Source organism: Corapipo altera, unplaced genomic scaffold, assembly GCF_003945725.1.
Source record: "Corapipo altera isolate COAL_440 unplaced genomic scaffold, ASM394572v1 75, whole genome shotgun sequence".
Taxonomy (NCBI): domain Eukaryota; kingdom Metazoa; phylum Chordata; class Aves; order Passeriformes; family Pipridae; genus Corapipo; species Corapipo altera.
In genome coordinates this window covers 9754786-9824307 of record NW_020884887.1, presented here as the reverse complement: position 1 = coordinate 9824307, position 69522 = coordinate 9754786, and the positions used below count along the sequence as shown (strand labels likewise).

The window sequence follows — 69522 nt, the reverse complement described above, 5'->3', positions numbered from 1 at the left end:
AATAATAGCAGTAGATAATGGAGAAATATTGAGTATTAAATAATCATATCTTTATTTATTTATTTCTTGGTACAGCAGTGCACCTCTGGGCTCCCTTATCTTTTTGGGAGCACCTGGAACTGTGAAAGATTTAAACTTGCAAATCCAAAGCTTAAGCAGGGTAAATAGTTTTGCTTCAAACACTCCAGAATGGTAATACAAAAAAAAAAAAAAAAAAAAAAGGAAGAAAAATCATGCTCTATATTTGGTCCTTGAATTTGTTGGGTGTGCAGGAGAGGAAGGTTTGGGAAGTTTATGGATTTGTACAAGAGCTGAAAAGCTTTTGCCTGCTTAGCAGCCTTCATTGCACCACACGCAGAAAGGAGAGAGCTGCACAGCCTATCTGTCCTTGCTGAGCAGTCCTGCTACATGTGGACACTGGGCATGGATTTCCCCCAGTTCTACTCAATGCCTTTAAAAGTTGCCTTTTAGGCATCTCTTTTTGCATCTCAGAATAAAACTTGCCTTCCTCCCACTGCAGTTATTTGTGGAAGCTTTACAAAGTGCCCAGGAAGGAGAATCACTCCCCTCTTCGGTCCTGGACCCTTCAAAATTCTCAAAAAATGATTGACTCATCTTCCTAGAAAAACAATAGTGATGTCAGCGTGTCTGAGTGATGCCAGCAGTGGTCACGGAGACAGCCGGGTAACTAAGCCCTGAAGGTTCCCCGCGGGACTCTGTTCCAAAGGCGCCTGCAAGGGGCAGGGCGGGGAGCTGTGCCCTGCCAGCGGCGCCGGAGGTGACTGTCAGCGGAGGATGCTCCGCCAGCGCAGATTTCCATCCCGCCACTAAAGTGCTCTGACAGCCCACACCAGCTGAAGCCGGGTGTTTGCACTAACCTAACACACTGCCCGCATCCGTCGCTGTGGAATTTTGCTCCAGCTGCTCTGCCCGTGGCATTTGTGCGCTGCAGAACGTGCAGCGGGGGGCACTGGCAAAGGGGCTGTGACTTTGAGGCGCTGCCTGGCCAGAGGGCTGAGGACAGCTTAAGCCGTTTCTCAGAGGCAGACACAAAGGGGGACAGCCCAAACCCCATCTCTCTGATATAAATAAGTTTTCCAACCCATTGGGAGCACAACAGAACGACTTACCACTGCCTGGGGCCATCCACCACAGGATGTTGTAACCCCTCTGTCTGAGCTGGGATCTAGGAACCGAGAAAGGGATTTTCCAGCTTTTGGGGTATGTCATGCCTGACATACTTCAACTTCAACTTTTGACCAGGATCTTGCAAACTATTTGGGGTTGTAAAAAGGATTTGTGCCACACAGTCCATCTTTTAGCTGTTTGCAGCAAAGCAGGGCACTGCAAGTAAGAAAAAGAGCCCCAGCAGCAATTCCCTGACCCAGGAATAAAATTTGATGAGGAGGTGGCTCCATTCAGTCCTGGCCACTTTTTCCATTTACACCACACTCCCCAAAGTCCATGGTGGTTTGTTGTGAACACTGAGTAAAGCTGCACAGAGGACAGAGATCAGGTGAACTTGAGTTTAATGTGAATAAGAAAATCCTGGTTTTTAAGGTATCTTCTGGAGTTCAAGAACAGGTAAATGTACCAGGGATGTCAGATCCATTTCCCAGCTTTTCTTTGGGAAGAAATACAAGGATCCATGTGCTTTCTGGGGGCTCAAAAGACAAGGAGCCAGAGAGAGCTTCCAAAAAAGTCATATTTATTGTCTTTCCAGTCTTGACTTTTACAGCACTCCCCAGTTTGAGTTCCTCGTTTTTCAGAGTTTGGGGCTAGCTGGCAGGTTTTCAGTTTCCATCAGTGGAGAAAACAGGATGGATATCTCTGAGAGTGCCCAGAAGAGCCAGGGGAAGTCTGGAGGAGGGAGTGAGACAGCGGCGTCTTTACAGAGGGGAGAATGAAGAGGGACAGCTGCACCATAATACAGCCCTACTGCTGCTCTTCAGTAATCACCCAATTGAGCTGGTTTTCCCCCCTCTCTCTTTTTTCACTATTAAGATTTATGGGAAGGAAGGTGCCCAGCTGCATCTGAGTGCAATAAACCTCTTGTGGCTGGTAAGAACCTATGAGCTATTCTTCCCGCTTGTTAGCAGTCAGGAAGAAGGAAGGAAGTGGGAGGAATCCAGAGGGTGAAGTTTTCTAATGCCTCACTCTTCACTGCCGAACCCAGAGCTATTTATGGTGCAATTATCACCGCAGACAGACTCCTTTATCATCCAGCCAATATTCTGGGTAGAAATCCTATTGCAGCTCAGCCACTCCATACATCATCTGGGCGCAGGCAATGGCCAGGTGAAGAGGTTCTTTTGCAGAGAACATATCTGCCAGACACTGCCAGTCCTTGGCATCCCTGCTCACCCTCTATTTATCGCCAGGGAGGAGGACATGTCCTTCTGCCCTCTCAAAGTGTCCAGCACAGTGGGAGCAGGCGAGGACAGTGTAGGGCTGCTCTGCACAACAATGCCAACAGGGCCTTCCCACGGGAATCTGCTCCTGTTGAGGCATGAGAGATGGTTTTTATTAGTAACACAAACAGCAACAAGTCTGCTGGACTGAGGATGGCTCAGGGCAGCAGGGGAGGGAGAGGGATTACAGGGAAGTGACAGGAGGTGAGTTTTGAATCCCCTGTGGTTTCATAAATGAGCCACAAGACAGGAGAGTGGAGTCAAGCATCTTACCCCCTGGCCAGGTCTCTGAAGAGCAGTTCCCTGGGTCTCTGTGTATCCCCACAGCTCTGGGGCACCCTCCTCATCTCCTGACTGCCCCATTGCCTGGGTCAGTGCTGCAAGCATCATCCTCGAGGAGTCACCATGGGTGGGCAGCCCATTTAGCTTTTCTTTTTTCTCTTCTCAAAATTCCTTTTACTCTAGGGAGGAAACTGTACTATTCTCCTTAGTCTGTGCTGGAATCCCTCCTGAAGTTTGGCTGCTCTTCTCTGTGGGGCTAGAGGGTCTCTGAGCAAACTCCCAGTCAGCCCACTTATGTGGCTGGTTTGGGACAAGACCAGAGAGGACTGGCCCACAGACAACACCAGTGAAGCAAGGTTTCCTATTAAATACCTATCCTGAAAAAGACTGTGGTGTAGACTCTCTGGTGTCTAATAAGGGTTGAGCATCTCCTTCCCCTCCCCATTGGCAGATGCCTTTCTTTTCTCTCTTTCTCTGCCCATATTCACAGACCTTGCCAGGACCTCGATATATCTGGAAGTCTCTTCCCCTGTGTCAAACGTGGGTGGTACTGGGCAGCTGCCAGTGGGAACGAGCAGGAACACACGCAAGGCTGCTGAGTCATGTAGCCTAATTTTCCTGGAGAATTGGACTAAACTCCCACCCACATCACTGTTTCCACTGCCAGGGCAGAGCTGAGCCCTGGTCTCTGCTCCATCATCTCCCCTTTATCTCTCATCGCACAGAGCTGGGCTGCATTTGTTGAGGGATGAGCCTCAATACTTGCAAGAAGCGAAATTCTTGAGGCGCAGGAGATAAAATAACCATCACTCACAGCATCTGTTTACCTTCTAATTGTCACTGACTCCTGCCTTTTCACGTTCCTGGTGCTTGAAAAGGGAAGAATAGATCTAGGCAATGTAATTTTATACACCAAACACACTGGCTTAATTGCAATCCCCATAAGCCAGACACACAAAACTCTAAACAAATTCGATTAATTTATTTCAATTTGCTCAAGTCTCTCTCTCAGACTGTAATTAATGGAGGGAAACAATTAAGGTAAACACAGCCCAGCTGAGAGAGCTGTCCTTGCTAAAAGTCACATTTTATTTTAATAATGCTGTTTTTAGATAAGTTCCATGCTTTTAACAAGTTTCCCATTTCCTCAATGTTTAATCAGTCCGGTAAATATTTTGCCTGGGCTCAAAGGGTTTTGTGAAATCAGAATCAGCAGGGAGAGCAGGAGGCAGGGAGAGACCAAATCACCACTGGGCACTCAGGATGAATGTGGCAGTGGGCAGAGACTCAGGCAAGGGGCCAGTATATATACATATATATATGGTCCTATATAACCTCCCTCTCTCCACATACCAGGATGCTCCCAGGGAGCATTGATGATAGGTTGCTTTGCCAAGGTTTGCTTTGGTTAGGTGGTGAAGAACTCACCAAGCAGGCAGAGCCCATCTCTCCCATTATCTGCAATAAACACTTGTCCCTTACAATCCTACACACTGGACAGCAGCTGATTGCTGTTCACTCAGAGTTTGACAGTCTCCAAGAGACCTGTTAGCACCAGCACTGGCTCTGTGACACTCTGCCACCCACGGACACGGTGCCACCTGGACCCTGCCGTGGAAAGGGCTGATGAAAGAGTGTTGGGGGAAATCCTACACCCCCACCACGTGCTCAGCCTCAGATGTGTCGCTATCGTGGGACTGGGGAGACCGAGGGGGTTAATTCCTCCTCCAGGTGCTCCCTGGGGAGCTGAAAGTTGGCCCTGAATCAGGCAGTGTGGGAGGGCTGGGGAGTAGCCCCTTGCTGCTGCCCCAAATCCAGGGCTCCCTAGATGCAGGTGTCACGCTGCTGATGTGATGTGGCTAAATGGGTTTGGAAAAGCTTTTGGAATAAGCCTGTCAATGTACATCTGTTTGCTAATGGTGTGAATTACCCATGGTCACGCTAAGGCAGCTCCACCTGATGCATCATCCCGGATATTCTGCTTGGATCTGGGCTTGGCTTTGCACAGTTCCCATGTGCAGCGCAGCCAGTGACACGTCAGTGCAGCAGCTCCAAAATGCCACTGCACAGGAGGCCCAGGCACTTGTCCAGCTGCCATTTGATCTCTGCTCTACGTCACCTTCAGCACATGCCCGTGATCACCCTGCTCTGCTTCGTGCAGGACAGGGCACAGGCAGCCTGGCCAGAGGAAGTGACAGCACCATCATGTGATCCCAAACACCACCATGGTGTGATTCTTCAGGTTGTCCTGTGCGGGGGCAGGAGATGGACTCGATGTACCTTGTGGGTCCCTTCCAGCTCAGGATATTTTACGTTTCAACGATTCTGCGGTTTCCCCAGGTGAATAGGCAGGTCCCAATCCAACTGCTACAGCAGTGACTTTGAGTCACTTTTTTCATCACTTGTCATTTTTCCAGCTTTGAATACATCCCGTGGGCTGGTTTCTTGAAAGAGACAGCACATCTGTCTTCATTGCTTTCCTTTTCTTTCTTTTTTTTTTTTTTTTTGGAAAAGCAGGAACAATACAACCCCTTCTTCATTGCACCAACTGGTATTGCTAAAGGGTGGAAAAAATTAGGTGCTGGTTTTCTGCTTTTTCTTCCCACCTTTATTAGCTTTAACATGTACTGTGCTTCTCTTCCAGCACAAGCATACCTTGCTAGAGAAAAAGATCTGAGCTCAAACAATCTAGTGTTGATTTTCCGCTCTCTCAAGTACCGGCTGGTCTAATTAGTTTGGAAATGCACCATTTGTTAAAGAAAGATGAGACACAGCCTGACACCTGCTGTATTAATTACTTGCCTCTTTAGCTAATTGTTTGCCCACACTATTAGGTGAGGGAAGTTGTCACCCATGTCTCCATTGGAAGGTGCCAAATAGGAAGGGAGGAAATGGTGCTGTTGGGGAAGAGGTCAGGTTTGGGGATGGTGGAATTTGGGGCCGGTGCTAGTGCTGATTTCTGATTTACACCTCCCCAGAGATGTGAAAAACAGGTGCAGGAGACATCCCAGCATCCACAGAGTGGAGGCTGGAGGGATGGGAAGAGGATCCATTTGGAGAGTGGACTCCTGACTACCATGGACCTTGCTGGGTGACCCTGGGCAGCACATTGCCTCTTCCCACCCCAGTCCCTGTCTGTAAAATCCAGAGGGGATTGTTACATAAAGGCCAGAAATCATTGCTAGTTGTTGTGGGGATGCACGGGGGAAGAATGCAAAGCGTGGAGGCACCTCCTGTGCTGTAGGTCTGAGTGGTTCGTCTCCCCTTGGGGAGTGCCACTGAGGAGCCTACAGAGAGACAGACCCATCTCCTCATAGCTCTGGCTGCTGATTTGGGGCTGAAGCTGTTGCCTGCACTGCCACCAAGCCTGGGGCAGAGAGGCTGGAGGTGTCTGTCACTGCCAGCCCAAGCCATGCTGAGCAGGACCAGATGCAACCTCTCTGCAGGCTCATGGCAGGTGAAGCAAGAGCCCTTGTCCTCTGTGTCCTCACAGACAGAGTGAAACTGTAGCAGCCTGGGACCTAAAGCTGTCCAAAATGGATCTTGAAGACTAGAGCTCCTCAAGGAGGAGAGTGGGGTGGTTTGGTGGGAGCTACTGATGATTCCAACATCCACCTCGCAGTCCCACCTGATGGTGAGGACATTGGGGTTCCCTCACTCCAGTAGACGTTTGTGGCAGGGTTGGAAGGGTGGCAGCATGGAAGTTGTCAGGTCTTTCCCAATTAGTCCCAACTAGATCCCAACTACTGAGTGAAACAACTGGTTATCCCAGTGGGGCTGAGAGATGCCTGTCTGACTTCAAAAGGCACTGTGGGACAGTTCTGTCCCAACTGTGTGCTGGGACAAGGGGTTGCTTCACCTCCCACCTCTGAGATGAGGCCATGCCCAGCAGGATGGCTGGAAGAGGATGGGGAGCAGGACACCCCACAACTGCCCCAGTCCCCTGCCCCAGTCCCAGGATGGCAGACTGGTTGGAGTGGGGGGAGGATCCCCCAGCACAGACCTTGCATGCCTGGGGAACTGAGGGTGGAGTCACAGTGACATCCTGCACCTGTGCCCAGCTTCACTTCTGTGCTGATGGAGAGCTCGGGGCAGCCCAGCCGAGGCCAGGGCTGAGAGCAGGGCTGATTTTGGGGCTGGGGTGAGAGAAGCATAGCCAAGGCTCTGGCAGCAGTTGATGCTGCACAGCTCCTCTACTGTGCCTTCCTCCTCGCCCGCACTCAGCCTCCTCCTGACATCTAGTGGGAGCAGGGCAACACGGCAAAGGGACCCGGAGCCAGCTCCAGCTCCCGGACACACAGGCTGCCAGAGCCACCACAGATCACAGCTGGGCTTCACCAGGGCACAGCTGCTTCTGTAGAGCATTGCTGGGGAGGAATTCAAGGTAAAATTCCTCATGGAGGCAGTTATTAATGGGCTGCTAGGGACCCTACTCTGAGGAATGGGAGCTTTTTAGGGTTATCCGCCATCTCAGACCACGAGCCCTCTCCCTCTCTGCTGCTGCTCTTCCAGGTTCCCAGGGTGCACAGCAGAGCTGGGCAGAGGGAGTTCCCTTCTTATGCTTGGTTTTGGATGGCACCTTTGGGAAGCAGAGGGAAGAGGCAAGTGGGGAGCGAGAGAGAGATCAGAGCTGCCCCAGCAGGACATTCCCTTTCCATCCAGGACCACCCTCATTTTAAAGCCTGTGCATATCTCCCTGGATCATCTCTCATCCCTAATGCCAGCTGCCAGAAGCAAGCCTGCCCCCAGCTCCAAACCCTCTGCCCACAGTTGTAGAGGCAGGACACAGGCAGATGCTCTCCATAGCATTTGGGGGCCAGCCTCCAGGGTCGTCCCACACTGGTCAGCATCTCTACCAGACTGGTCTCTCAGTTTCCATCCTTCCCCAAAGCCTTCAGCTGCACAGACAGGCAGGAGCTTGTCTGTCCTGTCTTTTCACATATTTTCTGCGCACAAAACCACATTATTTTTTCCCTTGTTGCCACCTACCCTTGCTTCACCGCGTTCAGTGTCCACCTTGCTGTCTGCACGGCAGGAGGTCACCTTTCCACGTGTCCCCAAATCTCCTGGTAATGCCCAAGTATCTTTATCAATGAGCAGCTAAACGTTAAACACCAGAAACAAAACAACAACGACAAAAAAAGGTCTTTATTTCAATGACCAGAAAGAAAATTTAATCCCAAGAGCAAAGATACTAATACAAACCACAAAGCACTCCAAGCAAACTGGAGTGATTTGCAGGAATCCCTTCCCAGAGCAGCCAGGTGGACATGTCTCTGGTCCCTGGCTCTTCCCCAGTGTGGACATGGTGCAGAGCCACACTTCTCCCTGCATCCCCCCATGCCACCCCCTTGCTGGAGGGACCCACAGGGAGCACTCACACCTGGGGAACAGGCAACTCAAGGGGTAGGTGAGGGGCTCAGAGTGGGGGTGTCACTGGGTGAGCTCCCATTGGCCCTGCGGAAAAGAAAGGCACTTCTCAAACTTCAGTGTCATCCTGCTACCTGCACACATCTGCCCTGGGACTGTGAGGCACCCCTTCATCACCTACCCCTGCCTATCCCAATCTGACATCCCAGGGATATGGCCCTTTGGGGTAGTCATGGTGCTCCACACACAGCAGCAAAGAGGGGCAGAACACATCTCAAAGGCACAGGAACAAATGCAGCTCTGAGTTGTCCTCAGCTGCCCTGTGCTCACTATGGTTCCTGGGGAGCAAGCCCTCAGCTCCCCCTGACTGTTGCTCCAGGGAGGCACTTTGATGGAGAGGAGGGACAGAGACTTCTCACTCCTGGAGAGAGCAGGAGAGGGAAAGGAGGTGGCCCTGGGCAGGGACTTCTCCGAGGCTATGTCCATAGCTGGGCCCAGTTATGCCCAAAGTCTCCCACCCCAGGCTCAGCACAGCAACACACACAGTAAGAATCACAGCAGCCCCAACCTGATTTTCTTTCCCATACACACATCCAACATTCCTCTGAGGGGGTTGTGGAGCCTTTGAGAAAAGCAGGGATAAAATTCTAGAAGCAATGATAATCCAATGACTAAGTAGATGTTACTCCTAAATCGAACCCGAAGCCACTGAAAATTATGGATGGTAGACAAAAATCCCAAACCTCCAGAATATCCATGGACGAAAGTTGGGTCTGTCCAGATGGATAGTCTTTTCCCTGTGTTTAGAGACAAGCAGCAGCCAAGCACTTGATCCCTTGACAAGGGGCTCATAGCCTCAATCACCAATCCTATCCTCTCTCTGCCCCTCCAGAGATTTGGCTCTCTTAGACTTCACTCTGTGGTTTTTGAGGGATCCCGAACTATTCTGGGTCCCAAGTGCAAGGGTCCAGCCTCAGTTTAGATCCTGATTCTCTCCTGAAGGGGCAGAAAGTTCACGAGAAACACTGAATAGGGGAAAATTGCACTAGTCAAGGAGCAGAAAGTCTCAAAAAGACACTCTCAAACTTAACTCCCTCAGCTCCTTCCAGCCCCCAGGTCCAATCCTGTAACCTGAACCCAGCCAGGCTTGGAACAGCAGCCTTTAGATAGAGGAAAAGCACCAATACTGTCCTATTCCCCCCTCCCATGGCACTTCACAACACTGCAGCCAGCAGTCAGGGAAATGGCTGGCAGTCTCCCAGGGAAAGGGGTTGGGGAGCTCAGCACAGCAAATACAGCACAGCACCAAGAAGAGTGGTGGGAAGGGGATGCCCGGACCTGGGCACATTCGAAGAGAGGCATCAACTCATCATGTGGCCATGGAGGTGGTTAGGAGCAGGACCATGAGTTTCAGATTCTTTAATTTAACCTTTCTTCTTTTCAAATAGAAATTAGGTCAAAGTTGGAAGCAGAGGCAGATCCATCAGCTCCCAAGGCTGCAGGAAGCTGTTGGTACTTCCCTGCCTCCCTAGTGCCACCTCTTCCAAGCCTCTAAACCTGCTGCACGAAGCAGGACCACCTACCAAAACCCCTGTGTTGTCCTTCGAAGTGAAAGAGCCAAAAACTGAAACCATCCTGGCACTCAGTCCTCTGCCCTAAGGAGAATCCTCCTTAGTGAAGAAGCTGCTCAGCAAGTGATTTTGGCTCTGGAGTCACAACCCAGCTCTCCATCCCGGTATCCCCCTTGGCAGTGGCACCAGGCACCTCAGAGAGGTGGCATGGACGGCGTAGTGTCGCTGCCGGCGCAGCCCCGGCCCCGCCGAGCCGGGCAGAGGGTATGCAGCTCATCACCGAGGTCACTTCAGGAGGAGGGGGGGGGCTGTCAAACCACACACAAACCCATGAAGCGACACAAAAGACCCCCCCGGGGCGGGGGTCGGGTGCGGGGTCAGACGCGGCCGCGGGGGCCGCGCTCGGGCAGCAGGGGCCGGGCAGGCGGCTGCTGCAGGAGGGCGGCCAGGATGCGCTGCAGCTGCGTGAGGCGGGCGCGCAGGGACGTGCAGGAGAAGAGGTTCAGCTGGTAGGACGGGTCGAGGGGCAGGATGGAGATGAGCCACCAGCACCACGTCGGGCCATCCGCCGAAGCCTGGTGGGGAGAGAGAGGGAGAGACCCCCACGTCAGGAGCTGCAAGGTAAAGGCATGGATGGGATCCCATCGCTGATGGGAAACGGTTGCTCTTGTCAGGACAGCTTTGGCTAAGGTACTCCTCTGAACGGCCCTTTTGTCTGTCCAAGCTCAAGACTGCTGGACAAACTAATTTAATCTCCAGACAAGCATTCCCCAGGGTGTCTCCAGACACAGATGTAACCGCTAAAAAGTCTATATTAGAGACAATGAAATATCTTGTGCATTTCCTTGTTTAGGGCAATGCTTTTTGTTAACATGGGCCAGATCCTGCATAATCAATGTTTATGGGGCACTGGCCTCACAGAGGTGAGGTGCAGGCCAGGCAAGTGCAGTCACTGGGCACTGCTTTTGTAAACCGGCTCTTTTAAAATTCAAGCCAAATTAAGAGGGGAAAGCTCAATTCAGCTAAAGGGGGGGGAGTCTTTTGTAACTCCTGAGCTCATCATTAATGTGACTGGTGGCCAGGACAGCCCTAGCGTGGGACAAGCCAAAAAGAGCGTATTTGTAACAATCTATATGGAAACACTTTCTTGAAGGACTGAAAATTAAGTTTTGGGATTTGTTTTTTCCTACAGAACTTGAATTTGTCACAGTAATGTAATAAGCAAACAGGATCCTGTCCTCTTAGCTCCTTGCCTCTGGCCAGCCACAGCTGTCTCAAAGGATCACTATGAGAAAGGAGACTGCAGACTCGCTGAGCTGAGGGGTTCATTTCCTTGCCCATTTCTATTTTTTCCAAAGTGTTTTCACATCCAGAAAGTTCAGTTTCTTAGTTCTCATTTAGCAAAAGACTCTGGGAAAGATTTTAAAACTTGGTGCTCAGTTTCCATAAAGTAGCATTGAACAGTTTTACGAGACAAGCCCTGCCGCCCCTCTGAATGAGAGATGCTGTAACAGGTAACAGGGCAGAAAAACTGGATTTCTTTTGTCCATCTTGGAGGGAAGCCAAGTAAGGAAGCAGGGTGGTTAGTGCAGGAACAGCACTGCTTCAGAGGCTCTCTTGGTACCCTCCCTGTTTAGAGAATCCCCTCCCTCTGGGCATTACCTGGATGTCCTCTTCCTTCTCCGGCAGTGGCCCGTGCTGCATCACAATGTGCCTGGAGGTCAGGTCTCCGTGCTCACAGAACCGCTGAGCCAGGCGGTAGGTGCTCTCGTGCAGGCACTGCAGCTCCTGCAGCTCCTCCCCAGCCACCTGCATGGAAGGACGAGGGACACAGGCATCCACAGGGAGGTTCTGTCCCACTGCAGCCCAGGATTTTGCCCGGCCCTGCCCTCACCTTCCTGTCCTCCAGGTACTCGATGTCGGCAGTGTGGTAGCCATCCCTGTGCCCACGGCTCAGCACCCGGAACCGCCGCCGGCCGATGGTGTCCACCAGGGACCTCCCGTCTGCCAGCAGCTCGATCTGCTGGATCTCCAGCATGCAGCCATAGTCAGCAAAACTGGGGGGAGACAGGGAGAGAAAAAAGGGCCTGAGCTGGGACACCAGTGACAAGACCTGCTTGTCCTGAAGGTACCACCTCCAAAGGAGGAAAAGGTCCAAGTCTTGGAGGGGGCAAATTCAGAGATTCCCTCAAATCTGTTCACACAGTCACAGAATGGGTAAGGTTGGAAGGGACCACAGTGGGTCATCTGGTCCAATCTCCCTGCTCAAACAGGGTCATCCCAGAGCACATGGCACAGAATTGCATCCAGTTCTGAAATATTCCCAGGGAGGGAGACTCCACACCCTCTCTGAGCACTCTGTGCCAGTGCATGGTCACCTGTACAGCACAAAAATTCTTCCTCATGTTCAGGTGGAACTTCCTGTGCATTTGTTTCTGCCTGTTGCCCCCTGTCCTATTGCTTGTCACTACTGAACTGTTGAGTTACCACTGGCAGGGAACAGTGAGCACACTGCCTATACTCCCTTGGATTTGCCATATACCAAAATTACTCAGGTCCTCACACTGCCCTGATGTCCAGTGGTTCTGATGACACCACCCCTTTCAGTGATATCTTCCCAAAGCCCAGAAAATGTTATCTATCTCATTCCACTTGAACAGGAGTGGAGTACGGGGAGGATGTGTCATGTAAATACAGGTATTTTACAGAATATTTGGGTTAGATGCCTGGAGATTGAGCCCATCTGAGCTTTGGAGATGCCACCAGGAACATAGGGATGGTCAGCCTGCACCAAACAAAGGCCCATTTAACCCAGTGCCCTCTCAGAGGCTTGTTAAGAGCAAAGTATGAGAAATATGGCAATTTTCAAGTGCTCACTAAGAGGATCTGGAGGTCACAGCCAGCAAACAGCTCAGAGATGTCCTGAGCCAGAAGCTGTTCCAAGAATGTTGTATTTAACAGCCATCACTGGCTCTGCACAGCTCCAGTGCTGGCCTCATTCCTTGCCTGGCTGGTGGTGATGCTGGGAGGCAGCAAGATCCCATTTCACTCTGCTGTGTGGGGAACACAGCACCTTCCTGCTGCTTTTATCCATGAAGTGCCACAGGATAGGAAATATCATCAAACTACGTGGAATTTTAGATATTTGGAGCTGGGGCAGAGAGGAACAAGTCAGCTGGGGCAGAGGGAAGCTGCCTTGCCCAGGAGCTCACCTTTTCCCATTCTCATATATGCACATGCCAAACCTCCTCGTGCCGGTCTCCTGGCACCGCCGGATCATGAGGCGGTAGCGAGGCTCGAAGACGTGCAGAGGGCAGGCGATGCCTGGGAAGGACATGGTGCATACGAAGATGGGGATGTTCTTGGTCAGGCTGAGGGACAGGAGGAGAAACCACTGTGACACCTCCCCAAGCAATTCCCATCCCAGTGTATCAGCTGCTTTCCTGAACTAGATGTGTCCTTTACCCCAAGAAGTGATGGTCTGGCACAGAGCAACACTAAAGCTTCCACTTGGTTCCCCAAGAGCCCAAAGACAGATTCTGGCCACAAAACAGCTCTTTGCAAAGATGGTCATCACCCCCAGGTGCCCCACGGGGCACGTCCACTCAAGCAGCACTGCTGTGATGTGGTCCTGGAGGTGAGACAGGCATTGCCTGAGCAGAACCAAGCCAGAGCAATGGTATGGGGTGTGGACAGCCCCTTCAGAGCCCCTCCCAGCCTCCACATACACACACATCGGAGCAGGTCCCTGCTTACTTGGAGAGCTCTGCCATCTCAGCCCGGTGCAGCTCCTGGCGCTCAGCCAGCTGTGCAGGGAAGGTGGCCAGCATGATGTCCTGCAGCAGCACAGTGGGGCTATACCTTCCAGCCTTCAGGTACTAAAAGAAATTAGATCCAGAAATAGGTTGGAGAAGAGCAGGGAGGAAGCCCTGAGGCCCTGCTGGGCTCTGAAACACACTCACTTTTATTGTAGCTGAGCATAATTTTAGACCGGAGAAAGTCAGGGATAAAAACCTATCAAGGGATGTTGAGCCATCTAACAGGATGGGATGTCAGCTCCACTGAGATCTCTGGACACAGCATAGAGCCAGGGCCCATCCCACACACTGTCCTGTCTCTGACAGTGATGCAGTCCTTGTATGACAACCTAATTTCCCTGATGGTCTCATCCAAATCCCTTTTCATTAAAGATTAAATCAAATCTCCAGGCTAGAAGGTTTTCCATCCATTTCCATTTTTTAAAAGTAATTAGCATTTGCCTCTCTCTCTATCTCTCTCTCTCTCTCCCTCTCTCTCCCTCAGCCCTGTTTACAATCTCACTGAATCACTGTGGCATCTTGTGGAAATGAATCTCTTGGTCTTAATTATCAACTGTCTGGTCATTCCCCTGTGAGTGGAGCTGACACTGCTGTGCCAGGGAGCTGCTAATGTAGGAGCACTGCATCTTCCCACCCCAGTCCTGGGCATGCTGCCAGCAGCCAGAGCTGGTTCCCTGCTCTCCTGTGGGCTCCATCCCGTGGGACACATTCCCTCACCTCTCTCAGGCTCTGTTTGCAGAGGGGGCAGTTGGGCCGGTGGTCCAGGCAGCGTTCGAGGCACTCCTTGCAGAAGGTGTGACCACATGGTGTTGTCACTGGCTCAAAGAACATCCTGCAAAGGATGATCGAAGTCAAAGGATTGCAGAGAGCAACAAAGGGAAAGGAGTACAGATAAATCCAGCTGGGTGCACTCAAAGCTGTCGTTCCCCAGGCCTGGCTCAGCACCCTGCTTTGGACACATTGGCCCAGCTCAGCCCCATGGTGAAGGGGTCCCACAAAGCACTCAGCGACTGCAGGTAGAGCAGATCAGGGTGGGCAGACCTGTGGGCACAGCTTTTGGCTATCCCCAGCCTTGTATCTGCTTCTTCTTTGAATCATCTTACTGTGAGCAAGAGATTTTGCTTCCAGTAGGAATAACATATTTCCCATGTCTCCTCCTACCATTTCAAGGTAGATTTGCTCCCTGCACCAGACTTTTGCACTGAAGACAGTGATGCTGTGGGGATGCAACACCATGGAAAGTGATCTCACACTGTGCCTTCCAATTCCTGGCAGCCCATGGCTCTGCAACTCTCAGTAAAGCTGCACTGGCTGAGCTTTGCTCATAACTTCTCTTAATTAAATATAAAGGTTTCTTACTGGCTTAGTCCTTTAATTAGAAGTCTGGGCTCAGACTGTTGGACTTGCACAATGATGTAAGATGAGAATTGTCCCAGGCCTGAGCACTGTTCCTCATCTCTCCATGGAGTCCCAGCAGACCCCATCAGTACACACATAGCACCCCTTGGTTCTGGTAGGGCTATGGTTCCCCAGACACCCACAGTGGTCTGTAATCCAAACAACAGCAACAGGAAAGTGCCTCCTTCTCCTCTGCTCCAGGAGCAGAGCCAGCAACAAGCACTTGGGTTGCTCACAGGCAGCTCCACAATCAGAAATGAATGAAGGTGTCAGGAAAGCTCTGTTCAGCACAGAGCCCTGACTCCTCCTCAACACTGTTCCTGCTCTCAGAAGAGACCTAAATTCACCTAATTCAGATCAGATCTCTCACACCCCTCCCATGTCATTCCCTCATGCCATGTCCAGACCTGGAAAAAGCTGTCATGCAGAAGACCTTGACCTACTTGCATGTCTGGCAGTGGAACACCAAGCCCTCTGCCAGTACCCACTTGCACAACTGCTCCTGGGACACACCAGGAATAACAGCCTGGTTTCAGCATGCCCTGTGGCAGTGCAACACCCAGCCCTTTCCCAGCCCCAGCCAGCACACAGACACAGGCTCTACCCTGTCCCCTTTTCCACCTCCAGCAGGCATAGAGCTTGGACATGCTTCCCCTCTGGGTTTGCAATATCCCCATCATGGATAATATTTCCCTGGGAAAACACCTTCCTGTCCCAGCCTGCAGGTACAAAGGCCACCACTGCTTTTGGTCTTTGACCCTGCTGAACATTCCCACCTCCACACCTGCCTCCCAAGGGATACAGACCTAATGATGCTGCACCCTGAGACAGGGTAATCTGAGCTCCTCCGGCCTGGCAGAACATGGCATGCCCTGCCTTCCCCTCTTATCTTTTATCTCCACTGAAACCTATGTCTCAGCAGTACTTGGGACTGAGTTTCCTATTAAGATGTGAAGAAAGATGCACACCAGCATAGAAAACCCGGTAGGTGCTAATTCTTCATCCTAAAAGCTCTCCTGACAGAGAACTCACCGTATGCAGAGGGAGCACTCCAAGTCAGATATGCTCAGCAGCTCCCCAAGGCACAGCTGGGGACACTTTGCTGCTGCTGTTTCCTCTCCATTATCTAATGGCAAAAGAGAAGGAAAGAGAAGACAACCCCCATTTCAATATAGAAAAGCAATGTTTGTTTTCTAATCTTCTTCTGAGGCATAACTGTCACACAGAGTGCTCTGAAAATGTCAAAGAAAAAACCATTAAGAAATGCAACATAAACTCCTCTATTAACCCACCCATGTTCACCCATAGCTGGTACATCAGTGGGTCCCATGGTACTTGTTAGAGGAAAGTGGTATCTCCTCCCTTTGCAGGCAGGAAAACTGAGGCACTGGGAGGTGAAGTGGCCTAAGAAGCTCCAGGATGGAAGCCTCTGGAGACCTGCCACAAGTCACCATCATGGCTTTATGTGAACCCAGGTACGTGGTAGCCACCTGGTTGGGTGCTGATGGCAAGTTAATGCCAGTAGAGGTGCTGCTTCCCCAACTCATGACATGCCATGTCCCTCACATGGAATTTAATCTAAATTTCCACCAAAACCCACCTAAACCCATGGGAACCAAAGAAAGCCTCTCCCTGATATGGAACAAAGGATGTCTGGCTTTAGCCACCATCTAGAGCCAAGCTAGAGCCAAAAGTTTGGTATAAGTTCACCAGCTGAACACAAGAAGATTGGATGGATCCTCCCCACAGGCATGAGAAGCAGTGAAAGTGCTGGCCAGAGCTGCCCCATGGGACATCTGCTCACTGAGCTGGAGTGCAGTGAAAACACCAAGTTTTCGGTGCCAAAATGGATTTTAAACAAGCATTATGCATGTGACAACATTCTGGTACCTTTGATAACACTCACCTACCAACTCCTGGCTCTGACTCTCTGCTGAAATCTCCAGTTCTTGCCGTTGTCCCAGCTGGGAAAGGCTGTCTGTCCCCTGGCTGTGCTCAGACACAGCGTCCCCTCTGCCATCTGCCACCTCTCCTTCCTGATCCTAGGTACAGCAAAGATGAAATGCAGCCCAAACCCTCTCGTACCTTTGAATGCACAGCCCCATCTGTCCCACCAAGCCCAATGGCACTGGGAGGCTTTTCAGTGTGTTGCTGTACATTAATATCTTGCATCTGCAGAACAGCAGGAGAGTGTGGCCTTCACACATTCCTGCTCATCACATGGTTAAAACCTGGGTTCACTATGTCCAGACCTACTACCTGCTATTTGGTGTGTCTGAGCCCAGTTTCTCTGATTTTCCTCCTCTCTCCAAACCTGCTAAATTTGTCTATAAAAGGCAAAGAGTAAAATATGAGATTTCCTTAACAGTTGCTAATGACCTGAACTATTCTCAGATGTGGTCTTTAGATAAAAAAAATAAAAACTCACTTTTTTTCTTTTTATTTTTTTTTCTCAATGTAGTGTGACTTGGGTGTTTTAAATACAACGAGAGCCTAAAGTATTTGTAGAATAAAACTGGGAGAGGAATTGAGAAAGAGCTTGCTCTGTTTCCTCAGTCCCCACAGCACCAGCTCTGATGATATATGCTCTCTCACCCTCCACTACCTGCAGATTCTCTCCCCAGCGCACAACCATATGCACAGCCTTCCCTTATCATACCCCCTTTCCCATCACTGGAAAACCCAAAATTGGGATGTCCCAGAAGGACATTAAGTTTCATCACAGACTCAGATCACTGCAGACTCTCACCTGAGCTTGTGTGAAAGATGATGGCAGCACAGGGCTCCCTCCATTGACCTGGGAACCAGCTGAGCTCAGGAGAGCATCACCCTGGTGTGCAGCTGTGAGAGGCTGAGGAGCATTGTCTTGCAGGAGGATCTGCAAGGAGAAAGCAGGGGTCAGGGGATGCTAGGAGAAGGAGGCAGGGAGGTAGGAGAACTGCCAGGCTCCCTCTTTCCCCAAAGCAGCTTCCTGCTCGCTGCAGGATATGTTTGGGTTACTTGTTTCAGTGCTGGCAAAGCACTCAGCTGAGCCCTTCAGAGCACAAGGACATCTCCCTGTGTGATGTGAGGGCACTGGAACCCACCATGGTACATCCCACACACCTTCTCCATCTCTCTCCGAGCAGGGTGGAAATGGGGACTGAGTGTCAGGCAATGTTCCCACACCAGCAGGGCTTCAGCTCTCTGTCCCATCTCCAGAAGCACCTTCCCTTTCCTGAAGAAGGCCTGGAGAGCAGAAAAACCTGTAGTGACTATGAGACAGTGACCAGCTGAGTATGTGCCCCTTCAGTTCCCACGTGAGCCCCAAGGGAATCTCCCTCCAGCCCCTGCCTACTCCCATCCCAAGCCAAAGCATCTGGACATGACCCTGTTCCCATGCTCAGACTTGCCTAAAAAAACACAAGACTCTCCAAAATGCAGCAGTTGCAAAAGCCAGGCTGACAGAGAGCTGGAATCAAAGACAGACATGGTGACAGACCTCTCCCATGAGAGCAACTCAGCACTTGCTGCCTGGATTGGCAACCTAATGGGTCTGTCAAGTATATTTCTGAGCAGAATGAATCCAGTGGCTAGGAGAATTCAGCAAAGATGGAAATTGGTCCCATACAGTAAGATTTGACTCCAAGTTTAGTCAGCTGATGGGTCTCTCCTCCACTCACCTCATGCTCTCCAGGCTCTGCCCTGCACACAGTGTCCAGGTCCTCCAGTGCCTGTGGATATTGCCCCAGTGCCACACACGCCTCTGCCCGGCACAGCCGCAGGGAGCTGGAGTCTGGGGCTGGAAAGAGAAATATTGTCACTTGTGATGAGTCCGTGGGGGGGTAGCAGGGCTGGATAAGGCTGGGGAGACACCCCCAAAGTGGGACAGTCCATGCACTGCTGCCTCACACCGAGCAGAGCCAGGTCCTGCAATGCTCTTCATCAGGAGTCACTGGCCTCATAAGTCTCTGCAACGAAGTTATTTCCCCTAAATATCTAGTTTTAAACTGTTTGAGGCTCTTCCCTTTGTTTTTTCCCCCCATCTTCCTCAAACAGCCTCAGTAAAGAAGCCCCATCCCCACCATGCTGGGATCTGGGCTTTTCTCCATCTTTTTGGGATGCAGCAAAAAGGTTCTACCATACACGTCTTCCCTACGGGGCTGCAGCCACGGGAGGCTCTGCAATGTGATTCACCCAGCAGAGCCACAATAACATGTTACCAAACAAGACTGCAGCTATGGATACCTGAATTCCCAAACCACCAGGGAGCCTCCTGGGCCTACCTGGCTGCCACTGCTCTCTCCCAGGGCAGAGGAGAAGCTGGAGGGGTGTAAGAATCTGCCTCCACTACATGACCTGGGGTTTCCAAGTATCACAGTGCTGGGTGCCCCACATGCTCCAGCCTGCTCCAAAGTAACTGGCAGTGAAATCCTCTTCTTTCCTGCCTTGGAAAACCCCATAAAGACCTTCCTTCCTATCAGCAGTGCCAGCAGGAGAAATGAGTTGGTGGATGTCAGGGAGAATGAGCAAGCAGCACCCCAAAAGCCCATAGTCATGGAGTATGGAGTAACCAGGTGTGGTAATGTTTGTGGGTTTAAACTGCAGAGATTTCCAGACCCACCCCATTATATCCCAGCTCATGGAGGTGACCTACCTCCACTGCTCTGCTGGTTTTCCAGCTCAGGGAATGGGTCTGTGCATCCAGCCCTGCATCCCCCCAGCTCTGAGCATCAGGCTACAGCTGCTGAGGGTTGGGGCTGGGGACCTGCTGGGAGCAGCCCTTCTGGGGAGGCCACCAGCGTCATGCAGGTCCCCTCATTGGCTCCCAGTTCCCCATGGGATGATGGTAGGTCCAGCACAGGTAGCATTTGTGGTGGCCCTGCAGGATGCTGGCACTGAAGACAACCTTGTATCACAAATTAGGCACCATTTGCAGGCACCGCTGCTGCATTTACTGTGGCAAAGTGGTGTGGGCAACTCTGCCTTGCATCTCTCAGGTTCAAGCTGGGTCCATGAGCCTGGCTGGCAGCCGATCAGCGATCATCAGGAGACACCGTTGATGATGCCACCTCCTGCGCTTCCAAACCTGGCAGCATTTCCTCCTGGCCTGGTTCAAACACAGTGCTGACACAGCTCTGCCAGCAAACTGCAGGTTGGGACTAGCAGCTCTGTGACAGCCAGGCACAGGAAATATCTGCCCACTTCCCTGTTCACCTCTGCTGCCCTGTGCCCAGGCACCCACCACTTCTTATCACAGAGCAGAGGCAGCTCTGCCATGGCTATTTCCTCCTTGTCCCCCGTGCCCAGCATGGAGCACAGCCAGACTTTGCTCCTGGTTCCACCCTAACCCAGAGAGCAGCAGAGAGCCCAGGCACAGCCACTCCTGCACCAAGGCTGCCCTGGCCACACTGAGCTGTGCAGCAGAACAAAACCTGATCCCTCAGAGCTTGTTTTCATTTAAGATATTAGCTGAGACCTTAGGGCTCAAGTCAGTGGGAACTTTCTGCTCAGTACTCCGTCCCACAAGCATCCAGAGATGAAATATCCCGGCCACTAACAACAGACAGGGATGCAGAAATGGGTACAAAGTCTAGAGGCTTATTTTCCATGTGGGCAAACCCAGTTGAACGCTTGCACAGCAATAAAGTAACTGATTTGGAAAAAAATCCCCAGATGTGTAAAATGGGGCAAGGAATTCTGCATTTCTCTTCTGCTGCAGCTATTTTTGATCTATGATATCATTAGACACCAGGGCCATAAGCCAGCTGGCAGCTGGACAGACTCACCAGCCTCCGTGCTCCAGGCATGTCAGAGGGCCTCCTGTGTTACGTGTTACAGTGCATTTTTCTGTTGTTCACTTAGAAAGAATAAAGATTAAAAGTTGACAGCTTATTTTCACCCAAGCAAAGCAAGCTGGTCTGCAGGCTGGGCTGAGTGGGGCACTGCAAACTGGCCCATCATGCAACACTGAACCACAAAAAAAAACATTCCCATGGGTCAAACGTTTATGAGGGGTTCTGTTTGAAAGGGAAAGGGAGCCCATAAGAAGCTGTGCAGCTGAACGCTGTCTGCAGGAGCTGGAAAACACATCCCGAAAGCACCACCCACGTGGCTGAGCCTGGCAGCACCAGCAAGCACAGGTTCACTGGAGCTGAGGCTGTGACTGCAATTTCCTTATTGCCCTAAGCCAGACTTTCCTGTCCTTCGGGGAACAGAACGTGCGGGGGAAAGCCAGGACAGAGGTTGCAGTATTTCCTCTTTATACCCACAAAGGCTTTTTAAAAAGAGATTGGTACACCCCGGGCAGAAAAAACCTTGGAATAAGGCAAGCAGTACCAGAGAGCTGTGCACGTGCCTTTGTGCTGAAGGACGGGTGTGCAGGGAGAGACGGATGCCTCTGGAGGTTGCATAAAAGGACCTGCTTTCTGCTGCCAACACCAGGATCGACCGGTCGGCTCAGCCCTTCGTCTCCAACCCTGAACCTCTGGCACTTGTCTCGCAGCAGGCGATGAATAAGAGCCTGAGCTGCGGGAGGAGAGCTGACTGCTGTCATAGAAACGCCGCGGAGAAAGGAAGTTCTGCCTTCGTTGCTCCAACCCCCTGCTCCAGAAGCATTGTATAACCCCTTTTATTTAAGTATTACTTTCCAAGAAATCCACTTACAGCCACAGATCACCCCCCCTCACCCTGGGCCCGATCCTGGCCCTGTAGGCAAATGTCTCGCCAGAGCCGGTTGCCAAAGGGGGCCAGGATGGGGGGCTGACCTGCACCATGGGGCTGGCACAGGAGCTCGGCCAAGGCTGTGTCCTCGCCAGGCTCTGGGGCAAGGACGTGTCCATCTCGGACTGGAAAAGTCCCAACCACTTTACATAATGCCCTACACTCCGAGGCAGAGCTCTTCCTCTGACCCTGAAATATTGCCGGGAGGCAAGATGTGAGTATCTGCTGCTCTTTCCCCTCCAAAAGCACGTGGCCGATGGGACACAGGCAGTGAGCCCCGACCACAGCCCTGGCAGCGGGATGAGCAGCGGGGCTTGCCTGGCAGCCCACCGCTCCCATCACCTCGGGACATGCACGGAAAAGGAAGAAATGCCCAGCAGCTGCACTCCCCTCCCATCCCCACCAGCCCTGCCTTACAACACTTCCACCTTCCCAGGTCTTCCAGCTCTGGACTGTGCAGGCTCGGAGTGCCATGAGGTGCTGGGACACAGTGGCCTACATTGGTATCCACCTGCTCGAACAGCCCAACCCGTGCATCCCCGTCTCTGCTGCTGGGTTGGCCCCACGCACCCCACACCCGCACCCCACCACCTGCACTCCCAGCCCCTGAGCCCGGATGGTCCTTACCCAGCTCGACCCCTCTCTGCGCCATCCTCAGCGCCTCCCGCGCGTCCCCGCGGGCCAGGCGGTCCCGGGCGCGCTCCGCCAGCCCGGCCAGGAGCCGCTCCCGCTCCACGCACCGCTCCAGGAGCCCGCACAGCACCACGCTGCTCCTCGCCGCCCCGACGCCCCGCAGCTCCAGCCGCTCCTGGCACAGCGGGCAGCGGGACAGCCCGGCCCCGCCGAGGCACGGCTTGCAGAAGGAGTGACCGCAGGACACGGTCACCGGCTCCCAGAGGAGCAGGAGGCAGGAGGGGCAGCGCAGCAGGTCCAGCCCCACGTCCCCGGCGCCGAGGGGCTGCGGGCTGGGGGGGCCGCTCATGGCAGCGGCCGCAGCCGAGCAGGGCGAGCTGCCCTCAGGGCCGGCGGTGCCCGCACGCTCCGGCCGCCGCCGGGGCCCCGCGCATTGCCCCGCTCCGCCCCGCCCCGCCCAGCTCAGCCCATCCTCCGCGGAGCTCCCGGAGCTCCCGGAGCGGACCGTGCGGCCGGAGGGACCCCCGGGCGGCCCGGCGGGGGAGCTGCCCGGGCGCCATTGGCCGCCGCCGCCCCGCCCCGGCCGCGTTTCGTAACGGAGCCCGCGGTACCGGGGGCGAGGGGCGGCCCCGGGCGGGGCCGTGTGCTCGTGTGCCCGTGCCCACCCCCCGGGCCGGGTCACGGCGGCGTTGGGGGCTCCGGAGCAGCCGCCGTGCGGGGTACAAGCCGGGAGCTGGAGCTGAATGAAGCCTTGTGGAGGGCGGTGGAGAGCTCTGCACCAGCTGGGCACGGGGTCCCGGGGGGCCTGGGGCAATCTGGAGCAGGACCAAGGTGCAGAGTGCTGCGGGGTGTTTTGGAGCACTTTGGAGCCAGCCGTGGTGCGGGCTGCCTGGGTAAATGGGGTGCTGTGGAGCAAGGCTGGGGCACGAGTCCTGGGGGACACAGGGTGCTCTGCGATGGGGACAGGAAGGTGGGATGCTCCAGAGCAGCTGGGCACAGGGTACCTGGGGTCCCTCAGCTGGCTGAGACTCTCCAGAGTGGGAGTGGGGTGCTGGCTGTTGTGGTGCTCCAGAGAAGGGGGGGCTGGTGAGGCTGCAGTGCACCAGGTGTCTCTGCAGACCCCTCCATGGAAACGCATCATCTCAGGATGTTTGAGGGGAGAAAGATGTCCCTCCAACATCTGAGGTGTCTCCCTCAGCTGCTCTACTTATCCAGAATTGAATGAATTCGGATTTTGTATGGGGACAATCCCAGTCCCACTCACGGACCCCCAGGACGGGCTCAGTGTCCCAAGGGAGATGTATCCCACCCCACAGCCATACATCAAAAGGGTCAGCAGCTTTTGCATAGCAGGTGCTAAGAAAAACAGCTGAAATCTGGCAACTGTGGAGCTTAGTAGATCAGACTTTATATAAGGGTGATGCAAATCCCCCAAGGGCTCATTTGTGTGTCCCCACAAACAAGCCAAACCCATGCATGCATTGGAAGGGATGCTCAGGGAGGGGGATCACCAGCAGGACATGAGTGCTGGTGAAACCCATGCCCCACTGAGGGAGTGGCTAGCAGAGGTTTGGGCTGTGGAGCAGGTTTTGTTTCAAAATCTACTGCAATTGCATTAAACAGCTCATGGGTGGTTTTAAAAACTCAACAACTAAGCATTTTATGTGCACTTGGAAGGCTTCGCTGCTTTCTCCGTTATCTTTTCAAGTGATCCCTCCAGACTGGAGAAATCTCGGGTGATGTTTGGCAGCACAGCCCCAAAAACCTGAGTATGGTATTAGGGACAGTGATCACACTAGGACCGTTGAGGGTTTGTCTGGGACTCTGCCCTGAGGGCGATGTTTTCCATATTCCCCATCCACGGAATCAGTCTTTGGTTCCCCTCCAATACGGACCTTCCCCTTCACTTCCCCCAGCAGTTCTACTGAGGGCATTTCTCAGGTGGGCAAGGCTCATTTACACCAGACACTCTCCTCTCATGGTTTAGTTTTCTCTGTGGCTTGTTTTTCCACCAAACCTTGGCTGTTGAATGAAACAAAAGATTGCCACCAGGGAGTCCTCACCATTCTTACCTCCAGGTCACACCTCAAGAAGGGCATGTTCATGGCTCCTGAGCCATGAAATGAGGGTGACTTTAGCTACGGTGGCCAACACTGCAGTGATGTGCTTGAAGAGTGCTCCCATAACCTGTTTGTGTGGCTCAGCCTGGGTGCAGCAGCCCTTTGCCAGGGGCAGCTGGAATCAGGTGAGGAGAATAGCATCTTTCATAACCTCAGCCAGTTCCTCTGGGAGACACCGGGCTGTTCGCCTGGGACCTGCCTCATTCTTTTCCTCACCTCCTGATTCACTCCACAACCATTCTCACGTGTGTGGGCTCTCCAGCGCCTCGTAAGCGGCGAGGACGTGCTGCTGCCTTTGCGTAATACAGTTTAAAATCAATCAACCACAACATGCGAGTCCACTGGAAACCAGGCTTCATTAGCACCAGGGCAAGAACAATTTGTTTTCTTCATTCCACCCAGAGCTGAGCTGGTTCTGAACTCCGAATGCCTTCTCTTCTCGCTGCCGTGTTCATGCTGACTCAGTACATAGCTGCAACAGAAAAAAAAGCTTTAAATGCTTAATGCTAACCATTCTGCTGGCCAGATGAGAACTTCACGTGTTGCATAACAGAGGACAGACCACGCTGTGTTTAGGAAGTATTTGCAAAGCACAACAGGATTTTTTTTTTTTTTTCAGTTTAAAGGTGGGAAACAGCTCAGGTCAGTGCAGGGTGAGGAGTTCCAGGTGTTGCTGCAGGGGAAACCAACTCCTCCTCTGACTCCCAGCCACACATCCACTTGTGCTTCGGCTCCAGTACAGCCTCATTAATGTGGTCCCGACTGTTGAGAGTCCAGCATAGGGGTCAGGGATTTCACACCAGCTGTGTTTGCTCATTTTTAGTGCATAAATATTTACTGCAAGCATTGACACTTGTTTTTGACACACTAGGGATTAAGGAGTGGCTCTGAGGTGACAGCACCTTCCCAGTGCTGCCTTTTTTTGTTCAGAGAGAGGAGGTCTGTGTGCTCCTTAGAGTCTCTTCAAAGGCACCACAAACACTTGTAAACAGGAATAAGAACCCTGAATGTCATGACTCCTTTTCCACACTGCTATACTCACTCTGCCCACCAGCCTCCTCCTGCACCATCGGACCTGAAAGTCCTGTTGCACAGAGGTAAAACAAGCTTCTCCATTTCCAAAGCCAGGGAAGGAGGAAAGCATTGGCATCCCAGCCAGGGAGGAGGAGTGTTGCTATAAGCAAGGGCCATGTGGGATTGACAGTCGCATTTCTAAGTGCCAGGCAGCCTGCTGGGTCATCAGGAAAAGAGCCAGGGCCAAATCCAGTCTCAGCACCTGTGCAAACCCACTCGTGGTTTACTCGTGGCTTACAGGACCCTTTCAGCAGTTCTGCACCTGGATCCTGGCTGTCTGCAAGCCTTGAGAGTTGGCCTAAGGAATTATTTTTACACCTCAGTACGTGCAAATAACATGCAGGGAGTTATGTGCATCATTCCCCTCCCAGCCTGTCAACAAACACATCAGCTTCCTGGAATTTTTGCTTTCTTTACATCGTGGTATTTCTAGATCCAGGATGTTATTCAAGCACCAGGTTTGCCACATGTGGTTCAAAGCCGGTCCTGGGAAGTGAAGCAAAAGGAAGTGGAAGCAGGTGGTGTGGGAGACTCTTTGTCCACAGTCACAGCACATCTTTTATAACAATCACCTTTTCTCTCAGGTCTCTAAGGGGACCTGCTCCATGCCTGGTTTTCTCTTGGCAGAGGCAAGCAGATTGCCACACTGCTGCATGAGCTTTGGGATTTGAGGCCTGCAATGTGCTGACCAGGCACTGGGCAGGGAGCAGTCATATAAATTACATAGTACTGTTCCCAAGTCCTGAAACTGCTGCTTGAGAGGTCAGAGAGGTCCTGACTCTCTCAGTAAGAAGGATCAGATGTAAACAGGGTCAGGGAATTAAGAAAACTTTAGTATTTTTTTCCTTCTGACTCATACAGGCTTTGCCTGAGGCGACATCATTCCTAAAGAAATGAGTTGACTTTCGCATGGATTGGTGGGACCCAGAGCTGCAATGTAATGTTATCTCACTGTTCATGTAACCGGGCTTATGTCTGAACTCCTGGAAACTGGAAAGTCACAGCGGGAGAGTCCAGAGCAGTATCTGACTCATTTTGGTCTCTTGAGCCAAACATCTTGGCAAAGAGGTTGGCAGAACATTATTGCTCAGTCTTGAAAGCATGTCCCACATAAAATGGATGGAGATGTCTTTTTCCACAGCATGGGCAGTCATGTACAAACCACATAACCCTAAGAAAAAAGTACAGGTAAAAGCAAGATCAGAACTGTCCACATTATCCAGGGGGAAGCCCTAGGATGGGTGACAAGACCATGATCTGTGGTGCAGGGTGCTATAAGCTTGCCTTGATGCTTTGCAATTGTTTCATTGGTGTTTCAAGGGCAGCTGTAGGAGATCCCATGGAGGAGTCCAAAGTCAGCATGGCTTGTTCTGCATCACCTAATCCCAGGGTGCAGAAGGACATGAATAACATAACCAAGTGATTAAAGGAGGAACAGTCATAAGGAACCCACTCCCTGAGGACATAATTCCACCTTTACATTGCAGCAAGGTCCACCACTTCCAAGGAGGTTATGTCCACAGGGAGCTGCATCCTAGTGGGCCAGACCTGGAGGCCACATCATCCACTTCATCTCCTGGATGGGGAGAACTGATTTGTGTCAGGTGTTAGTGCAGGGTCAGACAAAAGTTGCCAGCTTCCCAAGCTGCTGTGTGTCCATGTGCCTGACCTGGGATGTGTGGCAGGGGGTGACACCATGGTGGCCCATCACTGGAGCTGGGGACTCACCAGACTGCCCTGCCCCACTCATTCCCCATCCCACGTGGCCTTGGCTCCTTGCCCCAGCCAGAAGCGAGTAAGTGCCGCCTCCCTAATTTCTTCCTTTTTTCACTTTTCCTGTTTAGCTCCCACCCACCTGACAGAGATGCCAGCAGGCCTGGCAGGGACTCAGCACTGCCTTTGCACTTTGCCAGAGGAGGCTGCAAGTGGCAGTGGGTGGGCTCTGCAGGTGGCAGAGCCTGCTCTGCAGGAATGCCTCTGTCCTGCCGTGCTCAGGCCAAGTCCAGGGTCCAGCTTGTCCCACTCATCCCACAACTTAATAGGTCACAGGAGGTGCTACTGGCAGAGGAGCCCAGCTCACCTTTACAGGGCACCAACTGGAAGGAAGTTGGCTGGTGCCAGAGAGGTTGTCTGGGTGCAGGGCAAACATGGACAAGCACTGAAGTCCTGCAGCTGAGCATCCCCTCTATGAATAGTCCCTTCCCCAGTGGCCAAGAGCTGCTGGATTAGTGCTTTCCCAGGCTGCACTGCCTGGGGGGCTGCAGATCTTTCCCCTTCTCTCTGCTCTTGGTGTTGGTTCCTGTACAGACATTTTGCCAGATGAGCTTTCGTGTGTTGCTTCCTAATCCTCTCCTTCCTCCTGAAAGTCTTTATTCCTTCAGCCCCAGCATCTCCACCACAACCAGTGGGGGTGGTGATAACTTACTGTTCTTCTTGGTGAGGACAAAAGAGCTCCTGCAAAGCTCAAATTCCATCTGAGAGCCATGGCTGACCATGGGGAGAATGAAGCCCCTTGAAGTCTTGGGGAGCAATGCAGAGGGCTGCTCAGGGTGTTCCTGCAGTTTGGCTGCCCCACAGGCTCTGGGCTGGATTTCAGGCAGGGTGAACAGGGCTGTGTCTTTACCATAGTTATAAAGAGCTGCCTCTGGGCTCCCGAGCTGTCCACAGAGGTGGTGGGCTGGGCAGAGCTCTCTGCTTGGGGAGCAGACAAGTACTTTGTCTGTGCCTTTTTGTCTCACAGGCTGGCTTGCCTCCACCTCTCGCTGCACTTTGAACAGCAGGTGAATCATGTTTGGGTAAGTCAGTCACTGCCCCGCCGCCAGCTCGTCCTTTCATAACGCACAAACGTCACGGCTCTTAAAGAGGTCAAGTTGTTAGTACTCGGCAGATTTGTCACCCAGAAACCTGTCCTGGTGGATCTGCCAGAGCAAATTGCAGGTTTTCCTTTGCAGGAAGCCTGCCACAATTTCTTTGTGTATTTTAGGAACGTATTGCAGTGAGGTTTAGGGAGTAAAGAGCAAACACAGAGTCCTGGAGGGGTTTACAGGAAAGAGAAGGATTTGTGAAAGGTGTGTATCCTTAGACTCATTTTTGTGAAAATTAATCCCAAGCAGTTTAGTGAATAAAGCTCTGCTATAACTTTTATCTGCTAATTTACATGACAAAAACTTTTAACTAACAAATTTTCAGAAAAAAAGGACAAGTTGCAGAAGAATGCAGCAGAGAGAGGAGCAAGTGCAAGTGCTGTGCAGGGAGCAGTAGCAGAAGTAGGAATTTCACCTTCCAAAACACCTCTCGCTTGCACGACTCCAGTTCCATTTGGGTTTTGCTTTTCTTCTTACTCAGTGCAAAAATAGAAGAGTGGTTTCATAGGAAACCTCTGCCCAGCACTCTGCAGAGATTAGCAGATCATAAGCAGGGCTGCAGGAATCAGCTTTTCTGGGAAAGTCAGGATTTCTAACTGTTTCCACTTTTTAGTGGAATGAAAAAGCAGCTTGAAATTTTCCATAAAGAAGGTCACTTGGGAACAGAGCAAAGATTTCTTTTTGATGTCTACCTTAAAGATCCTTGTTTCTCTAATAGGACACTTCATATAATAAAGCCCCCAGAAAAGTTTCATCACAAAATAAAAGTCCAACCCTTCTGCTCTGAAATCACCGGCATTTATAGAAAAATGCCTTCATTTGGAGGCATCTCACACCTAAGCTCTCTTGGCATTTCTGCTGCTCAGAGGCTCCAGACAGCCATGTGCCATGCAGGATCCCTGCAGGTACCCCCAGCTGCTATCAACAGGGGCAGCACAACCCCTCCTGCTCCCCAAAGACCAGCCAAAGTTATTAGATAAAGAGGAATAAATTTGTGTAAACAAGAGTTGCTTAAGTAACTCCACGACTGCCAGTTCCTCTTGCTGGTCTTCTTTTCCTACTCCACCCTTGCAGAGCCTGATGTGATGGGTGTTGGGCACTCCTCTCCCACCCAGCTGAAGGCACATCAGCTCCAAGGAGCCCCCGGTTGAACCTTGCAGATGCTTCAAGCAAATGAGGTGGTTAAACAGCCTGATGGAGTCAGAGCCCATGCCCAGCAGTGCTTGGGAAGCTGCTGGCTGTCACGTCTGTGGGCAAACACCCATCTCAACACACCGAGGTCATGGTGGGGGATGTGTCCCTTGAGACAGCTACTGCACTGCTGTGACTCAAGGTCCTCAGCATCTCCAAAAGCCTGATGTTCCACCTGCCTTTTTTCTCCTGCACTTAGTGTTTTCAGAGCCCTAATCCCTGTGGCTGGCACAAATGTCAATGCTATACGCCCATCCCTGTCACCTGGCTTCAAGCCAGGGCTGAGATGCAATGAGGACTTAGGGAGACCAGACCACCACAGCTCTCTGGGGAAACTTGGCCAAATTCAGTCCAAATGAAGGCAGCACACAGGCACAGAGGGGAGCAGGCTACATGCCAGGCAAGGTGCTAAAGGCAGGACGGAGAACCTTGGCTGCCGTAGGAGACACCTGAATGTTGGCCCTGAGTGTGTTTGGCTCTTTGCTCTTGTGCCACAGGGATCCAGCTGCATGTGTTATATTTGCACAGAACGTAGCACAGTGGCCTGAAGCAGGGACTGTAAAACACAAACAGCAAACAGGAAGGCTCTGCCTGGCTCGGCGCTCGCCATCGCCCAGCAGTGCGGGGTGTACCCAACGCTGTCCCTGAGCACATGAAGATCCTGAGATTTGGAGCAGTGTGTGTGCAATGGGGTCAGCTGCAGACAGCCATATGCAAGCTCCACCCACTTTGGGAGCTGGGACAGAAGGCACAGAGGACAATTTTAGGACTTTTAGCTTGTTAGGTGAGATATCTGTCAGCTGGAAAGCAGAGTCTCAGCTCCAACTGAGCATCTTACAGGCATGCTTGACCTCAGTCTGGCACAGCATGCTTGAAAAGTTTCTAACCTTTAACTTAAACAGCAAAGGCAAGGGTTCCCCTTTTCATGTCAAAACACAGAGAATTTATTGCAAGATATTCCCATCCCATGGTAGAGTGGCCTGAGGGGACTGTAAAATGCTGCAACTCCATATGCTATTTGAAAGTGAGTCCTGTGTACTTGCAAGAGTCCTGTGTACTTGCACGAAGGGGAAAGTAAAATATGTAAAATAACCCCCCACAGGATTATTTTACATTAATGTACCCAAGGGTTCATGAAGCAATAAGGAAGTTAAAATCAATCTTTCCCTGCACTAGCCAAACCAACCCATTGAAACCCAGTTTAGCTTTTGGGGCTGTTTGTTTTTCCCATCTTCGTTTTCCTTTTAATCTTTGTGCTGGATAATTAAGACAACATTCCTCAGCATCTTCCCTGCTGTTTGTTGTCATTATACAAGAGCCGGCTGCATTTGTTCCATGAAAACAACATCCAAAGCCACATTCTGTGGTTTTAAGTAAAATCCTCTGCGGTGTTGACTTTTAATCTCACGTTTGTCTGAAATCTGCATTACTCAGGAAAATAGCCATAAAAGTAGACTTCTTAAGGAAAGCAAAGCAAGGCCGCGACGCAGCTGGTGCTCAAGCTTGCATTGAAGTTTTTATTGATGCTGAGACTTCTGGGCTTGACCTAATACCGCCGGCAGTAGTGGTGGGCCAGATGCTGGTCCTGTCCCCCACTCCGAGGTCCCTTTCGCTGCCGGTTGGACCCTGCCAGCAGCCCGGGCCCCCGGCCGGTGCTCTCCCTGCCCCCAGTGCTCTCCCTGCCCCCGGTGCTCTCCCTGCCCCCGGTGCTCTCCCTGCCGCAGGAGCACTCCTGCCCCCGGTGCTCTCCCTGCCCCCGGTGCTCTCCTGCCCCCGGTGCGCTCCCAACCCCCGGAGCGCTGCGGGAGCCTTATAAAACAGCCGAGTGGTTATGAAACCCGTGGCCCCGCTGCCAGACGTTCCATCTCCGGTAGATGGCGGTGCCAGCTCATTTTTCCTAATTTTTTTCCCCTGGCGCCGTGTCCGGTGCCAGCCCTCGGCGGCTGCCGCGGGGCCGGGGCTGCGCTTAGGCGCGGCCCCTGCGCTGGGTTCAGCACTGCAGAAAGAGAGGAGTTTGTCTGGTTTTTTTCCCCCCTATAACTGCTCTTCGTCTGTCTTTGATAAATTTGAAATCAGTTATAACAGCTCCAGCACAGCCTCAGGCGTCTGGAGCCGCTTTTATGCAGCCCGCCTGTCCCTGCTCAGGCTGCTCCATCCCGCAGCAAGCGGCGTGGAGGGCACAGGGAGGTTATTGGTGCTTCCTAATCTGGGGCGACTATGCAGAACCAGGCAGCCAGAGTGCCTGCATTTTTCTCAACATGGTCTTGAACAACATCCACTCACCCAGATCCCAGTTTCCCACCTATTGCTTTTCCTTGGCTGTTTACTTCTCCAGAGGGGAGGCAGTGTGACTGGATGAATAAACAGCATTTCTCTTTGGAGCCCACAGAATCTTTATTTGGCTAAGAGTGGCCCAGGCGCCCTCCAGCACGTGCTGTTATTTGCCTCTCCACCTCCTCGGCGAGCCCAGGGCGTGCGCTGCCACTCCGGCACGGAAAGGCTAATCCTTGTCTTCCTGCTCCTCATCCCTGTCACTGCCGCGGTCCTGGGGCAGGGACACAAAGAAAAGGGACAGCATGTGAGGGGAGCGCTGGCTGTCCCGGCCCCTGGTACTTCTAGGTATTTGGCAGCATCCACACAGGGGTGCAGGTGCAAACCCCACAGGGCCGGTGTGCAGGGGGGCAGCCAGGCCCCAGCACCAAGCTGGGGGTGGGGTTACCTCCTCCAGGTCACTGTCGGAGCTGCTGCCACTGCTCCTGTCCTCTTCCCCATCTCCCTGCCAGGGAGAAGAGAGAGGGACCTTGGCACCCCATTTGCTGTTTGAGCTAGAGCCTTGAGTCAGAGAGACTCCTGGCCCTGTGGGTATCTAGAGCCAGGCTTTGCACCACTGGTGCTGCTGTGGAACCACGTGTGCCCACAGCCCTGCAGGGAACTCTGGAGCCAGGAACAGGGATTGGGTGGTGTGTGCAGTGCAGGCAGCATCACTGTCCATGGCAGTATTTCATTTGGAAAGGAAAAGGAGGGAGAACTAGCTGGGAATATTGGGAGAAAAGAGGCAGCTGTCTCTCAGTAGAAAAGCCACACACACAGTGTGATTTCTAGGCTAAGGATGGCATAGCTCCATCCACCACAGGCATGGGGTTGCCAGGGGTCAGACGTGGCTTCCCTTCACAGCCAGGATGAAAATGGTTCTGCAGAAAACTCCATCGTTCCCCTACCTTTTCCTCTTCTTCCTTCTTCTTTCTCTTCTGCTTGTCTTTCTCTTTTTCTTCCTCAGTCTTTTCCTTCTCCTTTTCTTCCTTCTCCTCTTTCTTGTCCTTTTCCTTCTCCTCTCTCTCCTTATCTTCCCGTCCGAACCCTACAAGAGGGCACAGAGGAAGGTTCATTGCCAGCATCCAGCACACACAAACCCAGCAGGTCCCCCTGAGTCTGTCCCAAACACTCACATTTCAGGATTGTCGACATTTCACCGAAGCCAAAGAGCTCTGGGCACAAGATGATCACACCTACAGCACAGAGAGGACCTAAAGAGCAGCTGGAGAGTGGAGAAAGGAAGAAGGTGAGCTTTTCAGGGATGAAGAGACCTCCCTGGACTGTTCAGTTTTTGCAGAGGTCCTGTGCACTTACTACCCCCAAAAACGGCAGGGAAGAGGATCAAACAATCTGTGGCCTCCACAAAAGCCAGACCCTGTGCCCACCCAGGCAGCCCCCACTTCCCTCAGGGAAGCAGCAAGCACCAATGATGGAAGCAGAGAAATCTCAGGGCAGGGAGATGCCTTAAACCTCCCATGAGCAGGTGCAAATTAAGGAAATATTTCAAATTATATGAGGATGAAGGAATAAAGAGCAGGTGTGGGGACTCCTAGGAAGCCCCAGCAAAAAGAAGACCTTCTCTGGGGACAGGGTGATTTCAGGGAGGGAGATGGAGACAGCAGCAAGCAGAAGAGAAGCTGAGAGCAAGGGTAAGAAAAATCCAAGCATTGATTAGGTGCCTGAAAGGTGGTAGATGAGAAGAAAGGAAAGAAAATAGCTTGCTTTAAAAATAGCAGGCCCAAACAAATCCCATGAAATAGCTTGGGCAGGTCAAGCCCTCCCTCTCATACACAAACAGCACAACAGGGCAGCAGGGGCAAGGGATCACGTCACTTCTGCTTGCAGGGAAGAGCAGGGTCCTTCCCTGCCCCAGCAGGTAATTAGGAAACAGCTTCTCTTCCAGCCAGTGATGGAGGGAGGCAGAATATTAGTGCGCCTTTTTTTAATGGTTTTTGGCCTCAAAATGACATCATCTGGTTGGTATTAGTGGCTCTTTTCAAAAGAGCCAGTTGCAGCCTCTGAGCTGATAACATTGATTTCTATTTTCTAGACAGGTTTTTAAACCCCCAGGATGCTGCAGGGGAGTGGGAAGCAGTGGGGTTTGGGGTGGCATCAGAGGATAGACAGGTTAGACAGGGAGAGAAGGAGTGTGGGAAATGGCTGATAAAAGACATAATCAGTGCAAAGTTAAAAGCTAATTAATAATGAACAGTAATCTAATTCATCTCTGTAATTAAGAAGTGCAACTACTAATTGAAAATAATTACATTTTAATCTAAAATCATTAAAATAATCAAACGTTAACAAAAGAAAAGGCAGCCCCTGGGAAGGTGCAGGGGAAGGTGCAGGAGATGTAGCTGATGCTCTGATCCCAGGGTCTCCTCACCAAAGCTGCTCCACAGCTCCTATGGTGTGTGCCCAGCCCCAAATCCATGAGGATGTCCCTGCCTTGTGCCTTCACTGCCAGAGGGGAGCAGATAGGGAAGGCACATGGTACAGAGAGGTGGACATCAAGCTTTGCACTAGCATATGGGCAACCAGGTCTCTGTGGGGGGTTACAACCCCTTAATTCCCTTCCACACATGGGGGACCAGCCCTGCTGATTTCCAAGACATGGGGTAGGCTCCCACACTCCAGGGCTCTGACAGGCTCCCATCTGGGGGTGCCACCCAGCCCCCTCTGCAGCCATGGGTCATGATGGCTGCCAGTGCTCAGCTTTTCCCCATCTCATCCCATCCCATCCCATCCCATCCCATCCCATCCCATCCCAGCAGATCCAGTTTTGCCTGTTCCTTCAGAGCCTTGGCCGCCATGGGTTTCAAACAGGTAGGTTCCCCTGACCCAGATGAGCTGGTTCCCTAAAGCCTGGGCAGGCAAACCAGCAAAACCCAGTGATGGTCCCACTGACCAGCTGCAATTGTCCTCCTTAGCTGAGCAAAGTGTGAGGTGCAGCTGGATCAGACCTCTGGCTAATGGAGCAAACTTGCATATTCATACCTCTCCAGATGCAACAGCCTGGATGGCCTTACCCCCCAGGCACGACAGGCTCACAGGGCACAGTGAGCCCACTCCCATCTCAGCCAAGGAACTGAAGTCCATTCCACAAGGCTCAGGCACGATGCCCCATTGCCATCCCCAAGACCACATGGAGCACAAGCTGTCCCAGGGATACTCCTGCTGCACCCTCTGCTTCACCCTGCTCTCCTGCTCTGCCTCTCCCACCTGTAAACTACATATGCAAGTCTGTAAATTCCCAGGATTACATGAGGGATAAAGGAAAGAGCCTTACCTGGAGCCGAAAAAGACAAGTGTCCTCCTCGATGCCTGGCTGGCAGCGACCAGGGATCTGGGTATTTGAGTGTTGTGGTATCCTCCCCAGTCCCACTTTTGGAGCAGAAAAACTGGCTCTGCCACCTGCCACAGACAGCACATGACAGCGGAAACATGACCAGTCTCATTGGTACCCACGGGAAGCATTGCCTCCAGCACAGGCAGGAGCTGAAAGACCTTGCAGCAAGCGAGTCAGGGCAGCTCTGGAGGCTGCAGACAACCACGGGGACCAGCCCTGGGACCAGGGAGGGCACTGGGGACTCTGTCTGGGGATGTGCTATGGCCAGGGCCCTGCTGAAAGAACAGAAAACGGACTTTGGGGTTGTCCTTACAACCACTGTGAGAGGGACCTCCAGCAGGTCCTTGCTCCCTCTGGGTGGGAGGTGTCAGGTGACTCAAGCAGATTAAGGCAAGGCCAGACCAGGCAGAGCTCAGCACTCCCAGCTCCCTCCAGTGCTTGTCCTTGCTGCTGGCTTTCACTCCAACATATCATTAAGTAAATACCTGTCAGCAGAGAGCAGTTACCAGCAGGTCTAAACACTTGCATAATGTGCTCTCCCTCTAATGCAATGCCCTCATTTCTAACAGCGCCAGTACGGGATAATAACAGTAACAATAATGTCAGAAAGACCTTGTGTACCCAGCTAATTTGTTTTCTCCACCTAATCAGAAGTATTACCTCTCCCATAAGATTTGCCCCATTTAACACCTTCAACTCTACAACGAAGAGACTCCTGCAGTCATTTGACTTTCATTTACAGTAATTGCAGTGTGGAGCCCCCTCCCAGCAATGAGATTAACCCTGGGTAACCCATGCAGGGAGCAAGCAGCTGTACAGAAGTCACTTGTTCCAAAAACCTGGCTATGTCTGCCCAAGGCCTCCTCCACAGCCTGTACCAGCCCCAACCTCAGAGCAAGAGTCCCCTTAGCAGCTTTAGATCAGAAATGAGGGATGGGTTTTAACATCAAGGGTGGATAAATCCTGGAGCAGCTCAGCAAGCCGGTAGCAGAGTCCCTGTTGCTGCCCATTTTACAATCAATAGATGTGGTGCTCTTACAGAGATGCTCCAGCTCACACACAAATCATTCAGGGCACTCCTGCAGCCAGCACTCAGTCTTGGGATAAACAATGGCAGCAATCCCGCCTGTCCTGGCAGGACACAGCCACCAGGTCAGTGCAGCCAGGGAATGTGGGGGCTCAGTGGAGATGTGCATGTGGAGCACAGTGCAGGATCATGGAATAAATCCAGGGAGGATGCTTGGTGTTGGGACTGGCACTGGCATCCAACCCACACCTCTGAGCAGCTCCTGCCCCCTCAGGAAGATCCTCCCCCACTAATACCAAACTCAAGATTATTTTTAACTGGTGACCTCATTGCTCATTCCCTGCCAGGCCCAGCTGGGCTCCCAGTACTCTGATGTCCCCAGCATCCTCCCCAGAGGAGCCCAAGGGACAGCCCTGCCATCACTTCCTGGCCATGGGGACACAAAGCATCACCCAGGGAATGGGCTCTCAGGGACCGCCCCGACCATCCAGCCAGGCTGGAGCCACCAGCATCTCCCAGCACAGGAGTGGTGGCCACCCCCCAGCAGAGCGGCAGCCATAGACTTCCACAGGCCCACAGATCACACAGGCTCTGCTCTCACTCTGCAGTGGGCACAAAGCTGCCCTTGAAGGAGGGAAAGCAACCTGCCAGCCAGCACCCAAAACACCAGTGTGTGGCCACCTCCAAACTGCTGTCACAGTGCTGAGCTGCAAGGGACAAGGAAACTCCCAGAAAACATGAATTAGCACCGTACAGGCCACTTATGTCCTCTATTTCTGTGCCAAGGAGCCTTTGGCTACAGAACACCAATCTCTGCTTAAATCACATGATCACAGACCACTGTTTATTTAGGATCCAGCGTACACACCTGAGAAGGAAATGCCAGAGCTCTCCCCTTCCTGCCTCTGAGTCAGGCCAGGTAGTTTGTGCTGTGGGTGATCTGGGACAGTTGTCCCCTTGGTCACAGCTACCAGTGGCAACATAGGTGCTGCTTCTTCCAAACAAGGAATACTGCTCATCCTGTCACAGGTTCTGCTGCTACTGAACATTCATGTTTTAATAATGGAAAATGAGTCCCTGGGAAGGTGGTTGGGCAAGGACTGGGAGCACGTCCCGAAGCCCATCGGCAAGACCAAGCCTTTTTTATGTTTTCAACCTTTCCACAGCAGCTGCCAGGAAGCAGCTTTTACAGCTGCAATGACAGAATCTCCCCCAAGGAAAAAAAATAATTGTGGGAGGCTTTTTTTTTTCTCCTCCAAGTCACTGCCAGCATCTTAGCTGACTCTTATCTATTCTCAGCCACCTCTCACCTCCCCAAACACTACCAGAAGTGCTCAAATTACTGTCAGCTCTCATTAGGTTCACGAGCAAGGCAAGGCCAAGCAGTAAGACCTCCAGACAGTTGGATGCTGAATTCTGATGAATCCTTTGGGTAGGAAGGTTTCAGCAACTGTGGAACTGTTTTTGTTGGCTGTCTATTGCAGCCTTTGCACTGGCACACAAATGAAGCTGGTGCGTGCTTGATTATTGGCTACTATAACAAAATCCAGGTGGGTACATGACTGAAAGAATTACTGTCTGCATCTTAAAAGAAGAATCACTTCATTTCCTTTAATTATTAAACTACTCTGCGCTAACGCACTGCAGGTGAGTAGACTTTACCTGCAAGAAAAACAGCTGCTGCTTCATAAAAACCCCATTACCTTTATTTCTTCTCTTCTGACATTTCTGTAAATTTTGGCTTTGTAGCAGGAGCAAAGCTGCCATTTTGCACTGATGCAGGAACTGGGAGTTCATCTGTGGGAGCCCTCTTTCCCAGGAGGTAATACCCTGCCATGAGAAAAACCCCAGCTGTCCTGACCCCACAGCTGCACCCAGCCCTGCTCCAAAAAACAGTCAGAGCTGAGAAAAACCCCACTGTTCTTTCATTTCATTCGTGCCCACTGCTACCTTGATAGCTTTAAACTGAAACAGTTGTCAAAACAAATCCTTTATTTAATAATGCTATCAACCAAAAGAAGAAAAAATACAGAGTTTATTGTAGTGCAGATTTTTTTACCCCAGACACACTCCTTTCAAGTCCAGTTTTCCTTCACCCCCCTCTCTCTTTAGAGATCTGATCGGTCTAACCATGACTAAGGCAAGGCTTTTTCCATATATATAAAATCAGAGGATCAGCCAAAAGGTATTCTAATAATAAAAACATTTCTCTACTGCACAAATAGAGCAGAGGAATGCTAAGCCTTCAGTATAGCAGAGATGTGCAAGACCTGCTAAAACCCACAGGATTTTCAAAAGGGGATTTGAGCATCATTGTTCCCAATGAGCAAGTGCAGAGGCAGGTGTGACACTCAGTCACCTCTGGTTAGCTATTATGGACTTCTTGAAATTCCATTTTAGCTGTGCATTTCTGCTCCTGTGAATCCAACAGAGGCTGCTCCCTCCCCATTGGTAGGCTCAAAAGACAGAAATTGGAAAAAGGAACAAAGCAGGGAACTTGCACAGCACAAAGAAACAGATACCATATGTGGAGCAGCTTCTGAGACAAATTAGGACTCCCACCAACAGAACCAAATTGCTTCCTCTCTCCCTACTTTAATATACCTTCCAAGAAGGATCATTGCATTATAGTGTTTTTATACAGAAACAGAAGAAAAGCAGTATGTGAGTTTGTGAACAGTTTGTGGCTGACATGTCAAGCTGCACTGAAGAAGGGGAATCCTCCTGCTAAATTCTCTCATTAAATTGCCCAAACACAAATCAAACCCTCTTAGCCAGTTCTCATTTATTGCTATAAAGCTAAGTACCTGCATTCTGAGGGCCAGATCAGCATTTTCCCAGCTCTTGCTGAAGCAAGCAGTCTGTGAGAGAATGAGAAACAGCACCCTGGTGAGAGTCTCTGTGCCACATCCCTGAGTCAGTACAGACATCTTCAGGAAGCCGGGGCTTCTCTTCAGCAACAGCTTGATTAGGAATCCTCTCTGCTCTGTTCTTTCCAGCATAGGAGCTGCAAGGTTCATAATCATATATATTTGCCTTTTCTTGCACCTCCTAACCAATATTCACTCTAACACCAGCACAGAGCTATCAGGAACCTAATTATGTCTGACTTAAAAATCACACCGTGATTTTAGCTAACTCTAACTAGCCAGCTGCTACTCTTTTCTCCAGCACTGGAGAAGCTCTCTGGACTGTGAAGACAAAGAGCTTGTTAACACATACAGCACAGAGGTTTCAGTGCAAAGATACAGACAGTCCATGAAAACAGAGAAGCAATCTGCACTTTAAGTCTGTCACGTTGTCCACCAGCCTGGACTATGCTAATCACATCTCCCAGTGTGCTGTAAGAGCTGTCACTGCCAGACTGCACTTAATCACCATTCTTGCAGCAGCGAACAGAGTTCATCTTTTTCCCTTTAATAAGAGCCATTACATCATTCTCCAGCATGGAAACTACGAAGTGGGAAGGTCAAAAAGTTCTTAATTAGAAGGATTTTTATTACTGTGATAGTTCCGTTCTAGCCTCGATAAGAGAGATCTGCAGTACAGGCAGCAAGAGCTGGAAGGCATCTTGGATATAGGAAGCACTGTTTGAAGCCTGTGAAAACAGAAATCAAAATACACACATGAATAATTACACTGCCAATCAGCTTTACTAACCACATACTCATTTCAAACAGCATTGATTAATGCACAGAAGAAACAGAAGCCTAGTGCTTGCTGGATTTTAAAGGCTTTATTCCAGAAACCAATTTAATATTAAGTTTTGCAGGGGATTTATGCCATTAGGCAAAAAAAGCAACTGGCTTAAAAACTCCCAAACAAGATCAGGTGCAATCCAAATGTAGGATACTGTTTTCAGTAACAGATGAATAGAGTTTATTTCTAAGTGAAGCATAACCACACTGTGGCAGGAAGGAAGAACACACCAACATGAAACACTCCTTTCCTACCACACTGCAGAGCTGTGCAAACATTGAGAACCAACTTAATGGCAAGGAAGTGTTGGGACTCTTGCATGGCAATTTCTGAACTTGTCTAAGGTTTGACTTTGGACATTTAAATTCTAAAGCTCCAGACTGCTGAATTCAATATGTGTCTTCTGACCCATGGTAACTGTCAGCTGACACCACATAAGGCTCAGTCTTCACTGAGTAACTCATCTCCTGTGCAAATCTAGACATTTATTAAAACTTCCAAGTTATTAGACAGGTAAGCACAATTTTAGATTGTGGGTTAGAGAACTTGGCATGCATAAGGATACTGAAGTGGAAAGAACCAGCATATCTATTTTTAAACCATTAGCCTAAAGTTTTAACGTTAGCACAACTGACCTCCAAAAACACTCCAGTGATTAAGGGATTAAGCACATCTGCTTTCTCTTTGACCTGCAGAGATCAGACATATATTATCCTGATTGAAAATTTGATCACATTTCTTCAAGCAAGATAAAGCTAAATCCTCAGTAAGTTTAAAATCACCACTGCTCCCTTGACTAGAGCAAAGCTAAGCCACAAGCTAAGCTGCCCTGTAGCATGCAAATAAGGACACAGTAACCTGCATGTGCCCAACACAGATCGTGTATGAATACACACATCACATCTTCAAATGCACTGGGGACAAGTGGAGAATTCAGAGATAATGATACTCTTCAGTAACACCTGAGTGCTCTGGAAAATCCACAACAGGATCACAAAACTTATTTGCTTCTGTCTCCTTAATACTGTCAGCCCCAACTCCCACCCCCACTCTGTGCCAGGCTGGATGCAGCAGGAGACACTCAAAAGCTCAGTACACAATCTGGGGAACACCGGCCTAAAAAATCAGTTCACAGGAAAAACACTGCACATGTAAACGTGCAAAGACAAAAAGCACTTCATGGCAAAGATGCCAAGGCTGTAATCAACCAACCACATCTCATTCCTAGGAACTGTGGTGCAACTCTTACCCCTGCCGTTGTTAAGCATGTTGTAAACTCTTTAGAGAAAGCTGACAGTTCTTTACACAGCATGATTGTCATTCTGTGGAAGAAGGGAGGGAAAACCATGAAGTAAATACAGTCCTCAGGATGAACTTCCTTTTAGCATTCCTCTAAAACACAAATGCCTTGTTTCTATGCTTATAAAATTAAATTAAACCAAAACTGACATAGAGCATATAAACGGTGTATGGAGACTCAGAAGCTCCCCAAATAAATCAGAGAGGAGAAATAAATAATTAAAGCTGAAGAACTGAAGCAGCATTTAGAGGACAGACACATCCATCCTGGAAGGAACAGTACTAACTTGCCTTTTTTTTTTTTTTTTTTTACTGGCAAGTGTCATTTTCTGAATTAGAAAGTGATGCATATTTCATACACACGCCAAGTATCTCCTGGGCAGTAATTGTACAGTCTCATGTATCTGGCATACTAAATGATTAATAAAGAGAGAATCAAGAATCACTTTTATACAACTGCTTTGTCATGTTTTAAATGTCTGTCTACTGACTAGCACAAGCTTAGGGCAAACATTCTTCTTGACTACATAAAGCTTTCAAGTAGGGTTTCCTGCTTCTTATCAAGAAATGTCTTTAAGCTGGAAAGGGGCAGCCGAGTTCTGCTGGAAGGCAGTGATGCCACCCATCACAAATCTGCCAAATTCACAAATCTGAACACCTGTGCAGAATTCCAAGAGCCCTGCATTGCATGGATTTGCAAAGAGTTATTAGACAGTTTAATCAGTAAGTAGGTAATTATATGCTATACATTTACTAAGAGATGCACTCACTGTGAGAGGGCCTTGGCTCTGTCTGTGGCTGTCACCTCCTGTTTCTGACCATACAGAAACAAAGCTGCAGTTTTGTGAAACATTTCAATGGAGCAGGCTGTCAGTTCTGCCAGGCTTCTTATGGCAAATGCATGAATATCCTGCAAGAGTGAAAAAGATTCCCTATACCATATAAAAACTAGCAGCTTTTATTATTTAAAACAAGTCATTCACACAACATACTATCACTACACTGCCCTTTCAGACCTCAGAGTGTGCACAGAAATAGAAACCCATAATCTCTGGGAATCACAACTGTAACTGCAGCCAGATAAACACTCTGCAGTCAGATATTCTCTTCCTTCATTACTCAGTTACCTCTACTGATTTTTTAGCATCCCGGTCATCATCTCTGGGTTCTGTTTCTTGGTTTTCTTCATTCTCTTTTTCTTCTTTAGGAAGACTACTGTTGAATTGTGCTATCCATTCATGAGCAGATGTCCTCACCTGTATAAAAACGTGCCACAGTATTTAATGACTAGAATGAAGCCTCCCTGCACATCAAAAGACATAGAATATTGGACCTTTCTATAGGAAAGAAGAAGCTACAACTCCTGAGCTTGTGAGAAGAACCAGGACAAATGATCCCTCAAATGATCTATAAAGTGCCTTCAGGACTTTTTCTAGCACCAGGTGCTGGAGTTTCCCAGCAAGACCAGACTATCAGAGGTGCTTTAAAAACACGTCTGCAGAATGCTGCTGCCACTTGGTGGATCTGAAGGGTAGTGAAATGAAGACAAGGTGATTCTTCCTCTCCTGAACATAGCAAAACCAGGTGCATTGTACCAAGAGGAGGGCTTCAGCTCATGACTGCAGGTTATTTCACTGTGGTGGCTGAAGGCTGCTGCTCCTGGTTATCTTTGCCAGCACCCACGAGTGCCCAGTGACAGGGCAAAGACACGCTGGTCTCTACTGACTCAGAGCCAAAGACATGAGAGACCAGGACTTTGTGCTATAAAGTTAAAGGAAAAGGCCCATCTCCTTTGCCTATCATTGTCAAAGGATCTAAAATATGTCTTGTTTTCTAAAATATGTCTTGGAATTTTCACAAGCAAAGCAGGACTGAGAAGCAGATCCTGTGGGGAATCTCTTCAGCTTTTAAAAGATGGGAAATAACTCACCATTATCAGTTTGTCTGGCTTGGAGGAGACGTGCAATTCTGAAAACAACTCTGTAACTTCTTTTGTGAACTCCTCATCTCCTGAAGGACAAGAAAGGTTAAAGAATCCACACAAATGACAGATTCAGGAATAAGCAGAACTTCAATGCACAACTAGTTCTGCACAAGTCTGTCAACTGTTTCCTTTATTTCTCTTTGAATCATCACCTCAGGCAAAAATGCATCAAAGCCAGTCTTTTCAAATACAATTTCTAAGGTAAGTTCTGCAAAGGTGGAGACATCAGTGCCTGAAGGTTAGCTTTTGCCTTCTCAATTCTGGTTTTGTAGCTAAGGTAACTCCATTTTTTTTTATTTTTTAGTTTTCTACAGGCAGCCTTTTATAACACACAAACTTGCACATCACCTTGGAAAGTCTGAAATATCACTTAGAGCCTATGGTTCTCCTATTATATATGGCAGAGCAGATGTGAGATCCATTATGTGCAAATATAAAGGATACATTAAATGTTGAACGATAGCAAGTGCAGGTGTGTAAGCCCTCCCTGATGAGCATTTAGGTAAAAGCAATGCAAGAAATTTACATTTAAATCCATGTAATCCTCAAGAATCAGAGCTCTTGTGTGTGAAGGCACCTCTGAGTCTTTTGGTCTGTGTGCTAACTCTCATTTAAAAAACAAATAAAAAGGCTTTTTGCTTTCCCACAGGTTGGACAATTCTATTCACAGTCTTTCCCTCCTGGTCAAGGAAACCCAGCATCTCTTTGAATTTGTCTCTTGGCTCAGGGTCAGTATGAACTGTCCAGGAGTCAAACAACTCTAATCCTGCTCTGGCAAGAAATCATTCCTGCTACAGAATTGCTGCACCTTTTGGTACAGAATGACTGCACAGCAGCTTTCCAGAAATGAAGGGTGTTGCTACCTGTCATGCCCCTGGCCACAGATGGCTTTAGGATTAAGCATATAGCTAAAGAATAACTTAATTTTGGCATCATGCCCACTGCTAGTGATCAGGGCTGGTTGGCTCTGCACTAAGAATTTCAGTGACAACCAGCTTCTCTCCTCCCAGAACCTGGGACTCTCTTACCCTTCTTTTCTTCCTCTTCTTCTTCAAAGAATTCAGGTAAAGAAAATGCTTCTTTGAGTTGTTCCATTTCCTCCTTCATTGTGTCCAACTCCTCTCCAGAGAGGGCATTTAGAACCGATTTCACCTAATTAGGGGCAGCACAGCCAAAGAGAATCATAAATCCATCCAGCAGGACAGAAAATACAGCACTAGTTTACACTGCATGTAAAAGCATGACAGATTGATGGTAATGAGAAAAGGGTATGTTCCTACAGGAAGGAGGAAAGGGAAAAAGACATATCTGTGAAGCCCTGATAGGTAATAATGGATTCTTAAGAAGTTACTCAAATTTCTTTCATTAAAAAAAAAAAGTGAATGACTTCTGAAATTGGATGCTCATCTGCCCTCCTCCTTGTCTCAAGACAGAGAGGACAATCTCTGCCATGCTTACAACACTCTCCTCTTCTCCAGACCAAGGCAGCAAACAAGTGGGTGTGAAGAGAGTAACTTGTGAAAAGTTATTGAAGACATGCAGGACCTGAGGCTGGCTGGGTAAAGGGAATTCCATTAGGAGCTGAGGACAGGACAAACTGCTCCCAAGGTAAACATCAGATACTAATGCAGAGGTCCAAGTGAAGCTGTGTAAACACCATTTTATAGCAAGTTCTGAGCACTTGATTTTACATGTATATACATATATTTCTAATCTTTTTTTTTTCTTTTTTTTGCCTGCTCAGCTGAGCTCAAAATAGAAAGCAAAATGCTCAAGGCCATTACCTTTGATTCACTCTCTCTGGAAAGCATCTCTAAGGCCTCCAGATGCGAAAGACCCTGAAACTCATCAAACAGTAACCCATAATGGGCTTTCTTCTCTGTAGCCATGGTAACCTCGGTAGCTGTCTGCTGCTCTTCTTTCTCCTTTGCCTCTCGTAAGACCTGAAAAAGAAAAGCAGAGGCCTCGTGACAGTGCCAGAAGACACAGAATACAGGAGGAAAAGGCTTTTAGTTCAGTAGTTGAAATGGTTGCTTAATGACAGGACTGAAAAAGAAGGGAGAAGAAATGAGAGAAACCAACGAGGTGCTGATGGGGAACTGCCATACCTGAGATAAAGTAGAGGTTCTGTTTATTAGGCCCTTTGTTTTTTTGAATCCAGGATCTCCCTCAGCTATTACATCCATTGTCTTTTTCCCGATGAATTCCAAGGCATCCAGACCTCCACTAATAACAGTTTTTCCCTAGGAATCAGATTTGGATAAAGACAGCACGTAAAACTTGCAGAAGACTACACAGGGGAAGAAATTTAACTGGGGGATTTTTATCAACGATGTGATGCTGGACACTCACATCAAAGCCAAACGGGTCCTTGTCACCCTAAAACTCAACCCTAATAATCACAAAGAGAGCAGAAGGACATAGAAAGAGCCACAACATATTATCATCCAACAGTTTATTACAGCACCCAGACAGCTGCAGCAATCTGGTGGGAAATACATTTTTAGTTTGTGAACAAGCTGGTTCTCGGCACATTAAATTATTTACTTCTCATCCTTCCAGTGAGAAAACACTTAGACCTGTGGATTTTGGTTGCTAACTTTTGTTCAAGCCTTAAAAGAAGAAGCAAGCTTTCCATCTGCAGCTCTTTCAGATTCACGGGCAAATTGACAAGACAGCAGATCACAAAAGCAGTTTCTAAGGGTAATGGCTTCCTTTGAAGTGCATTTCTCATGGTCACAGGAGCAAGCTGATTTCCAAGCAAATTGGGCTAGTTTCACAAAGGTTTTTGAAGAGGAGAATGGATTTCATCTCTGGACAGTTCTGTGGAAATCAGTGGAACTATTCCAGGAATGAGTCTGACCCTGCATTTACCTGACTACTCTAAAGGAAGGGAGCAGAGATGACAGAGTCCAGAGGTGAAACGCATGGAAATGCAGCTCTGCACAGTCCACCGTTAGTTTTTGTTGTTATGTATCAACATTTAATACAGAACTATCAAAATTCAACATATCTTACACATTAGGTGCCAATTAGAAGCAAGGTGCAGGATAAAGGTTGGCTGAAGGTTGGAACCTCACCATTCATCCCACAAATGTCAAAATTAGTTTCCTCTCACAATAGTTCAGATGAAAGGTCAAAATCCCAAAGCTCTCTTAAACCCATTTCCTCCCACATTCCCAACTCACTTACTGTGCTTTGGACAGCAGTAGAGATGGTTGATAAAACTTCAAGAGCCCCAGCAATAGGAAAGGAGCTGCCATCCTCAGCTGCACGAGGATTCTCACTTCCTGCATTAGAAGGCAGAAAATTAGCTTCCTCACTTCCAAAAAAAGATCCTGTCAGCTGCAGAGTGGGGAAAATCAACAGACACAAACTGTCAGCCAGGAGCAGGTCTACAATCAGGATTATTTTCCTAACTACTTTTCAGAGGTAACACAACTAAGCAGTAAATTATTATTTTAACTTATTATTGATCTCAATATGCAAGGTGCAAAGTAAGTTGGTGTTATTTAGGGGCTGATTCTGTTATGAAAAATATTTCAGAGTTGTTCTTATGCAGTAAAAACTGACCTCTTGTAGTATTTCCAGACTCTGAAGAGATTTCACTAGGACTGGGGATCCCAAGGGTTGTTTCTGCTTTTTCTATGACATTTGAAATACCTTGACCTAGAGAAGACAGAAATAAGAACACAAACAGGATTAGAGCTGCATATTCTTTTTTATTATTCTGGATTCCTCCTGTTCAAAACAGTTTACTCAGCACTAAAACCTCCTCATATCCAGCTTGCCTACCAATGTAATGAACCAAGGTTTTATCTTAGCTTTTAAATCAGGTTGTAAATACTGGCTGAATACCAGTTTAAAATACCAGGTGAAAATTACACAAACGTCTTAAAAACTTGAAAGTAATTTTGGCTGTGAATATCTCCTTAATCTCACTGCACCTTTTGGTACAAGCCTTCCCCATTGCTTGAACAATTCTCTTGACATTTTTCCAATAATGGCTGCTATAACTGAAATCCCCTTCACTGGAAACAAGCTCTAAAGCACTAGCTTGAGACACAAAACATGATTAAAATATTTATCAAACACCAGCAAGAGCCTTACCTACAGTAGCTACAGTAGCAGATGCAGTCGACAGGAGAGATTTCCCCCAACTTCCCCAGTAGCCCCACCCTGTCTGAACTGCAGGAGAATCTGAGACCTTTAATGAAGAAAAACAGAAGAGTGATGCAGGTATTATGGTGAGGAGAGGAGCAAAAGCAGTCTATGACGTGTGACTTTTGTGCAGCTTTTTCTTTTCAGAGAAACAGCAAATATGAATTTTCAGAGAGGAGTGGGGCTTATGCTCAGAATTCTCCCGTGCTCAAGGACATAAAATGTGAAGTCACATTATTCTGAGCAAGCACAGGAACATACCTTGGTGGTTTCAGCTGTGGGCTTTTCTGTGGCATCAGGTTGGCTTGGAGGCTTGGGCTCAGGTCTTTTCCGAGTCACAGGCACAGTCTCAAGCTCTTTCTCTCTCTCTTCATTGCTCTCAGAGCAGCCAAGTTCCTCCGCTTTCTGTTCATTTTCTTCCTCATGAGAGGTTTCTTCTTTCAGATTTTCACCACTGCCTTTCTCAGACATGACTAAGAACATCCACAGGAAGCAAAGCAGATTAAAAAATTACTCCCTTGTACACTTTGACACTAGTTCAACAGCATAAAATTTGTGTTTTAAATAATAAAACACAACAATGTTGCTACACATACCCACTTGCACAGATTATGTTTTTAGGCAAGTGTGTACACCAAAATACATCTGGCTATAAGAAATGTCATACTTGGAAGTTTAAAGTCCCACAGGAACACGTGGCTTTATCTAACTGACACACCCTCTCTGCAGGAAAAAAAACAGGTTGCTAACTCTGAAAAACAAATGAAGGTACAAAAGGTCCTCAGATAATGTAAATCCATTACTTGCTCCACCAAAATAAAAGCGAAACCAAACTGCTTGGGACGGCTGCTTTGAGGAGTGTAGGATATAAATGGGGACAGCTGTCAGAAAGCTGAGTAGGTAGGGAGGCAGCGACTGGGTCACTTCTGTATTTGGGTCTGAGTTTTGCCAGGGCATTAACGCCCCCAGAACCTGAAATGTGCTCCATGTGCCACCCTGACATCGCACACCGGGGATGGGGATGGGCAGCCCACGATAGCGGGGCTGCCACGCTGCTCCCGGGCCGACCTGTCCCTCCTCCGGGCTTCTCTGGCAGCACCTCACCAGCGCCGGAGGAGATGACCCGCAGGCCCGGCCGAGCCCCCCCGAGCCCCCCGGTACCACACCGGCTGTCACCCCCTGAATCAGTCCGGGCACACGGGGTGCGATGGCTTCAAGCGAAGGGCAGGGACAGCCCTGCGGGAAGGGCGGCTCCGGGTGCGGGCTGGGGATCCCCACCCACACCTGCCCAGGACCCTCCCCAGCGGTCACCGGGGCCCCGCTGCGACCCCCGCGCCCCGGGTTCCACGGCACCAGGGTCACCCCACCCGGGGCAGCCCCTGCGCCCCCTGTCTCATCTCTGGGGGTCTCCCTGTGCCTCCGCTTCCCCGGGACACCCCCAAAGCCCCATGACCCCCAAACGGGGCTGACCCACGTGTCACCCCCAGGTTCCCCCAAGCCCCCCCGTGGAACTCTTGCCCCAGATGCCTCCAGCCCCCCATGGTACCGCCGGTCCCACAGGGGGCCCACAAACCCCCTGGCCCGTGGAGGCGCAGGGAGAGCCCCTCGATCGCCCCGTGCCGCCCCCTCACCCTCGGCGGCTCCGGGCGGACCGTGACCAGCGAGGCCGGCGCGGAGCGGCCCCGGCGCTGCCCCGGAAGCGGCTCCGGCGCGGGGGAAGCGCGTCCGGTCGGCGGGGCCGGCGGAGCTGCGGGACGGGCCGGGCCCGGCACCTCGTCCCGGTGAGAGCGGCGGGGCCGCCGGGGCTCCCCGGGCCGCGGCGGGGGCGGGGAGGTGGCGGGCCCGGTCCCTCCGCGCTGTTTTGGCGTGAAAATGGAGCGGGCGGAGTGGGAATAGGGGCGGGTTTGGAGAGTAACGAAGGTGGTGAAGGGCCTTGAGGGGAAGGCACAGGAGGAGCGGCTGAGGGCACTTGGGGAGTTCAGCCTGGAGAAGAGGAGGCTGAGGGGAGACCTCATGGCAGTTACAACTTCCTTGTGAGGGGACGAGGAGGGGCAGCACCGATCTCTGCTGTGTGAGCGCTGACAAGACCCGAGGGAATGGGCTGAAGTTGTGTCAGGGGAGGTTCAGGCGGATACTGGAAAGAGGTTCTTCCCCCAGGGGGTGGTCGGGCACTGAACCGGCTCCCCAGGGCAGTGGTCACGGCCGCTCTGCCATCTGGCAGAGCTCAGGGAGCGTTTGGACAACACGCTCAGGCACAGGGTGTTGTTGGGGTGTCCTGTGCAGGGCTAAGGGACGGGCTCGATGGTCCTTGAGGGTCCCTTCCAGCTCAGGATATTCCGTGTTTCTGGCGTGACGTCAGTATGTGACGTCAATGTGGGTGACGTCACACCCGTGTGTCCCGGTGCCCACGGCCGCAGTCTGGGTGGGTGTCCCGCTGCCTCCAGCGGCCCAGCAGGAGCAGGGGTTTTCCACAAGCGAACTTGGAGCATGCAGGGCTGGGCTGCGGGGACGGGGTTTCTGCTCTGTAGGGTTTGGTGCCCGATCATTTTTAGTTGACGGAGCAAAAAAAAAAAACCTATTTTGGTGCACAGCCAGTGCCGTGTCCACGGCGAGTCACCCCCGTGACAGGGGTCAGGCAGCCAAGGGACACACACAGGGAAACACCACATCCCATCAAGTGCGAGGCTGGCCCTGGTCTCGTGTGGATTCGCTCCTTAGGTTGGATTTTGGGCCGTGGGTGCTGCTGCTCCCCTGCAGAGCCTTGGCTGGCGCCAGCAGAGGGTGACCCCTCCCTGTGCCCTCTCCTGCACTGGGAGCACCCGGAATGGCTTTTGTCAAGACCATGCTGTCTATTTTCATAAACTTCCCAGGAGTTATTATGTGCAGGGCTCTGCCAAATGCATCTCCCTGGTTTGACAGAGGGTCAGAGGGGCCTTGCAAATGGTATTTCTGCAAGACATCACGCTGCCAGCAGGAAGGTGTGCTGGAACGATCCATTTGGATCCATCTACGTGCACTATTGCCAATTAGCCTGCTGGAAGTGCCAAAACTCGTTTCCACATCGTGTGCCAGAAGTGTCGGTCGGTCAGAGCAGCCTGTGCTCTGTCAGGTGTGTCTCAGTTTATTGCTCCACGTTACTCCAGGTATGGAATGATGTTATAAGGAGTGAATGTAAAGCCATATAACTCGCAACCTCTTGAGCCCCAATTTTGCAGTGCCATATAAATGTGTGTAATTTTAAGTACTACCAGTACTTCCACTGACCTCAGTGGGACTACTTAGAGTGCTCTAAGTTAAACATGAATACCCTTCTTCAGGGTTAGAGCCAAGGATGACTCATACAAGCTCATGCATCACAGATTTTTATCTTTCCACTGCTATTTGTTGTCACAACTTATGGTTTAATAAAGGTTAAATATGTTGAGCTCAGCTTCGGGTTCAGTTGTAAAATAGCCAGTTTCTATTCTCCACATTTCATCTTGCTTGAGCTTAACACTTTCTTGAGGAATTTTGATGTTGGCACTGATCACACTTTATCCTTTTTGGGTCCTTTATCAGCTCCAGCAGCTGTTTTGCATAAGTGCAATGGTTGAAGAATATGGATTTTGCAAGTCATTTTATTGTTCCCAGCACTCAGCAGTGAGAGATCATTGTCTGCTTAGCAATAATGGCTTTTCCAAAAGACAAACAATTTCTAATAAATCAGACCTCGAAGAATTTAATAGTAAAATTAAATGACCCATCACCAATGGTTTATACATTATGCAGGCTCATTGCAAGTATAGTGGAGAGCATATGCAATTACTGAAGATAATTATTCTTGTGAGGGGAAATGTTGCTGAGTATTTCTTGTGTTAAATAATTGAGTGAGATTCCTAATGTCGTTTTAGGAGGAGCGTCACAGACACTTGGAAATCTAACAATTTAAATTTAATAATTTAAAATTTCAATAGCACAGGCAAAGTACAGGAGGCACTGGAATTATTCTCTAATAAATCTAAAGTATCAGTTGGGAGGTTATTGTTTTAGAAGACTGTGAGTTATTATGTGCCTGTGATTCGAGATTGAAGAGGAGGGTTTGTCTTTACTGCAAAGTTGTAACTGTGTCGGGTGCTGTGAAGTCAGGTCTGATGCATGCAAAGGCCATTAAGTGCAGTGGCATTTTTAGCTGAAGGCAGCTGGGTCATGGGATGATGTCAGCTCAAGATCTGTGACTGCAGCATCTCACTTGCCACCACAAGCTGTGACAGACCCTCAAACAGCAGCTCCAGCAATTCAAATGTCAGTGGTCCACAAACCACTCACAGTCCACAGCCTACCTGTAAGCAATCTGCACAAGGTTACCAAAATATGCAGGTCAGTTGTCAGCAGCCTTCTGAAGGCTCTAAAACAGTCTGAAAATACAAGGGGTCTAAAAAAGAAAGGTTAAAACCCCCCCTTCAAACAGAAGAATAGTTGTTGATCAAGAGCAACCTTAGCATTGGGTTCTTTTCAGACCTGTGCCATTGCTGTGGATGGGATGCTCATCTCTAGAGGCAGCAGGACTCAGTAAACACTTTCCCCAAAGTATAGTTGGTGAAAAATAGGAATGAAAGAGCCCTTGGTACTGTTTTTAACTGTTTAGCTGTGGGAAAGTAGCTTCTTCAGCACAATGGTATAATTGAGTTCTCAGCGCTGGTCTCATCTTAAATGAAAGGACAAGAGGCATGATAGAAAACAGAGTGCAGCCAATGATTAAAAAAAAAATAAGAGGGCAGATGAAGGGATTTCTGTTTACAGAGAAACAAGTAGGGAGCCTGTTTTCCAGTTTCTCTTGCGGGATTCAGTGGGTGAGTTGGTTAGTCAAGCTTGAAGGAGAGTTGGACACAGCTGTCTTCTTTGCCTTCTTTGTTAAACTGGTTTTGGCAATAGCTGCAACAGAATTGGAAATGGGTCAGATAACACATTTCTCATCAGATGTCAAGTCTGGAATCTGGTTTGACCTTCGACAAATTAACTGAAAAAAATTCCTACTCTGGATAGCATCTTATCAGCAGAATTTTCCCTTCTTGAATATGCCTGGATTTTCTCTGATAAAAGACAATTAGTACAAATCATCTGGCTTTATGTATATTTCATTATTTTTCATAAGTGGTTTAGGTAGTGATAACTAGTGATTCCAGAAGGATGAGAAGTGTCTGCATTATTTATTAAGAAAATGTGTTCCTTTCTGTTGTGATATTTATGAAATTCAGTTCTACAGCATCTGTAATTGGTAGAAGAAAGGCTGATAAATTTGAAGTCACACAGTCAATGGTACGAAGTGAGATATTCTTTAGGATAACATTTGGGCTTGTGGCTTCCGTACTTCATAAATTTTTTTTAGGGCTCTGGAGCAGTCTAGGTGGAATTATAGCTTCAGGGAACACATATTGGATTAGAAGTTTTCTTGAATCAAGCTGCCAGAAAAATTGATTACAGATTTTCTTTTGTCAGTGTCAACTCATTTTGTTACAAGTTGGTTTTATTCTGTCTTGTAAGAGAGGAAAATCCTTGTGTGCAAAAGACATAAAATTACAGGCTGTGTCCTAGTGTCTTAAAATATCTTATGTGCACATTAATTTGAAGATAGTCTGTCCCTAGACAAAACAATTTTTCAATTTGCTATGAAGTTTGATTAGGGAAGATGAGGAAGACTGCTGAGATGTAGCAACATAAAGTAAAAGATTTTCAACAGGAGCTCATTGTAAAGCAAACAAGAATAAAAAGAAGCAGACTTAGAAAATGCAGCAGGAGCAAGAGAGATTGCAAAAAAGGAAGTATATTGAGACATCAGTATCCTGACGGGCAGAAAGAGACTTCCTCTCTATAGTGTTATAGCTGCCAAGAGTTTTCCTAAGAAATTATAAGCATATTATGTAGTATTTAGACATCTAACACTGATTGTGCCTCTAAAATCAAGCAAGTAGATGTATAAATGCTAAAAGTCAGATATGTGTGTGTGCTCTGGCTTTTTTCTGGATTGTGGATGAAAGACTGGATTTAGAAAACCAGGGCTTAAAAGCACTTTGATATTGGTGGGGAGGGAGGCAGAAATTACATCCTCTTTCTCACTTTTCTTCCTCTATTAAGAAAGCACTTCTAAAGATAATTATGCATTTCAAGCAGTCTGAACAATTTGTTCTTTTTTTAAAACCTTTTTCCCCTTAATGATTATTGTTCCTGAGATTATTTATTTGGTTGGGAAGATGAACATCTAGTGGACTGGAGGCTGGGCTAATTCCTTCTTACCCTGGTTTCATTACTATGTTCTGAGCAAAGCTCTGATTTGGAACCTCTCAGCTGACAGTTTGTATCATGCTAATCGAAATCTGTTTACTGGAAATGAAATTTGAATATGCTGTAACCTTGCTGTCATTAATAAACTTACTGCTTTTTTTTTTTCTTTCAGTTGGACTTCCAGTTTCCACTTCAAATATTGATGGTCTTGGAAAGTGCATTTGGATTCAAGACCTTTTTCCATCACAGAACAAATCAAGAGCCTCCTCTCCTATCTCAGAGCAATACAGACAGCTTAATATCGTATGACCTCGTTTCTCCAAATTAAATGAAAAAAGAATTTTCACTAGCTTTCCATGAAGCTCAGCTACTGCCTGTTAATTTTGACTGTTAGTGCTGATCTTTCAGTTGGATTCACAGTGGAAAATGTAGCTTTTAACAGGACAGTTGCTTTTGGGTCTTTCAATGCATCACTTCCTGCAGTGTCTCAAGCTTTAATAAGTTCTCCAGCACACCATGATATCATAGCCAAAGAGGGGACCAGTATTTTAATTGAATGTAAACTGAACATCAGCCACTATGAACATATCCTTTGGTATAACTCCAGGGGACACCTGCTTGAACAGCAAGATGGTGAGTTTTCCTGCTGTTTTCTGTCCTTAAGTATTCCCCTTTAATACAGTATCTGAAAACCTCTGGGGCTTTATTATAATTTTCTCTTCCTCTCCTCCCATTTTTACAGTTGGGCGATAAGGAGAAAGCAAGACAAAACTCTTTACTTGTGAATTGTACCTGAGCTCTTCTGTCCCAGGCCATGCATCCTGCTTTGGTGCCCCACAGAATCATTCAATACAGAAGAAATGAGTTTACATTTTACCAGACGCTAACTGATGTTTTTTTTATTATTGCTCTGGTTTAGATTATATTTTTCCAAACACGTGAATTAAACACAGTTGTCCACAACTTGTGACCTTTTCCAGCTGGCAGTCAGTGCTTTAATTTCATTACAGGATATTTTAAAGCATGGTAACTTAGTACATTTATTTCTGGTTTAACCACCAGTGAGACTGTGGAAAGTAACTCAACATGTAATGGCCAACAATGCAATACATGCTGTTTAACCCTTTTGTACTGAGGGGGGGACTATATTTTTTGAGCTATTGGCTCTTAGAGTTCTGTCCCTGTAGTTGTTAATTTAAAAAAAGTGTTTTAGAGATGCATGTGTTTTTCTCTCTTAGTATTAATGAAGATCATCAAACTAATTGATAGGACTTGTTGGAGGCCATCTTTCTGCCTTAAGTATTCAGTAACCTTTTTGTAGTTATAATGCCATCTGGAGATTAGTTCAAAGTAGAGTAATTAGAAGAATAGGTTACGAAAATAGTTCAAAGTAGAGTAATTAGAAGAATGAGTTATGAAAACAGTTTTCCCCCTAAGTTATAAACGCACAGCAAATGCTGTATAAAGCTTCTCGTATTGATTTCTTTTTACTTGGGTTTTGTGTGTCAGCACTGCATGCTCAGCAGAAAACCATGTCTTAGGAAAGTCCTGGGTTCTTTTGCCAGCAGAGCCATTTACAGACTGATCTTTTTCATGGGTCGGTTGACTTTTGATTCTGAATGTACGGAAAATTAGACTTTATTGAGAACAGTCTTTTAAAAGAAGCCCAAGTTAAGAATTGGATTCCCTGTCAGAAAGAGCTGGCAGTCCACAAGCACACTAGAGAGTGCAGATGAGAGAAGGAGGTAAATCCAGTGTAGCAAGCATGCAGTATAATTTACCATTAAGCAGTAGAATTGGTAAATGGGTTATTGCTTTCTGTATCACAAGCATGAAAAGGACGTTGCAGTCCTTGGTGTACTGTTAGTGTTGTGCTAGAAGTGGGCTGCTTAACTGCCAAGCTTTGACTCCTGTTGATGAAGCAAACAGCACATGTGTAGTCTACCCAGTGATTTTGGTTTCATCAGCTTGGTTTATTTCTTTCCACTCTCCAGGTGACCGGTGGAGGATTGCTGGTAATTCCCTTAACATCACAAAGGTCAGCTTTGCTGACCGGGGCCGATACACGTGTGCAGGCATTAACCATAAGGAGACCTTGTATTACACAGTCACTCTGAGGGTTATCTTCACCTCAGGAGACATGAGTATCTACTACATGATTGTGTGCCTCGTTGCCTTTGCCATCACCCTCATTTTGAACATAACCCGTCTGTGCATGATGAGCAGCCACCTCCGCAAGACAGAGAAGGCGATCAATGAGTTCTTCAGGACAGAAGGGGCCGAGAAGCTTCAGAAGGCTTTTGAAATAGCCAAGCGTATCCCTATCATTACATCTGCCAAAACACTGGAGCTGGCCAAAGTCACTCAGTTTAAGACCATGGAGTTTGCTCGGTACATCGAAGAGCTTGCCAGAAGCATTCCCCTCCCGCCTCTGATCCTTAACTGCAGGGCGTTCATGGAGGAGATCTTCGAGGCTGTGCGAGTCGACGATCCCGATGAAGTCGGCAAGGAGGACAAAGAGCCCCAAGGCTGCAGTGCCCAGGCTGCGATATTCCCCATCGACCCGGAGATGAAGCGCAGCGATTCCCCAGCCGGGGATTCCGACGATGGTTCCATGAGCGAGCAGGGCCAGGAGATCGCCGTGCAGGTGTCCATCCACCCGCAGTCTGAGGTGCAGAGCATCGACACTGTTTCCCACGACAGCTGCCAGTTTGCGCCTTCTGAGGAAGGCACCTGCTGAGTCCAGCAATCCAAGGGGGTGAAGGAAGCTGGGGTGACCCAAGGATACTGTGAGAAAGGGGTCTGCAAACAAGCTGCCTCATTCCCACATGCACAACAGTTTTCCAAATTACAAGGTGCCAGAGCTGGTTCTGAAATCTGTATTTCCTGTCAGTGTTGATCTAACGAGTTCAGTCTGTGAGAAGAGGCCACTTGGAATGTTGTGCGGGGGCTTTTCTTTTTAAAGCAAGCTTGCTATACTTAAAACAGTTCCTTCTTTGTCCTTGGCTCCTTGGTAGCTTCTGATACTTCTGATCTGTGTTAGAACTGGCCAAGCTGAGCAGTACAACTTGCAATAAGGTCTTTTCCTTTGTGAATTCTTTCTTTCTTCACAAAGTTGAGCCGAAATTCCTTCGAGTCAGTGTTGTCCTGGTGATTCAAGTTGTGTGCTCTTTTTGAGTTGCCTCTTGGTGCGTGCAGCCCATCAGAACCATGGTGAGCTTGAACAAATCTGTTTGGTGTCCCGTGCTTCTATGTTGCTATCAAAATGTACTGTACTTAGGAAAAGTACCAGGATCTGCTGCTGGATTAAACAAATTGCTGTAGTTTCAAAGCAGCTTAGAGAACAACCAGGGGGTCTCAGTTTTCCATGCATCTGCAGGAAACTTGTACAAACTCTAGAAGCTTGTTGCTTAAACTCGGTGCTGATGCCAAAGCGCCTTACCCTGGTTCTGTCCCACAGAATGGAGCAGTAACAGCACTGCCAGCACTGCCTGGCTTTTGACTTTGCTGATGTCACTCACTACAGAAAATTCCAAAGTTTTATATCGTATTTGACATTGTTGTGAGAAATGAATGACAGTAATCACGTAGTGGCATAACTAATAAATAAGTTCATCTATAGACAGGTGTCTCAGGCACTTCTTTCTGAGCATTTTAATTTCTGAGCATTATCATAAAGCAGGTAAAAAGTAGTGACACTTGCTCTGCTCTGGCTAGTACTGTCAGAAGGCAGTGGCAGAGAGAGGGGCTGGTGGAGGGACTGGCTGAGCTGTTTGCCAGCCCCTGTTTACAGGTGTGGAGTTTACAGGGTGTAGCCCAGCCTTATCCACTGAGGAGGGTGGCAGAAGGGAGAGGTGCCGGTGCTGACATACGTACACACACAAGTACTTCACCGAGGATCTCTCACGTGGCTTCCTCAGCTGTAGAGATCCAGCCTCCAGGAATCACAGTGCACACAGGAATCTACTTTCTTCTTTCACTCTTTGGTGCTGTTTTTTTTTTTCTCCTTAACGTTTGTAAGTTGCATCACTTAAATAGCATTTTCTATCCCATTGAGATTTAGTAGATGTAAAGCTTGTAAGCACTCCACAAATTAATTTCTTACAACTACTGGAAGCATATTGCCATATAATTTTAACAACTTGGCAACAGGAGCGCCATTTAATTTCCCACAACTCTTTTTTCTTTCCTTATTATTACAGAAATGTCAGTTGAACAAGTGATTCTGGACGGCTGCTCAGGATTCTTAAGAGGATTTGACATTAGATTTACATGAGTAAAGGTAGAAAACAAGCAGGCAGAGTGGTAATAGCAGGGTGGGGCCATTTTTGGTTATTCATGCTCTGAACTAATTATAGTTATCATATCGTATCAGAGAGGGGGAAATGACAGCATCTGTTACCATTTTAAACTACCTGCTGGGGAAAGTCCTGCAGTCAGCCACCAGTAAATGCACCCTAGTTGCCTTTGGTCTGTCTGGTAAGAGTGGTGTTTGTCAGGAAGGAAGGAAATTGGTAGCCTTGGTTATAGTAGCATTCCCACCAGCTTGGTGCCATTTCCCAGATTGTAGCAAACTTTATCTGCTTCAGGGGAATAAAGCCTTCTGTAGACACTTAGAGTAGCTACTGCCCTCAACAGTGACTTCTTTTTTGCTTCCATAGTTCGATGGCACTTTATGTCCAGGTGAAAAGTTTGTACAGTTTTGTGTAAGCTGTCAGGTTTCTTTAAGTTCTTCGAGGTGATCAGTGTTAAAAAATACTCTGTGGATAAATACCTAGTTCTCTCAGAAGCCCTGCTATGATGCTACTGGCTTCCTTTCTGGGCTACAACGAGTTCTGCAGGTTTGTTGCAGGTTTGTTTGTGGGTGGAGGTTTGGGGGTTTGCACCCTCTCGGATGTCCTACTCAAAAGACGTGAAGGCTACAAGAGAATGACTTGTTTCAGTCTCCTTTGTGCCACAGGCCATCAGAATTGAACCTGCACCTGCCTTATTTCCCATGAGCAGCTCTCCTTGCTTCTGTGAAACTGTTGCATGATACGCAGCAGTGGCACGTTGCATATTTAGCCCCAAACTACACACACACGATGAGAGATGCCACCAGAAAATCTGGGGTCCATTTAACTGCTTCCTAAGAAGCAGTTATGACTGACAGATGTCTCATCAGAAGTGGCAGCCGAATGACACTGGAGGTGTGTCAGATGGGTGTCAGGAGAGCAGTTTCTATATTAATTTGATCCGTTCTTTGATTTTTGTACTTTACATACCTTCAAGTTCTTACTAAGCACAGTTACCTGATGTCTTTGTGTGTCCTGTCGCTGTTGGAGAGGAATAAAGGTGCATAAAGGTCCTCAGAAATGCAGTTGCAGTGTCAATTGCTGGATAGCAAAGCAAAGAGTTTTCCTCAGTTATTGCAGTATTTTGTTCATTAAATTAATTTCATTCCTGGAAAAGAGGTTTTGTAAGGATTTCAGTATATCAGGAGTACTTACTGCATGTGGGAACTGATCCTACTCCCACTGAATTCAATTAGAGCAGATTTGGAGCTCTGGTGTATTTTACAGGATTTTTATGCATCTGAAGCAAGGACGATGGTGATGTTATACAGTTAAAGTGATTTCCAGAGAACGAAATTTGACACTGGTTTCCAAAGAACTTGTGAACTATTCTTGTTATCCTGAGAGTAGATATGTGCACTTAAATTTCTTTGATGAATCTAATTGAACATTAACGTTGAAAGTGTTTCTATCTTAACTTTTTGTAGGATAAGGAGATTCTGCTGTGGTTTCCTTGCTTTAAACTAAAGTCTTTGACAATCACAAGGCTATTTTTTCTCTTCTTTGTGACTTACTTTTATTTTAAATAACATAAAATCTACTTGTTATCTAAGAGTACCTAAAACTAACTGTGTAGTGATTATTTCTATTACCTGGATTGTAATGTAACTGTTTAATGTAACCACATAGGCTTTCATACTTTCATAAAATGAATTGGTAGATTTTCAAAATAAATTAAAAAGAAAAACTGTGCTTGGGTGGAATTTTCTGTTTTACAAGTAAGGAGTGTCTGTCTCTCCAAGGCTAAGTAGCACCTGTATGGAGCTCAGCAGAATGTTTGTTAGTCATCCCTGACAAAGGTTGCTGGGATATTCAGTCATCTGATGGACCATTCCTGCCATGACATCTTTGTGTCTGTCTTTTTTTTATGTCTCAAGTCCCCAACAACATCTGTAATAATTGTTCCCAGCTGCATAAATGAACAGTTTAGACATGAAATGGTTTCAGGAAGGTCTGTGTGTTCTTGATTTCACACTGTGAAGTGCAGTGACTTTCAGCCACAAACCTGTATTGTCTGTTCTTACCTTTTTCACATGGGAAGGGGCATCCCACTGCATTTTGGTGGCCAGGCTTGCGTTCCTGATCTCTTTGCAATCAATTCAGAGTATTAAACTCTGCCAGGGGGTGATCCCAAGGGTCACCCATCACCACTGGTTACACTGGGAAGCCATATTTCCAACATGAGCATCTGATACTGCATGATAATGGGTGTCTTCTGTGGGGGCATGTCCTGCAGCTCAGTGCCAGCCTGAAACACAAAGTGCCCTTGGTTAAGTTTAAACTGCATTCCCCCATCCCAAACACCAAAAATTCAGCTTGCTCTGGGTTACAGAGAAATCCTCTGTAACACAGTCAGTGGGGCTGTGCAAGTGTGAATGAGAGCAGATTTCACCCACATTGTTTTTAAAGAATAGTTTCTGGTTGCCAGTCTCTGCACAAGGCTGGTAATATAATTAAAGCTGGATCTTGGGGCTTTTCCCATGAGATTCAGCTGCTTAAAGGAAGAATTATTGGGCCCATACTCCTCAGGCTGGGTCAGTATTCAGTCAGCATCTGCTTTCTGTCTCCTTGTTATGAGAGATGCATGAATGATAAAGGTTCAGGTTTTTTAAAGCTCCTGTAACCTTACCCCTCATGATCCTATCCACAGTGAACAAATTCATCTGCATCCATTTAAAACACTTTTCCATCTGGTAACAACAGATCACTGAAAAGGGAGCTGCATTAAGGATGATTGTACTTTAATTTTAGGTGCGCTCCGTAAAAAAATACATTTTTTCTTAATGTTGCAGCACTTTTGTGCTTCAAGTCTCCAGCTGGAGACACGGTGAAGACACCACGGTGTCATTCAGCTCAGGCAAGTTACAGCTTTATCGACTTTTCACTGAGCCAGGTCATTTCACACCAGCTGGGTCTTTCTCCTCTTCTTTTATTGTATAGCGGCTCATTCGGATGTCTCCAAATACTGCCAGCTTTTCTGCATGTGGAAGTGAGAATTACACCATCATTCAAAAAAAAATTGTTCTGCTAGATGTTCAAATATCAAAAAAGCCCCAAAAGCTGGAAAGTTGTGCTTTATCCCCGGTAAGACAATGCCTATTCTTTGGTCACGCCTGGATGCCAATGAGCGTAATAATACTGAGCAATTAGGCCTTTCATTTTCGTTAGGCTAATTAATTGTTTGCACAGTGCCCTGAATATGGAATCATTTTCCTTTGGAAAGGATAAAAGGATTAGAATGGCTTTATCCCAAGTTGCTCAGAACGTGTTTTATTTGTTTAATGGGAGAAAAATTCTCTCTCGCCCCAAATGCAAACCACACACTCGAGCGTTACGGCTGCGCTGGGACGTTTCCATCAGCGGAGATGCACACGGATCCACATATGTCCATCCATCTGCAGCCACGCTCCATATGGGATCTGAGGGCTCTGTTGCATGTCAATGAACCTGCAGAGGCTGGAGTCACGGTCGTGTGTGCTGCTGGGTTTGGATGTCAGCCGTGGTCAGACGCTGGAGAGGGATGAACACGCCCCTTGGAGTTCAGCACCGTGATCATGGCGGGTATAAATCCACTGGAGACTGTCTCAAGAGGTTTGTACTAAGTAAATCAAAGGCAAATGAAAGCTGGGCTAGGATTTCGTGAAGAAGGGACCCAGTGGACACAATATTGCAGAGCCTACTGCCAGCTCTTTTTTATGTTTGTCCTATTTGGTGCCTCTTGGTGCTACCATGTTATTAAATATATATTTCATATTAAATGGCTCCAAGTGTAACACAAGTTTGCAGAAAGGCATTTCAGTGGAAAGTGGGGGGACGTGTTCAGCTTTAAGTTTAAGGGACAGGCTGCCATCACACAAACTTCCAGTGAAGGAGTTGGAGATAGCTAGCTGGAGTTCTTGCCCTGCCTTCCCTTCTCTCTGCTCTGCTGCAAGGCCTGTTATGCACCATCTTGCAAGACCTGAAAGTGAAAATTTTGTCCCGTGCTACTTTCTCTTCCTCTAAGGATCAGGACACTGAGAACAGCTCTGGGTATGAAGGGAGCACGAGAAGCCACCCAGGACGTGCTCTCAGCCATAGATGTCTGTCCTGTCTTAAAAACAGCCACTGGCAGAGATGTTCTATTTCCCAGGCAATCTGTTCTCCTGCTAAACTATCCTGACTTACTGGAAAGATTTCTCTATTATCTGCCCCCAAGCATCTCTAAATGCATCACCCATCTCCTCCTTTCCATGCCTACTGCTGCTACATCTGTAGCCCAAATCAGGGCCACCCCAAATGCACAGAAAAGGAATTGGAGGGTGGCATAAAGCAGGGACCATACTTGACCTTATGTGCCTGCTATGCCTGAATAGGTCATTCTGTGCTCAGGCCAAGCCTGCAGAATTTAACTGAAAGTCAAATTCGTTTTGTTTATTTGATGCCTGAATGTCTGAGTGTTGCTTCATGGGCCTTGGACCTTCTTGTTATCTAACTGTGCTGGGTCATGGAAATGCCCCTGACACCAGTGCTGGCAGCCAGCAGTCCTTGCCCCTGTTCATGTCAAATGGGTAACTCCAATATTTTGGGTGATTGTTTTGTATTTATATCTGGTAGGGGGTGGAAAGCAGACCCTGCAAAGCACACGAGCTTGTTCCATCATTATCTGAAGATATTTTCAGGATTTCACTTTCTTTCCCTCCTTGGTGTCTTCACTTTCCTGCATGGAAATATTCAGAGTATCTCAGAGTATCTCATCTGATCAATGGGAGAATCCCAAGTTGTCTTTGTTTTTTGGGTTTTTTTTCACCTTCTGTGAGGTTTTCTCAAGCTTAACTCTGCTAAATAATGACTAGGGAGGAAGACAGTAGACCAGAACAGACATGAAGGAGTTTGGACAACTGTCCTAAATTAGAGGACAGGTTTGTTTTGGAAATCCTATATGCATCACAATCCGTTATAGAGAGCTGGCTTTAACAGTAAATCTCTTGCAGCAGCGTGTCACTTCACTTCCACAGATTACTTGAAATGCTTTATTAATTTGATGACCTCGTGGGCTCTCAGAAAAAGCCATTTCTCAGTGTTTTTGGGAAAGAGAACTTCTCTGAGCTAAAGGGACTGTTCTGTTGCTCAGATTTATTGCTTGGCTGACTTAATTCACCATTCAAACATGATGATTTTTAGCTGCTGGGCAGCAGCCCTTGCAATGTTGAAACCAATTAACTGCTAGAACACTTTTTAGTAAGGCTGTTTTCTTACTGGGTTTTTTTCTTGTGGGTTTTTTTTTTTTTTTTAATCCACAGAAATAAAGCAAGCACAATCCTTGAAACACAGGTTGCATGGATACGGTATCAGCACAGACACAGTGCTCAGTGTCTCCATGCTACAAAGGAAGGAAGGCTGCTGGCTGTCCCTGCTGCCAACGTGACACTACACAAAGGTAAGATGAGAAAAGAGACAACATCTGAAGACAGAGGAAAGGAGGGGTGCCAGAGTCATGACAAAGCAAGGACTGGGAGAGCAGCAAGAGAGGTTTTGAATATATGCTCAGGATCCACGGCCATCAAAGACCTGAGCTGTGGACCTCACAGGCAGGTGAAGGTCAGTGGCTCTGCAGCAGGGCAGTCCTTGCACCTTCCTCCCCTTCCTTCGTCCCCACCACAACTCTTGCAGCCTTGTATTTCTGAAAGAACCCTGAACTTCATAGCTCAGATCTTAAGGTTGTGATGCTTGCTGTCAGGACCTCATCAAAGCCTTGTGAGGGACAAGAAATAAGGGAAAGGGGAGTTTCTGTCAGGATGCACCTGGCTGCAGGAAGTTAAGTTACTGGCTGTTATCTCATTAAGGACTTCTGCTCGTCAAAGGATTTCCTGGGAAAACTTTATAACACCTGTAATATTTAATGGTGTTGTCTAAAGATGGCATAAACAGGTCTAGAAGCTGAAGCAGAGACAAATTCAATGTCTGTGTACTTCTTCCTACAGTGTTTTGCAAAGCACTATTGCCCTGCTCCTTGCTCCAGCTCCACAGCTGCTAACTGAAAGCAGGGAATCCCCTCACTGGCTCCAGCAAGCTCCCCATCTGTCTTTGTTCCTGGCAGTTTGATTACCTTTATCATCATTTTTAAATGCAGAGCTTCAAATACCATTAGTGGTCACAGAGAATGGCATTTCTCTTGGCACGCCTCAGCCACAGTGACCCCCTTGACTGGCAGCAGAGAACACAGGTCAGTCATCTTTCTCCTGTGAGTTTGGGTTTGGAGCATCAGCCCCAGCTGTCAATTCACCTCCATTTGATTGTCTTCTTCCCTGCATTTCATTTCAGATGTTTCCAGGATTTTAAGCCTTCTTCTGAAGCCTTAGAGTCTAGTTGCTCATCCCTGAAACATAAGAGCAGCATCTCTGGGTGTGTGATCAAGGAGATCTTTTATCGCTTGACTTGCTCTGAACAGAGGGGAAAGTGCAGAGGATCAGCTGCATCTGGGAGAGGCCACCTGGGGGGAACTCCAAAGGGACCATGAGGTTTTCTGTCTGCTAGTTCTCTAGGTGAAGTAAGAGGACAATTGGTGAAGGTTTGTCATGGAGGGTGGTTGTATAAGAGAGAACAGAATTTGGTGTTTGGGAGAGTCCGAGATAGCACCTTGGGATAGGTTGTACTCATGAGCAGCCCCATCTCTTAGCTCTCAGCCAGAACAAGTTCCAGCATCCTCTGGCCTGGAAAGGTGACCTTAGAGGCAGGACAGGACGCAGTCAGGGTGTGAGGGGGACAGTGCTGAGGGCTGAGCAGGTATGGGGCCAATGGAGGGAGACCAATTCTCTTCAGTCCCTGACATTTCTCTGTGTACCAGTGAAGCCACCCCTGGAAAGAAGCACACGTGTTGTTCCACGTGCCTTACCATTCGCCAGCCGTCCCTGCTGATCTCTCTGTGCCTGTGAGCACCCGCACTTTGCTTCCAATCAGAACTGTCCTTGGAGCATCGCAGCAAAGTGCCAGGTGTGTCTTTGCTGCCAATCTCATCTCAGTAGCCCAAGGCTTTCAGCTCGTTTAGCTGAATGGGAGCCTGGGTCAAGGGTTTTACGTGCCAAGCTGAATCCAAAGAGCAAAAACACGCAGGTGAGCTCAGAGCCAGGATCTGGGCTGACAGAGGCACTGGCAGGAGGGGCAGTACCATGCCGGGGAACAGGGAAATGCAGACGACAAAGGGGGATGCTGGTGGTGGACGGGGAGGGAAGCCGTGGGGTCCCTCTCGTGTGGTTGTTGGGTGGTGGGGACACATCGCAGCCAGGCAGCAATGCCCAAGGCAGGCCCGGGAAGGAGCTCCTCGCCTGGAGCCCCGCGAAGCACCCCGGCACCGCTAGAGGCAGCTCTTGTTTTGTTTTGAGCAGGGAGGAAGCAGCCGGGCGCAGCGCCCAGGGACCGCGCTGCGGGCAGGAGGGATGGAGCTGCTCCTGCCCGCCCTGAGACAGCCCTTCCTCCACTGAGGACCTGCAGACCCTCGCCACAACTCCCCGGGCTCCCACAGCCCATTCAGCAGCGACTTTTCTCCATATAAATATACTTTATTTGCTCCATATGGCAAATAAAGTGTGTTAGAGCCTGGGTGGGCAAAGGGACCCCCAGCACCGTGTAGGCCAGTCTGAACCCAGGGGAGAAGGGGTTGTAGGGACATGAGGGGCTGAGGAGGCTGAAGTCAGCACCTGGAAGCAGCGATGTCCGAGGGCGGAAGCTGGAATGAGAGCTGTGTGCCCATGTCCTGCCAGCACCGAGAGCAATTCCCGCCACTGGCATCCTGCAGCAGGAGGGTGGGAGATAAAAGCCAAAAAGGAACGGATTTGGTTTGTCCTTCTTTCTTTGTAGATTAACAGATCCAGCTCTGACTGAGGGATTTAGTGATTACAGCGACTTAATTGCATGGGGAAAACATTTCCTAGCAATTACTTACGTGCCCACCTTGGCTCGCCGGGTGTTTCCCTTCGCACCGCGACTGCCTGTCATGGCACAGTGCCCTGGCACTCGGGGACACAGCTGGCTCCTGGGAAGGGCAGTCACAGTTTGGGTGGCACAAGCCCTGCCAGATGGATTCTACCTGTGCTCCTGCCTGCTGTGTGCCCTGGGAAGCCCTGGAGAAGCTGGACCCACTCACCCACCCTCCACTTGGCTCAGGCAGCCAGGTGAGTCCTTGGTGGCCACGAGGCCCTTGGCAGCCACCCACCCCTCTCTGTCTCACCGGGTTCAGCCTGGGTGAATTCCAGCATTGCTCTTTTCATTTCAGTGCAGCAGGAGAAGAGGCTTATGGTCACCTTAAAGGAATAAACGATGCATAAAAATATTTGATCAATTAAGCCAAATGATTTGGCAAGCACAGGCTCCCGCTGTACCCATCCTCCTCACAATTGCCTCATTATCCAGCCCTAAATCAAGCTGTCACAGCTTTTTTTGGCTTAGGGGGGAGAGGGAGGGAGAGAGGGAGGGAACTGCTTTCCAGTCCTCACCTCCAAAACAGAAAATCCTGAGCAGGGAGCGGGTCAGTGAGTCACCGAGAGCATCCTCCCGCCCACCTTTCCCTGCCGCCTCCTCGCCGCTCGCTCCCGATCCGCCTGCGCTGCTGCTCCTCATTAATTTGATTGTGGAGCCGGGAGCGTGATGTGATCGCAGCGGCCGGAGCAAGGGCTGGTGCGGAGGCTCCGAGTTCCTTGTCGGCTCTGCCTGGGACCAGAGACGCCTGGAAGTGCCATTCCCAAAGCCACTGGCTTGGTCGCTTGCTGCTGCCTGGGAAGCATCAGCATCCCAAGCATCCCGACTTGTTTCTTGCATCCTCAGGACAATGGAGTATCCCTCACCCTAAACAAGGGGAATGCCCTCTCATGAAGGGTTCCCCTCACCCTCTTGCCCTCCTCAGGCGGCACCCTGGATGCTGTGCCAGTCCTATGTGATACTCCAAGTCTGATAAATGAATTAATTCACGCTAATTAATATTGTTTTATTAATAAATTAATTAAAAACCCATTGATTCACTCTGCTGATACAGTGAAACAGCTGCAAACTCATCTGTTCGTGGGAGCACAGCCAGGCTCACAGAGCATGTGCTTATGCTGTCACCCATACCAGTCCGTTCCACCCAAGAAAACCTTCAACCCAAGAAGAATAAAGAGGGGACCATGTGGTGTAAACACAGACCCTGGCAGACAAACCTGCTCTGGATGGAGTTAACAAAAAATGTGTCATTTTCTCCTGTCTGGGAAGCACGCCAGCAGGCAGGACAGGGCAGGGATGCTGGTTCTGGTGGGACCTGCTGTGCTGCTGGAGCTGCCACCAGTTCAAGTCGACACTGGGTTGCTGATGCCAGAGAGACAACTCATGTGGGTGCCGTGTTCAATCCACACTGTTTAGTTTCTGTGCCTTTTTAGCGCTGTCAAAACACGAGATGCTCCCGCTGTTTTCACAGCTTTGCTAATTGGCTGCAAAGAGCAGATTTCTGTTCAAGTTGCAGCTACTTTTGAACTTTGAACTTGCATTTAAAATCCAATTCCTGCAGGTTTTTTCTCCCCTCCCCTTGCAGAGCTGCGAAGCAGCACAAGCAACAAATTCCTCCCACAGTCCTCCTTGGAAGACCAAGGGCAGTTCACACACCCTGCAGGGATCCCACAGGGGCTTTTCTTCTCCCATGATGTTCACCTTGGGCTCCTCTAGCCTCTGGAATCTCTGGAAACAGAGGTCTGGAGAGCACATGCCAACCCATTACCTGGAGCCTGCAAGCAAGACCTTCTCTGGGGATCACGTCTTGGGCTGAACCTCCAGTAGATGCTGTGGTGTTTCCAGCCCTTCCCACTCCGGCCTCATAGTACTCCCTTCTCCCTACTCCAGTGATTGTTTGTTCCCCCTGAACAAGCCCCTTTGATCCCATAGATGCTGGTGACACTGCCGTGCATGGGGTACTGAGTGAAACATCTGCACCAGTCACAGTGATCTCTCTCTGCCTGTCCTGAACCGATCCCCGTGCTCTCTGCCTGTCCTGCACCCACCTTCCATGCAACCAACTCTGCAGCTCAGATGTTTTCAGATGTTCTCAGCCTGTTTTCCAGCTCTGCCAAAGCTGGGAACAGTTTGAGCTTCACAGCAGGGCTGGAGCCTTCCTGACAGTGCACGACTGGCAGGCTCTGGTTTTCCTTAGATGAGGCCAAACAGGAGCTCTGGAAAAGCCCAAACGAATCCAGCAGCAGCTGGAGAAGGGCTGGTGAGCTGAGACATCTCCAGGCTCAAACTGCAATCCCCTGCAAACCACATTACAAGACTGGCCCTGGCCCAGCCTCTCGGCAGAAGCGATGTGAGGAGGAATGGGGGAGCTGGACAGACCCCCCAAATCCCTCTCTGGTCACCCCTGAGCTTGCACTGATGAAAATCTGGGCGATGCCCATGTGTGCAGTGCCAGGAGGACAAGCCCACGTGGATGGTGCCTGAACCAGCACACACTCACAGCCCAAGCGCTTGCCAAGCCCCCGTTGCTCAGGAAAATGAGCCTGAGTTTGCAAGGAGCTACTTGCCAGAGCAGAAAACATTGATCTCCAGCACATCCTTCACTCAACAGATGTTCCGGGTCCTGCTAAGCTGGAAAAAGCCTGGCCAAGAGGCCCTGATGGGTGCAGATGGGCTCAGCTCCAGCAGCCATCAGTAACAACCCAAAAAGCACTGACCATCATGAGCCACAAAACCACCCTGCTGCTGGGCAGGGGCCGGATCCAGCACTGGGGGCTGCTGGGCACAGGGAAGGAGGAGGTGGACTTGCATGAAGAATCATGGCAAAAGCACCCACGATGGGAGCAGTTGGAGTAACAGTTCAGGGTTTCTGCATTACTTGGTAATTTCAGATCACAGATGGAAATATCCAAGAGAAGCATCTCGTAAATCACACGGTCTGTGGTTTTTCCTTTTTCCCCTGCTGTGTTATGATGGAAAATTGCAGGCGGTGTTTCCAAAAGCCATGAAATACTGTGCAGGCCCTGGCAAGTTCATATCCAGCTGAAGCAAACTCCACTCCAGCTTGCAGTTCGCCTCCAAAAAGGTCACTGAACCCAACAGCTGCCTTTTGCTGACTGGAACTTGCACCTTTCCCCCAGATCACTGGGCTGCTGTCACCCCTTTCACATTATCATTGATTTAGCAGTGTTCTCGTGCCAGCCTTACACCCCTGAAACACTGAGGGATTTCTGATAGGAAACATGGAAAAGGGCATGGGCAGGCAGCTTTAAGAGAAAAAAAAAGGGATTTATTTTTTTTATATGATTTTCCAGTAAAAAGAGAGAAGATGGGGGCTTTGCTAAAAATTACCAATGCAGTACCCAGCAAGAGAAGATACTGGGGCCCAGAAGTTCTTCTGTGCTGCTGCCTCCCTCCATGGCCAGGGAAAAGCATGGGGAGTCTCACAGCAGAGACACATGACAGCAGTTGGTGCCATGGCTCTGCTTTCAGGATCACGTTCTCTGTCTGCTCAATCCCAACAGCACAGTGGTAAATTGTCACCATCCTTCCCCTGGTGCTGCCCCACTTCCTCTCACACCTCTCTGTGCCTGGGGGCTGCCCCATTTACCCACAGGACTCAGGACATGCATTGTCCCATCGACTGGGAGCAGCAGAATCTTTGTACCACAGCCCAGACTTATTGGGGTTCAGGATGTGGCGCCTTGATTACCC

The 69522-nt window shown here is 49.0% G+C and overlaps 3 protein-coding genes across 7 annotated transcripts; 1 reads left to right on the top strand and 2 right to left on the bottom strand.

The window, feature by feature from the left end:
- Positions 1-9921: 9921 nt before the first annotated feature.
- On the bottom strand, positions 9922-22628 carry LOC113947225 (LON peptidase N-terminal domain and RING finger protein 1-like). The gene is made up of 12 exons (XM_027643579.1): positions 22180-22628; positions 18513-18631; positions 17956-18078; positions 17600-17728; positions 16757-16892; positions 15883-15976; positions 14170-14284; positions 13391-13512; positions 12847-13005; positions 11529-11691; positions 11297-11443; positions 9922-10209 (listed from the first exon to the last, which is right to left on the bottom strand). Exons 1-12 carry the CDS (start codon positions 22532-22534, stop codon positions 10012-10014), a joined length of 1860 nt encoding a protein of 619 aa, XP_027499380.1. The 5' UTR covers positions 22535-22628; the 3' UTR covers positions 9922-10011.
- A 15472-nt stretch (positions 22629-38100) lies between these two features.
- On the bottom strand, positions 38101-48973 carry FAM114A2 (family with sequence similarity 114 member A2). Of its 4 annotated transcripts, none has more exons than XM_027643303.1 (14): positions 48898-48973; positions 47528-47739; positions 47216-47312; positions 46679-46774; positions 46298-46395; positions 45214-45348; positions 44890-45048; positions 44134-44257; positions 43052-43131; positions 42249-42377; positions 41892-42031; positions 41072-41144; positions 40458-40511; positions 38101-39721 (listed from the first exon to the last, which is right to left on the bottom strand). In XM_027643303.1, exons 2-14 carry the CDS (start codon positions 47735-47737, stop codon positions 39623-39625), a joined length of 1494 nt encoding a protein of 497 aa, XP_027499104.1. In that variant the 5' UTR covers positions 47738-47739; positions 48898-48973; the 3' UTR covers positions 38101-39622. The 4 variants fall into 4 exon arrangements, with proteins under 4 accessions (XP_027499104.1, XP_027499105.1, XP_027499106.1 ...); XM_027643304.1 differs by lacking the exon at positions 48898-48973 and adding an exon at positions 47863-47976; XM_027643305.1 differs by lacking the exon at positions 40458-40511.
- Positions 48055-59546, top strand: MFAP3 (microfibril associated protein 3). 2 transcript variants are annotated; one of them, XM_027643307.1, is made up of 3 exons: positions 48055-48166; positions 53697-54157; positions 55519-59546. In XM_027643307.1, exons 2-3 carry the CDS (start codon positions 53881-53883, stop codon positions 56262-56264), a joined length of 1023 nt encoding a protein of 340 aa, XP_027499108.1. In that variant the 5' UTR covers positions 48055-48166; positions 53697-53880; the 3' UTR covers positions 56265-59546. The 2 variants fall into 2 exon arrangements, with proteins under 2 accessions (XP_027499108.1, XP_027499107.1); XM_027643306.1 differs by lacking the exon at positions 48055-48166 and adding an exon at positions 48979-49047.
- The last annotated feature ends 9976 nt before the right edge of the window (positions 59547-69522 follow it).

Bases quoted from the DNA above. Each gene is read 5' to 3' on its own strand.
- FAM114A2 (XM_027643302.1), bottom strand. From the start codon at position 47,749: ATGTTCTTAGTCATGTCTGAGAAAGGCAGTGGTGAAAATCTGAAAGAA. The intron at 42,032-42,248 runs GTAACTGAGTAA...TCACTCTTGCAG, and splicing joins ATGCTAAAAAATCAGTAGAG to GATATTCATGCATTTGCCAT. The intron at 41,145-41,891 runs GTGAGTGCATCT...CTTCTTCCACAG, and splicing joins AGAGCCAAGGCCCTCTCACA to AATGACAATCATGCTGTGTA.
- LOC113947225 (XM_027643579.1), bottom strand. From the start codon at position 22,534: ATGAGCGGCCCCCCCAGCCCGCAGCCCCTCGGCGCCGGGGACGTGGGG. The intron at 16,893-17,599 runs GTGAGAGTCTGC...TGCTGTACCTAG, and splicing joins CATCTTTCACACAAGCTCAG to GATCAGGAAGGAGAGGTGGC. The intron at 13,513-14,169 runs GTGAGGGAATGT...AATTTCTTTTAG, and splicing joins GCAAACAGAGCCTGAGAGAG to TACCTGAAGGCTGGAAGGTA.
- MFAP3 (XM_027643307.1), top strand. From the start codon at position 53,881: ATGAAGCTCAGCTACTGCCTGTTAATTTTGACTGTTAGTGCTGATCTT. The intron at 54,158-55,518 runs GTGAGTTTTCCT...TCCACTCTCCAG, and splicing joins CCTGCTTGAACAGCAAGATG to GTGACCGGTGGAGGATTGCT.